The sequence below is a fragment of the Jaculus jaculus genome, chromosome 19, assembly GCF_020740685.1.
Source record: "Jaculus jaculus isolate mJacJac1 chromosome 19, mJacJac1.mat.Y.cur, whole genome shotgun sequence".
Classification (NCBI taxonomy): Eukaryota; Metazoa; Chordata; class Mammalia; order Rodentia; family Dipodidae; genus Jaculus; species Jaculus jaculus.
Window position 1 is genome coordinate 56930298 of NC_059120.1, and position 69732 is coordinate 57000029.

The 69732-nt window shown below is 48.5% G+C and overlaps 3 protein-coding genes across 6 annotated transcripts; 1 reads left to right on the plus strand and 2 right to left on the minus strand.

The window, feature by feature from the left end:
- Window positions 1-3909: 3909 nt before the first annotated feature.
- Pglyrp3 (peptidoglycan recognition protein 3) lies at window positions 3910-18104 on the minus strand. Its single transcript, XM_045138345.1, has 9 exons — window positions 17974-18104; window positions 15899-15993; window positions 12558-12665; window positions 11694-11895; window positions 9902-10020; window positions 8055-8207; window positions 5992-6190; window positions 4843-4961; window positions 3910-4185 (listed from the first exon to the last, which is right to left on the minus strand). Exons 2-9 carry the CDS (start codon window positions 15945-15947, stop codon window positions 4007-4009), a joined length of 1128 nt encoding a protein of 375 aa, XP_044994280.1. The 5' UTR covers window positions 15948-15993; window positions 17974-18104; the 3' UTR covers window positions 3910-4006.
- A 4897-nt stretch (window positions 18105-23001) lies between these two features.
- Pglyrp4 (peptidoglycan recognition protein 4) lies at window positions 23002-42002 on the minus strand. 4 transcript variants are annotated; one of them, XM_045138342.1, is made up of 10 exons: window positions 41982-42002; window positions 41358-41553; window positions 40235-40347; window positions 38208-38315; window positions 37349-37550; window positions 35264-35382; window positions 34176-34328; window positions 31325-31523; window positions 26029-26147; window positions 23002-24262 (listed from the first exon to the last, which is right to left on the minus strand). In XM_045138342.1, the coding sequence occupies exons 3-10, from the start codon at window positions 40281-40283 to the stop codon at window positions 24084-24086; spliced, it is 1128 nt and encodes a 375-aa protein (XP_044994277.1). In that variant the 5' UTR covers window positions 40284-40347; window positions 41358-41553; window positions 41982-42002; the 3' UTR covers window positions 23002-24083. The 4 variants fall into 4 exon arrangements, with proteins under 4 accessions (XP_044994277.1, XP_044994276.1, XP_044994278.1 ...); XM_045138341.1 differs by lacking the exon at window positions 41982-42002 and having other exon boundaries at window positions 41358-41921; XM_045138343.1 differs by lacking the exons at window positions 41358-41553; window positions 41982-42002 and adding an exon at window positions 40688-40834.
- Window positions 42003-42126: 124 nt separating this feature from the next.
- On the plus strand, window positions 42127-50931 carry LOC123456041 (protein S100-A9-like). The gene is made up of 3 exons (XM_045138579.1): window positions 42127-42766; window positions 47648-47868; window positions 50601-50931. Exons 2-3 carry the CDS (start codon window positions 47719-47721, stop codon window positions 50742-50744), a joined length of 294 nt encoding a protein of 97 aa, XP_044994514.1. The 5' UTR covers window positions 42127-42766; window positions 47648-47718; the 3' UTR covers window positions 50745-50931.
- The last annotated feature ends 18801 nt before the right edge of the window (window positions 50932-69732 follow it).

Below are 69732 nucleotides of genomic sequence, written 5' to 3' on the forward strand. Positions count from 1 at the left end.
CTGGCTTGTGTGGGGCCAGGAATGGCTCTCAGGAAGGCCAGGGTAGACCATGGAGAGGAGAACAGGGATGCGCTCCCATGGGGAGCCATCAGGAAGGGCTAGCCTTCGAAAGCTTTCTTTGTTTGGTTGTTTTTTTGTTTTTTGGTGTTGTGCTGTTGTTGTTGTTGGGTTTCAAGGTAAGGTTTCACTCTACCCTAGCCTGACCTGGAATTTACTACGCAGTCTGCCTCCTACCTCTACCCGTGCCCACCAAGTGCTGTGGTTAAAGGCATGCACCATCACTCCTGGCTAAGAGCCAGCCTTTGGAAAACACCTTAAGAAGGAGGTGGAGGGGCTGGGGAGATGGCTTCGTGGTGAAGGCATTTGACTGCAAAGTCTAAGGACCCTGGTTCAATTCCCCAGGACCCAAGTAAGCCAGATGCACAAGGGGGTGCATGCGTCTGGAGTTCCTTTCCAGTGGCTGGAGGCCCTGGTGTGCCGATTGTCGCTTTCTTTCTATCTGCCTCTTCTTCTCTCCCTCAAATAAGTAAATAAAATATTTAAAAAAAAACAGGTGGAGTTGGACGTGGCAAGATGAGGGATAGGAATGTGGAGGACAAAGGCATCAGGATGGAATCTAGGGGCTCATTCTGTGGAAAGGAAGGGTAGAAAACGGCTTCCCTTGACTCTGATAGAAGGGAAAGGCTAGAGCCCATTGTGGGGATGATGAAAGCTGCACCTGCCTCAGGCTCCGAGAGCTCCGTCCTCTATGAACTCGCCGAGCAAACCTGGACAGACCTCTTGCCCACTTTGGGTTCAGTCTTCCGTAAAACAGAGGCTTTGACCAACATGATGTTCACTTTGCAGGAACCAAAAAACCCATCTCTGCAGTCTCCCCTTCACGCCCGGCTTAAATTGGGGAGAACAGCTGAATCCATGAGTTCTGGAGCCGGGTCCATTCAAGACAGAGCGAGGTCCGGAGGGAGATGCGCACTCTCCTCCACCACTGGCCCCGCTCACATCTGCCACTTTGCACCTTGCTGGTTCCTCCCTGATCACCATAAAACTTGGGCTCAGCCTGTCCAAAACTCCCCCAAGTGGTTGAGCATGGTGGCCCAGGAAGGCACAGCCTTCCCACAGAGTAAAACAGGAGTGCCAGACAGAAACAATCGCAATGCCAACTAGTTGGCAACAGTGGCATGCCTCAGTTGACTTCAGTGGAACAATGGCGGGGTGCTGAATGTGACTTTTTTTAAAAAAAATTTTTTTTGTTTATTTTATTTATTTATTTGAGAGCAACAGACATAGAGAGAAAGAGGCAGATAGAGATAGAGAGAGAGAGAGAATGGGCACGCCAGGGCCTCCAGCCACTGCAAACGAACTCCAGACGTGTGCACCCCTTGTGCATCTGGCTAACGTGGGTCCTGGGGAATCGAGCCTCGAACCAGGGTCCTTAGGCTTCATAGGCAAGTGCTTAACCACTAAGCCATCTCTCCAGCCCCTGAATGTGACTTCTAAGACCCTTGTTCGTTTTCTTTTAGTTGAACCCTCACATCCATCATTTGAGATGAGTGTTAGTATAATAATCTCCTTAAATGACTGGAGGGGAGCTAGGAAGGATTTCTCAGTGAAAGGACACAAAAGAGGAAAACTGTACGCAGTGGGATGTCTCAGAATTGACCTTGACAAAGCATCTGCGGGGCTGGAGAGGTTGCTTAGTGGTTAAGGCACTTGCCTGCAAAGCCTAAGGACCCAGGTTCAATTCCCCAGTACCTACGTAAGCCAGATGCACAAGGTGGTGCATGCGTCTAGAGTTTGTCGGCAGTGCCTAGAGGCCCTGGTGTGCCCATTCTCACTCTATATCTGCCTTTCTCTCTCAAAATAAGTAAATAAATAATTTCTTTTAAAGTATGATGCTAGCTGAGTGTGCTGGTTTTACTTGGAGTGTATATGTAAGATCAGATAAGGCAGTTTAGAGAAAACAATAATCTATACCATTTCAACTCTGTTTTTATTTTGTTTTGCTTTGCTTTTTGAGAGAGAAAGAGAGAGAATGGGTGGGCCAGGGCCTCAGCCCCTGCAATTGAACGCCAGACACTTGCGCCACCTAGTGGACATGTGTGACCTTGTGCTTGCCTGACCTTTATGCATCTGGCTTACATGGGATCTGGAAAGTCGAACATGGGTCCTTAGGCTTTGCAGGCAAGCGCCTTAACCACGAAGCCATCTCTCCAGCCCCCAACTCTGGATTTGGGGAGGTCTCTGTGAGTGCTGGTGGGTGTGGCGGAGCTGACAGTTCCCTCCAAGCCGGCCCAAGGTGGAGTGTGTAGAGAGCCGCGTGTGAAAAGCCGTAGCATGGCACTGTTCAGCGCTTGTGGAAGAGGTCTCAGCGCTGGGCAGGGCCACGGTCAGGAAGAGCTTCTGACACAGCCACAGCCATGTCTGTCCTCAGCTGAAGTCAGCAGAGCCACCAGCTGAACCTGGAGCAGGGCCAGCCCCTCCTGCGTTCCTGGACTGTGTACACTGAGCCTGACCGCACGCAGAGAAGCAGTCTACAGCTGCCTCGTGCCCTCATCGTCTGGCGTTGTCCCGCGCCCCTGCGCTTTTCCGATACTTGTGAGGAGAGCAGTTCTCAAAGCTTTTTTTGCTTGTGTATAAAATAAACCAACGCTGGCTAGATGATGCTGCAGTGTCCCCATCAGAGCCGGCAGACCACCCGACCCCCAACTTTTACTCTGTTACTTGTGTCTGTCTGTCTTTCCCTGTGATCCTCAAGTCGCTCCAACAGGTCAAAGCCATGCCCGTCCGGTCGCGGCAGGTGAGCTTAGGTGAGCACAGGCCAGTAAGTCCCTGGGGCCCTGTGTGTGAGGTGGGGTCTGAATCCAAGGGGAGGGGCCAGGTGCCGCAGAGGGTAGGAAGGAAAGCCAGTACGCCAAAGGTGGCGTGCTCACCCGTCCTGTGCTTCTCCAGCAGAGTACCCGAGACTGAGTACGTAATCCACAGAGATATTTATTTTGAGCAGTTGGGAGGCCGGAAGTCCAAGGTCAAGGGGCCAGGCGATAGGGGAGTCTTTTCTGCATGATCTCACAGCAGAAAGAAAGGGGAAACATGAAGGGAGGGAGGCAAGCTTACTTTGATGACAAAATTATTCTCATGATAATAGTTATGCATTAATCGCTTTTTTAAGCTCCCATCTCTCGATGCTATTAGAGATTAAATTTCCAAAACATGAACTCCGGGAGATGACATTGAAATCAAGTAGATGGCTTTAGCATGAGACGGTTTCTCAGGTCTGCCCCTTTGGGTACTTTCATTTCAGACAAGTCACCATAGGCAGCCATGAGCTTCAAACGGGGAGAAAACAGAACAGAGAAAGAATGCTGGTAGGTTGGGGCGCCGTCTAACAGGGTCCCCCGGAGATGGGTCGTGAGCAAAGTGGGCAGGGAGCTGTGGTTGGGAGCCTCTCTCGTTTGTTCACCCATTTCTACCTACAGCAACAAACACCTGCTGAATCTCAGAACTGCTCGAGAGCACACACTGGATACAGGAAAGCTCAGCTGCTCCCCTGGAGAAACGCACACCCCAGGAGAGAGATGAGACACGCCTATGAATGGCTGCAGCCCCAAAATGGTGGTGTCCAGATCTGTTCATGGATGTGGGGGCGGTGGAGGGGTGGCACCGTGCCTGGGCCATAGGGAAGGGCTAGGGGCTTCCAGGCAGAGCCCAGGTGAAGGTGACTGGGGGAAGATACCAAGGGAAAGAGAAGTGATACGGACCAACCCGCTATCTCACCTGGCTGAGCAGGTGGGCGACCAGAGAAAGAGAGGAAGGTGAGGAGAGAGGAAGCTTTGCTCACTCAGAAGGCTGTGAGCGCCTCGCTTGGGGGACAGTGGAGGATGCCAGCAGGAGGGGACACATCTTCCCAATGCTGGAGGGGTGAGAAGAGAGACGCTGAGTCAGGACAGGAGGTGAGGACAGAGAGCCGGCAGGAGGAAGCGCCCGGGCTCAGAAGGAGCTGGGGACTCCCTCAGCTCCTGAAGTGAGGCCACGTCTTGATGATGTTGTACAATGCCTGCCCAGGGGACAGGGTGTTGGCCACATCACTGTGGCCCATCAGCAGGTAGTTGGGGGTCAGGTACCCCTTGGCCACAGCACACTGGATCAGATCCTGGGCCGCCTCCAGCGAAGCTGCACTCGGAGGTTTCTCTGTAAAACACATTTACTCATCTTCATTAGGGTCTCAAGGTTGCTTGCTTAGGAGAGGCAAGCACCTATGTTCCAGTCTCCCCTCTCACCCGTCCCATGCTGTCCCATAATCACTATAGCCAACAAATAAACATGAATTGTGGCAAGCAAACACACACACACACACACACACACACACAACTAATATGATTCCTGATTCCTTTTGGCGAAAGGTTCTTCTAGAAAGTTGAAAACATCCCTGAAGTAGAACTCCAGCATAACACATGTACAGGGCAGATCCAGCCACAGGAGACTCTGCTAAGGCATCACTGACAGTAATGTGTCCCCAACATTGTTGCCATGGGTACAAAGGAAGGGGACACATGTGCTAAATGGGATATCAAGATAGCAAAGTTTGCAAGACTCCTTCTCTCTCTTGCCCCATGCTCTCCTCGGGTATAGACACAAAATGAGTGGAGCTGGGGGTGGAAGTGGGCAAGTCATGGGGGCAAATATTCTATCTGGGGGGGACCCCTGGTGGTCCTCACCCTGCGCTGCAATCTCCGAAGTTAGAACATTCCTCCGGCACTGCCAGGCACCACAATCCCGTCTTCATTTGCTCCGTGCCTCCCAAACATCCGGGACTTCCAGAACTCTCTACTCAGGCTTGTCTCTTACCTACAAAGTTGCCCATGAAGGCAACTCCTAGGGCAATATCGTTGTATCCGTAGGTGTGAGAGCCTTGGATATTCCAGCCAACCCCTTCATACACTCCACCATCCTGGCCCACCAGGAAGCTAGGATCAAGCAAAGGAAAATGAAGTTACTCTGAGGAACAGAATTTGAGTCGGTCATTAATCCCTTCAGTTATGAATCCCTCCTCTCATCTGTTTGCCATCCATCCACTCGATGTCTCTCGTGTGCCCGCGTGTCCAGGGACTGAAAACAGGAGCGAAGGCCACCGTGGTGTGCCGTTGTCCCCAGGACTTTACTGATTCTGCCTCAGTCAAAGTGATGAGTGACTGCCTTAATGCTAAGTACAGAAATCTGCTACTTTGCTTCTAGAATACACTTACCCTGCTCACCGTTCTCTTCCAGAAACTTTCTCCTCCCTGGCCTTCTATGCTTCCACAAGCACATATCCTCCAATTCTCACTTCTCTTTCTCCCTTTCCCTCCCTCTCTCTCTCTCTCTCCCCCACCCCCACCCCCGCCATCTTACCTCCCTTGCCTCAACTGTTGTGTTTCCCAGAGCCCTTGGCTGCCTCCCTGTCTAGCTCATTCTCCCCTCTCACTCAACATGTTCACCCTCATTGAACAATCACCCACTCTCCTAGCTTTGATTACTACCTATGACCGCCAGCGTTTCCAAACAAATCCATGATCTTGTGCCTTTCCTGAAGCCAGAAAACTGTGCACCATCCTCCTCCTTCTTCCAGTTCCATCCAGCCACTGACCGTGGCTCATCAACTCTGTCCTGTACATGGCTTTTAAATTCCACCACTCCTGCCTCCCAACTCCCACTACCTTACCTCAAGTAGCCAGGTTACTCCAGCAGCACCCCAACCAGAGTCTTGTTTCCTTTCAATCCATTCTTTGTGACTGACTGCTTCTTGCACTTTCTATTCAGAATCTTCTCAACCACCATGGAGCTCCCACCAAAGGAGGGGGAGGAGGAAGAGAAGGAAAGGGGGAAAGAGAAGGAAGGAGGAGGAGGAGGAAGGGGGAAAGAGGAGGAGGAGGAAGAGGAGAAGAAGAAGTAATCCAGCTGTGCTCTCCCCAGAATAAAGTGTGATACCTACAAGAAAGCGATCATGTCTCCACTTACTGATATCCAATGTCACAAAAGTCCTTCTTGTCCATGTGATAAGACTGCGTGTCTCTGACCCGAGTCAGGCAGTCCGCGGACACATTGCAGCTTGTCCCAGCAGTGTGGATGATGATGACAAATTTGGCTGGAAGGTTCATTTGAGGACAGTGTGTCTCTCTAGCTTCCCATGCAGACCGCGGGGCAATGCTGGGACACACTGAGATAAGGGGGGAAACACCAGGAACTAGGAATTTGCCTTGGCCCCTTGGGAGCCACCCCACAGCCAAAGGCTGGCTCACACCACAGTCTCTTCCCAGTGTCCCACAATCATGGGCACAGCCTCATGTGAACTAGGTTGTGGGAGTCTGGGAAGGGCCAGGTGAAACTGTCTGTGCCAAGACACTGCAGACCAAAGGCAGGATTCATGGGAGCCAGCGTGTAAGCAGAAAGGAGGCGTCCATTGGTCGGACATAGGCAGGACATCATTCTTCAAGAAATACAGAAGACCTACATAATTATATGTACATTCTATTACAGGACTAATATGCACAAATAAGACCACTGTTTGAACTAATCAAGTGTATATGGAAATACTTTAAAACCTATAAACAACTCCACAATATTATAAAATTATCATTATTAAAGATAGGACCAGTCCAAAAGCAAGAAAAGCTGTATTTAGACACTTGTAACTTCAAAAAGCACAAATTTTAAAAATATCACTGAACAAGGGCTGGAGAGACAGCTTGGCAGTTAAGGCACTTGCCTGCAAAGCCTCAGGACCCAGGTTCAATTCCCCAGAACCCACATAAGCCAGATGCACAAGGTGGTGCATGTGTCTGGAGTTCGTTTGCAGTGGCTGGAGGACCTGGTGTACCCATTCTGTCTCGTTTGATGTGCTTCTTTATCTCCTCAAATAAATAAATAAGATAAAATAAATTGTTGTTAAAAACGTCATTGAACGAAAAGTGTTTGCATTAGCAGAGAGAGCTAAACTACCAAAAGTATTTACTAATTTTACTGGTTTTAACTCGCTACTAGGGTTTTTTTTTTTCCAAATTAGTGTATCATTTTCATTACTGTTTCTTGGAATAATCATTCTGATATAAGCACTGTGACCATGTGGCAGGCTGGCTGTTTTTTGCATATAGGTGTGTGTGTGTGTGTGTGTGTGTGTGTGCACGCGCGCACGCGCGTGCGTGTACACGTGCGTGCCCACACAGTGCATGCAACTATGCAAATATGTTTACTCCGTTCCCATGCTTCATTTTTTTTCCATCCCCTCCATGCCACCCAGGATAGATTGCAGTGGTCATTTGCTCGCTTTCTCCCTGGCCTCACTGAAACACTGGCTCCCAGAAGGTGAGAAGTTCCGCCACTTTGTCCTTAGCTGCATGTTAAGCACCTAGAAAATGTTGTGCTCGTCAGTCAATGCGTGTATGGTGAGCAAAACTCTGCATATGTGTATATTCGTGTCTGCAACACTGTTCTAGTGGAGAGACCGGGAGACGAGACTCTCCAGCTCTCAGGGGCCAAGGAAGTAGCAGGTGGTAGAGCGCTTGCCTAGCACATCCTTCACGCATGTCCATCGAGGCCTTGATTTGGTCCCCTGCCCAGCAGAAGAGGAAGAGGAGGAGGAACACTTTGTTTTCATATCTCAGTCATTACAAAACTGAAATGCTCTTGGTCCAAAGAAGCCCTTGAGAGCCCGCCAGGAAAGCGCACTCCCAAATGTCGTTGGTCAGTCATGGACAAGAGGGTGAGATGGGGTTGAGGGTCTTTTGTTGTTGTTGTTGTTTGTTTTTATTTATTTATTTATTTATTTATTTGAGAGCAACAGACGGACAGGGAGAGAAAGAGACAGACAGACAGACAGACAGATAGATAGATAAAGAGAGAGAGAGAGAATGGATGCGCCAGGGCCTCTAGCCACTGCAAACAAACTCCAGACATGTGTGCTCCTTTGAGCATCTGGCTTACTTGGGTCCTGGGGAAGCAAATCTTGAACCAGGGTCCTTAGGTTTCACAGGCAAATGCTTAACCGCTAAGCCGTCTCCCCAGCCTGGGGTTGAGGGTCTTACCTTTCCTGGGCATCTGTGAATCTGAAGACACCAAGCAGGTCTCTTCTTTCAAGAGAAGTGGCTGAATGTACCTAGGTGACAGGTAGCCCTTCTGGATGGCATACACGATCAGGCTCTCAGCGGCTGACAGGGCAGCGGGGCTGGGATTGCTGCCTTGAAGAGAACAGCATGGGTTAAGAGTCATCAGTAGGGAACTCTAGGCCTGGATACACTGCAGGAAGGAAGACAAGAACACCACCACCCGGGCTGGAGAGATGGCCTAGCAGTTAAGCGCTTGCCTGTGAAGCCTAAGGACCCCGGTTCGAGGCTCGAGTCCCTAGGACCCACCTTAGTTAGCCAGATGCACAAGGGGCGCACTCATCTGGAGTTTGTTTGCAGTGGCTGGAGGCCCTGGCACGCCCATTCTCATTCTCATTCTCTCTCTCTCTCTCTCCTGAGTATCTGCCTTTCTCTTTGTCTGTTGCTCTCAAATAAATAAATAAAAATAAACAATTTTTAAAAAAGGAAAAAGAATACCACCACCCGACCTGAGCAGCTGGGGAATGTGAAGAGTGGACACAGATCCAACAGCCCAGAGGGACAGCCTAAGAGACATGAACTACTTTTGGTCACAGCTATGAGCAGCAGCAGTGGGTGACCTCTTCCAGGTGCCACACGAAGACTATATCTACTCCATCTCTAGATGGAAGGCCATGAGGGGGGACAAAAAACATGGAAAGAGGGCTGGAGAGATGGCTTAGTGGTTAAGCACTTGCCTGTGAAGCCTAAGGACCCCGGTTCGAGGCTCAGTTCCCCAGGTCCCACGTTAGCCAGATGCACAAGGGGGTGCATGCGTCTGGAGTTCGTTTGCAGAGGCTGGAAGCCCTGGCGCGCCCCTTCTCTCTCTCTCCCTCTATCTGTCTTTCTCTCTGTTTCTGTCGCTCTCAAATAAATAAATAAATAATGTTTTAAAACAAAAAAAAAACATGGAAAGAGAAACCCACCTAACCAAGTCAGATGTGCCCTAGCCCAGAGAGGCTGTGTGTGACAGTATTTATTGAGTAGCTGCCAGGATCAGGCATGCTGTAAAGTCACTTGATTTTTAAGTTTAGAGAGAAACAGAGAAAGAGAATTGGCACACCAGGGCCTCAGCCACTAAAATCAAATTCCAGGCGCTTGCGCCACCTAGTGGGCATGGGCAACCTTGTGCTTGCCTCGCCTTTGTGCATCTGGCTTACGTGGGATCTGGAGAATCGAACATGGGTCCTTAGGCTTCTCAGGCAAGCACCTTAGCCACTGAGCCATCTCTCCAGCCCACATGTTGTAAAGTCTTCATCTGCATGAGCCCATATGATTCTCAGAGATTCTCTCAGTGATCAACACTATCACCAGCCCCAATCATGAACAGTGTGTTTTAGCAGATACCAGCTATGCACCTACTAAGTCTTAATCCCATCCCTGCTCTCTGGCCTGGCCTTGCTTTGGTGGAGAGAGACTACATTTGCCACTTCTTTGCCTTGGTCTGATGGCTTCTCGTTAGTTTCTACCAACAGGAGACACTGGAAAAAGACATAACTCATGCTTTCCTGCCCCTGGAAGTCACAGCATCATATCACGGTCAGGCAACTTCAGATTCCAAAAGTGATGGCCATTAACAGTAAACTCTAAGCAATGTCCATGGTGGCTGTGGCAGCATCACAGAGGGAAAGATCAGGAAAGGGGACCAAATGTTTGTCACAGAATATAACAGACTGAAGCATTTCAAAAGAAGGTGATTACCAGAGAAAACAAGTAAGAAGTAGGCTGGACAGATAAGAGCATTAAGACCAGGGGGTAGCAGGAGAGTGCAGACCAGAAACAGCCATTACCTCTCGTACTGCCGAAGAAGGCAATGCCCAGGGAAACATTGTTGTAACCTTGCGTGTGCAAGCCTTGGACTTGCCAACCGACACCTTCATACACCCTGCCATCATCCCCAATCAGGAAGCTGCCAAGCAAAAAGTGTATTGTTTTTACAGTAAATATTTGCAACAAAACCACTTCTCACCAGTTCTCAAAAGATCAACAGGGTTCTAGAAACTCATACATAAGTAACATGCTACAGTAGCTTACTATGAAGGAAAATGACCAATTTTAGACTTCCAAGAGACTTGGGAATGTACTTCAGTTTGGGTTGTGACTTACTTTACAAGTGTTTTCCAGACTCTCACCTAAAATAATACTCATTTGGTTCAAAGTGGAATTTGAAAGAGTAACTTACAGACCTGAGGATATTCATTCAACTTCTTTTTTATTTATTTGAGAGGGAGAATGAGAGCTCCAGTCACTGCTATCCACTGCAAACGAACTCCAGACACATGAGCCACTTTGTGCATCTGACCTACATGAGTACTAGGGAACTGAACCTGGGTCCTTAGACTTTACAGGCAAGTACCTTAACAGCTAAGTCATCTCTCCAGCCTTCACTCAACTTTTTCATGACTGGATTGTTAATGCATCATGCATTAACTTTTGGGGTTCTTGGGTTATTGTTATTTTGAGGAGGTCAAGGGTTGAAACAGGTCTTACTCTGTCACTCAGCCTGGCCTAGACCTTATTGAGTAGCCCAGGCTTCCCTGAATTCACAGAAATCTTCCTGTCTCAGCATCCCAAGTGCTGAGATTAGAGGTGTAAAGCACCACACCTGGCTTAATTAATCGTGTTTCTAAATTACAGAACCAAGAACTTGAACATTCTTTCAAATAGCTACCTGAGATTGGGAGTTCCTGTAACCTCAGGAGTTCCTGTAAGCTCTTCCTTATCACAGACATTGATAGACAATTTTAATTTTACTCAGTGTGTTTTAAAACCCAAGGTAGGGCTGGAGGGATTGCTTAGTGGTTAAGGCATTTCCCTGCAAAGCCAAAGGACCCAGGTTCGATTCCCCAGGACCCACGTTAGCCAGATGCACAAGGGGGTGCACGCATCTGGAGTTCGTCTGCAATGGCTGGAGGCTTGGTGCATCCATTCTCTCACTCTCTCTCTCTTCCTCTGTCAAATAAATAAATAAAAATAAAATATTTTTTTAAACCCCAAGGTACATATTCTTCTATTCTACCCTCCCCTTATCTCTGCCTCTTTACATCTTCTTTTCCTCCACTTTCCAATCAGTCTTGAGAACAGATGTGTTTGTAACGGCTGCCATATTCAGCTTTTAATTAGACCACGAATTTCCACAGCAAACTGAAGACAGAAAGACTTTCCAGAGGTCTGGTAAACAGCCTGCACTAAGTGAGGACCGGGAATGGGACCCCAAGCACACCCATCATGGCCCCGCCTATGATGTCGGTATTTTTCCAGTAGATTCCCCTTTCCCTTGTGCGGCAGCCTTTGCTTAGTCCAATGTGAACAGTTCCTAGCACTCAGGAGGCAGTGGTAGGAGGATCACTGTTGAGTTTGAGGCCACCTTGAAACTACATGGTGAATTCCAGGTGAGCCTGAGCTAGAGTGAGACCCTACCTTGAAAAAAAAAAAAGAAAAAGAAAGAAAAAGCTAGTCTGTTAGGCTTGCCTCCAAAAAAACAAATTTTTTTTAAGGCAAAAAGTAGAGGGAAGGGAGCAAGAATCACCATGGAAGGAGTGGTTTTGAGAAAGGGCTTCAGGGACCCAGTGAGCCTCTTACTTGAAGGCCACATTGCACCAGCCATTGCTGTGGACAGAATGGGACTGCAGAGCACGCAGCACCTGAGGGCAGGTGACTTGTGCCGGGCACTCCATCCTGGCCAGCTGCTCGGTGATGAGGTAGGCCACAGGGGTGCTCAGCGGGGCTCTGCAGGTAAGTGGGCTCGCCCCCCACTCCTTGCGGGAAACGACGGCGGGAGTGCCTGCAAGACAGACCACAGAGCGCCGGTGTGACCGGCTCGACCCAGGGCCCCAGCTGCCTGCCACCCAGCGTCTCAAGCACCGCGCTCTCCTCGCCTTTCACCGGAGATGAAGCCCCATTCCCACTTCTTGGGCCTGCAGGATCTCTGGGATGGGAAAGCGTGCCCAGCCGTCACCCCACACCTAGCCCCCAGATTCCGCGCTGACTTCCCTCAAAGCACCTCAGCAAGGACGCCTTGGGCGGCATTCTCCTCACTGGCCTTGCCTTCTTCTCGCCCTGAACTTGGAACGGTGGTCCTCTGTAGGAACCTCCCCCACTTCCAAGGTGGAAGCCCTCCAGGGCTAGAGCTGTGACAGTCCCCCACAGGCTACAGGTACCTAAAGGGTCCCCTTCTCTTGGGAGCCCTCTGAGGAGAGGAATATAGGGCACATGTCTATTCTTCCTGGGTTTTCTCCTTCTTCTGGACTGTTCAGTTCTTCCTTTGCTCTTCTGGGGCGAAGGAACTCACCTCTGCCTTAGAATCCAGAACTGCCCATGGGAGTTAGCTGCAGATGACCCTTCTAGATTCTAGATGACCCTTCTAGATTCTGCCCCACTCTCCCACTCCTCGCCCAGACACACTCAAGTCCTCAGGAAACCCAGCCCATCCTGAAAATGCCTCACCACGGAGACTCTTGGGAATGATCTGTGAGGTGCTTGCAAACAGGTTCCTATGCTTCTCTGAGATGCCTCTGGCTTCTGTCTCCTTCAAAGACAGCGGTGGAATGTGGCCTGCAAAGAGCCATTGGTACTGAGGCTGAGAGCACGCGGGGATCACAGGTACGAGAGAGACAGCCCATCGCTTCGCCCAGAGCCTCTTGGCCTCCCAAGTCCCACACATTCTCTAGGAAGCAACACGGGAGAATCACAGATAGCTCCGGTTTCAGCTCGCCCCCTGCCTCTCACGTCTGCCCCAGTGAGGCCTTAACCCCCCCTGCCCTTCCTCAGACACCCTCCACCCCTCGGTCACTGCCTCCGACCCCCGCCTGAGCTGAGCAACTGGAACTTTTCCGTTTCACCTGCATATATTCCAATAGACCGACAGGTACACCTTGCAGTGCCCCGTACCAAGACTACTGTCGTTATCTTTTCTTTCTCTCTTTCCTTCTTTCTTTCTTTTTTGTGCATTTTTTTGAAGCAGGGTCTCATTCTAGCCCAGGTTTACTTAGAACTCGCTCTGTAGCACAAGCTGGCCTCTAACTCATGGCAAAACCTCTAGCTAAGCCTCCCAAGTGCAAGTGCTGGCATTAAAGGCATGGGCCACCATGCCCAATGGGTTGTCACTACCTTGAGTAGACAGTTAATTCAAGTAGTAAGCATCTACTAGTACCAGAGAAAGCTCTTGAAACAAAAATACATAGATCAGTGTAAATATACTCAGAAAATAGCTCGTCCAGACAGGATTTTTGAAGAATTAGTCATAACGAACACATCCTCATCCCTCAACACTTCTGATCAATGCCATGAACGCAATGCCCACAGGCAGCGGCAGCAACAGCGGCACCTCCACCAGCCAACTCAGTGCTGACAGGCCTCCACCCGGTGTTGTGAGAGTCAGAACTTTGATGTCCTGAGATACGCGAAGCAAACTAACTACTTCTTTCAGAGAGAGAACTGAGGATCAGAGAGGGTAAGGGACACTTCCTGTATACAGAGAGAACTGGGGCTCAGAGAGAGTAGGGGACACTTCCTGTATACAGAGAGAACTGGGACTCAGAGAGGGTAAGGGACACTTCCTGTATACAGAGAGAACTGAGGCTCAGAGAGGGTAAGGGGCACTTCCTGTATACAGAGAGAACTGGGACTCAGAGAGGGTAAGGGACACTTCCTGTACACAGAGAGAACTGAGGCTCAGAGAGGGGAGGGAACACTTCCTGTACACAGAGAGAACTGAGGCTCAGAGAGGGTAGGGGACACTTCCTGTATACAGAGAGAACTGAGGCTCAGAGAGGGTAAGGGACACTTCCTGTACACAGAGAGAACTGATCAGAGAGGGCAAAGGACACTTTCTGTATCCAGAAAGAACTGAGGCTCAGAGAGGTTAAGGGACACTTCCTCTATAGAGAGAACTGAGGCTCAGAGAGGGTAAGAGACACTTCCTGTATACAGAGAGAACTAAGGATCAGAGAGGGCAAAGGACACTTTCTGTATACGGAGAGAACTGAGGCTCAGAGAGGGTAAGGGGCACTTCCTGTATACAGAGAGAACTGAGGCTCACAGAGGGTAAGGGACACTTCCTGTATACAGAGGGAAGTGAGGATCAGAGAGAATACGTGGTACTTCCTAGATGGGCAACACAGGACAGGGATGAGCCTGAAAATACGAGGTACAAATGAAACCCATGGGGTCCTCAGAACAAACAGCAGCCATTACCGGGCGTGGTCGCACACACCTTTAATCCCAGTGCTCAGGTGGCAGAGGTGGGAGGATCAACGTGAGTTCCAGACCACCCTGAGACTACATAGTGAATTCCAGGTCAACCTGAGCTAGACCGAGACCCTACCTCGAAAAAAAAAAAAAAAAAAAAAAAAGAGCAGCCATGATGACAGGAGCTAATAGCCAGTGGGCAGGATGGGTGCAGGCTGGAAACTGGCTCATGGGGAAGGCTAATCCCAACTCACTGCATCACTTGGGCAAGTTAATTTCCGACCACAGCCTCCCCATTCACAAAATGAAAGGCTAAAATACGCGTCTCCTTATCTGTGAGTTGTTCCAACACTAACTCCAAACAATCCCATTAACGTAGCTGCTTAAATGGCAGATGGTGAGGGATAGCTAGGTCGTAGCACTTTCCAACAGGTGACAGTTGTTTCCAGACTGACTGTTGATGCCAGACAACATGGAAATATGCCCCATAGTTAAGAATCACCACACTCAGGCTGAAGGGATGGCTTAGCGGTTAAGGTGTTTGCCCGCAAAGCCAAATGATCTAGGTTCAATTCCCCAGGACCCACATAAGCCAGATGCACAAGGTGGCCCATGTGTCTGGAGTTCGTTTGCAGCAGCTGGAGTCTCTGACATGTCCATTCTCTCTCTCTCTAATAAATAAATAAAAGTAAAAAACAATAGTTTAAAAGCCACCAAACTCTATTTCAAACAAATAGAATTTGTTTATTGAGCATTAGCTATATGTCTAATCACATTATGAAACTATAAAACATATTCTAATGTAGCAAAGGGTTTGATGTTCTCAAGAAATTGGCATTATTTGTAAATGTGATTTCTGTGCTAGGTTTGACTATGATTGACACAATGATAATAGTGACAAGTTGAGATAATTGAATCATAGCTACACATTACCTGGCACTGTGCTAAATAAATGCCTTCCACTTGATAATTAATATAATCCTCAGAATTCTAAAAACATAAATGATATTATGCTTATATCATGGAATCAGATATGATTCAGAACTGGGCATGATGGCACACGTCTTTAATCCCAGCACTCAAGAGGCACAGGTAGAAGGATGGCCGTTGAATTTGAGGCCACCTTGAGGCTACAGAGTGAATTCCAGGTCAGCTTGGGCTAGAGTGTTTTGAAAAAACAAAAAGCAAAAAAGTTGTTGAAGGGCTGGAGAGATGGCTTAGCAGTCAAGCTTAAGGACCCAGTTTGAGGCTTGACTCTCCAGGACCCACATTAGCCAGATGCACAAGGGAGCACATGCGTCTGGAGTTCATTTACCGTGGCTGGAGGCGCTGGCGCACCCATTCTCTCTCTTTCTCTCTCTGCCTCCTCTCTGTCTGTCGCTCTCAAATGAATAAATAAAATTTTTTTTAAAAAAAGCTGTTGAAGAAATATAATTCAAAGAGACAAAGTATTGGAGATCTCAGCAAATGCCCATGATGTGAACCTTTCAACACCAACCAGTGCTCTAAGAGGCACAGGGAGAGTGCTCAGGCTATTTCTAGTGACAGCTGTTTGTCGCTCAGCCAAAGCACTTCTGGTACAAGGAAGGAACACTTACCCCGTGCAAGGAGACTCACAGCTGAGAAGACAAAAAGCCAGGGCCACATCCTCACGCGGTCTCGGGGCACTGGAGGGAGAGTGTTATCAGCAGTCCTGGGGGGCAGTGACAGTTGACATGACTGCTCTCACTGAGCAAACGGAGCACCCCAAACTGCATGTACCCTGTCTACCTCCCTACTGTGATGGGGCCTCTGGAAGGCCCTCTTCAGTCGGGAGTCTTGGGGTCTCCTGCACACCTCAGGTGACCCACAAATGTGAGAACACTGATGCTTGATGTCTCGTCAGGTAGCTCCCCACCCACCCCACCTCCCCACAGAGCTCCTGGTCTCTCGCAGGAGCCCTGGGCTGCTCTTGGGCCTTCTATGGCAGACACAGGTAACAGTAACCAGAGTCCTTCAGTATTACAAGTAAACCTTCTACAGGTATTTTTGTATCTACTCCCACAGCTTTGCATTTAACTAACAAAATCCTTGTAAATATCCTGAGCCCGGTTTTGACAAATGAGAATACTGAGGCTCAGAAGGAATGGATGACAAGCAAAGCTTCATTCCTCGCGCTGTGGGACATTCAGAAGTGTATAAAGTCAGCTAATTCAGTTTCCCACTCTCAACAAGAGCAAGTGTTCATCTCTTCTCCACTGAGCATGGAAATACAGTGCAGTTGCCACTTACTGACCAGACTCTGTGATCTGGGCGGTATCTGAGGACTCCACGGACATTTTTTCTTTTTTTCTTTTTTTTTTTTTTTCTTGGTTTTTCAAGGTAGGGTCTCACTCTAGCCCAGGCTGACCTGGAATTCACTATGTAGTCTCAGACTGGCCTCGAACTCACGGCGATCCTCCTACCTCTGCCTCCCGAGTGCTGAGATTAAAGGTGTGGGCCACCACGCCTGACTAAGTATACATACATTTCATTAAGCCTCATAGTGACTTGTAGTGTACATTCTTCCAAGATTTAGGACACGGCGTACATTTCAACCAGTAGACCGGAGCTCTCACTACTCCCCAGACCTGTCAGACTCTCTGGCCTCTGCCAGGCAATTCAAACTCTGTCCAAGTTTCTATGGTGTCCATTCTCAGCACAGGCCCAGGGAATAAAATACAGGATCACGTCTGTCTTCCCCAGCCCCAGGAATCTCTTGGGCTTTTCAGCCACAAATGAACTCCTTACTCATACTCAGTAAAATGTCAGCACCCCGTGCTGACAACCAGATCATCCACTTTTCCCCCAGCTCAGAAATTACAGAAGGGAGAATTGAGATAGATGGGATCAACACTACCCTCCTATTTGGACACAACAATCAGCGTCTCCAGATGGGAGTGTTTAGCCTCACAGCTGAAGATCTCAGCACAAGGACACTTCTTGCATCAGGACAAGTAGCACCAAGATGCCGTTCACTCAAGAAAACTGTACCATAGACCAAAGGAGACCATGGCACCGACACAGGCGCCCTGGCAGTACTGAGGCAGTGTTCAGCCCCAAGGCTGGCCAAACAAGAGACAAACAATTTACCCCGAGCAACTGCTGGAAACCGCTTCCAGTCCTGGATAACGTGAGGTTTGGCCACTGATCCCTGAAACCTGCTGCTACCCTAACCATGACTGTGAATGTCACAGGCTCTGTCCCAAGCTTGGCACATCACACACTGGCAGTCTGAAGGCTGAATCGAGCCCCGATCTTGCCAGTTGAGTCACTGAAGGTGTCTCCCACCTATATCCCAAGAGCACACACAGCTTGCAGGACAGGCTGGAGCCCTGGCTCCCACGGCTGAGTGTACACTTCCTATAAGGTAAAAGAACATCTCCTCAGGGGACGAGGGAGATGGACCAGTGTCAGGGCTCGAGAGAACAACAAAGAATTGAATAGAGGTCAGCCCCCAAACCCACAGCCTGCGGTTTTGAAAGAAAAAGGAATGCTAGTACTATTAAAAGAACCAAAAGAGAGAGAGAGAGAGAAAACTCTTCTTAGAAGAATCATGTCACATTTTAACCTGATGGAGTCTAACCCCACAATGGGGCTCAGAAATACCTGAGGACCTGTGCTGTCCCAGCAGGTTAGGGTGCAGGCTGCTCACCCCTCATTGACTGGCAGCTCCCTGTTGCAGTGTTGGCATGCAGGCCCCGCCCTGCCTCCTGCCAGGGTCTCCTCCTTTCTTGGTTCTCTTGGTTCTAGAGGGCACTCCCTCCTCCCTGGGAGTGGGGCACTCAGGATAGAGCTTCCAAGAGAGAGGGAGAGAGAGAAAGAGAAGACAACATCCAGTGAGATCCCCAACTGATGACCCAATGACGGAGAACAGAGGTCTGAGGCTCGGAGCCAGCCCCTTCCACAGCCTCAGGAGCACCTCAGGTGAAACCACCCTGTGAAGACTCCCAGGTTCCTCCTCCCTGGGAAAGTGCACAATTGCCACACCCGCCCCAAGCTCCTTCCTCATCCCAGTCTTCAAGAAGCCCTGCGAGGGGCCCGAAGGCTGCGTTCCTCACACGTGGGAACTCCCTGCTGGTGGAGACATGTTTGCTCCACGAATCTGTACTGTGTGGGCTCAGCGACTCACCATGTACTGCCCCCAACGCTGTTCCAGGAGCCCTCAGCGGAGACAAGGAGAACTAGAAAGCTCTGCTCCCAGGGCAGCGCCCGCACACTGCCACAGCAACTCCTTGGCATCCACTCCTCCCCCACCCACACATTCACACTGCTTCCTTGAAACAACCAAGGCTCTGCCCCCTAACCTAGTCCACCCAGTGGCCCTTGGTCTTGAACCGGGTTCTCTAGTTTCTCCGCACTGCTCTGTAGAGGTTTGCCCACAAATCTGCCCTGAAGGCTCTCTTCAAAGGAACTAGGACTTACAGCCCTTGGCTACGAGGATGTTCAGAGCAAAGGATCGGAAAATACTCTGCCCTTAACCACTGAGTAATCTGCAACCCCACTTTGAATTTTTGATGAAATAATCAGGAACTCAAAGTCAAGGAACTGTGACATGGTTATTTAACTGTCTTAAGAGACAGCGAGAGATGCTGCCGTTTGAAGCAGTAAGCCACTATGGAAAGACAGGGTTACTTTTCTTGGGGCTGTGGCAAAATACCTGATAGGAAGAATTAAAGGGAGGAAGGGTTTATTTGGGCTCATGGACCAGGGAGTAAAGTCTGTTGTGGCACAGAAGGCATCGTGGTGAGAGCAGCTGGGGAGGGTGGCTGCTCACTCATGTCTCAGTGGATCAGAAAGCAGAGTGGTCAGGGAGAAAAAGCAATAACCCCCAAATTCCCATGAGGAAAAGACTGTACTCAAGACCACAGAGGAAGTCAAACAAAGCCAGACCTAGAGCCCAGCTCTGGTCCCCATAGTCTAGGGAACACTTTTAGCCAGGAGTCTGATCCTTCAGAGATATAAGAGAGCCTGGGAAAATCACCTCTGCATATAACAATGGTCCATGACATCCCAGGATAAACCAAGTTTTAAAGGCGATTGTAAATGTAAAAACAACAGAGGTTATGGAACATGGAGGCTCTGAGTCCACAGTTTGAGAAACCAAATTCATTAATGGCTTGGAAGGGGTCTTTTGAGAAGGGACAAAGAGGAGGTGAGAAGCCAGAGAATCAGCTACTGCAGCTGGGGCCAGGGTGCTTCAGAAAGGGAAGGGTAATCCTTGGGGCACAGCAGAGGCAGCTGAATGGGATGGGGAAGTAGGGGGCACAAGCCAGGTGAAAAATGAGTGGGAGACAGAGAAAGGGAATGAAGAGAGAAAGGGAGGAAGGTAGCCCATGGGCACATGTGTACAATGCAGCCCTCAGCTGGTGGAGCACACACTAACGACACCAGTGAGGAGAGAGGCTGGGTAAAGCCAAAGGAGTAGCAAAAAGAGGGGGGAGGAGGAGAAGAATGGAAAGAGAGTGTGTGCAGAGATTAAAGGGAGGTGTGTACATGAATAGAACAGAAGTCCATGGCAGGGACAAAAAGGTAAAGAAATAGATACTGAGGCAGGGCGTGGTAGCACACACCTCTAATCCCAGCACTCACTTGAGAGGCAGAGGTAAAAGGATCACTGTAAATTCGAGGCCACCCTGAGACTACTTAATGAACTCCAGGTCAGCCTGAGCTAGAGTGAGACCCTACCTCAAAAAAACAAAAATAAAAGAAAATAGATACCAAGACAGAGAAATGCAGAGACAGAAAGACACGAAAATCTATGTGCCTGTGTCAGAGGAAAGAGAGACAAAGGAAATGATATCAGGGCTTTTACGCATGTGCTCCTGGGGTATGGCAGACTAGCCAGTGGGAGGAGGGAGGCCGATATGCAGGGAGGAGACAGGGGTCCAGATCCCCCAGGGAGAGGGCAGAAAGAGCTGGCCTTTTGAAGGGAGACTTCCGTTTTGGCCAGTTGGGAGGAGAGAGGGAGTTCTGAGACTGCCAGCCACTGAGCACTGTCTGGACAGAGGAGAGTTCTCTGGGACATGTTTAGGATGTGGAGATGGACACAGGCAATCTCAGGCTCACTCATTGTCCTCAGACCAGGACAGAGCAATGATGTGATTCACATGCAAATAAACTTCTGTTTTGCTTTGTTTCAGGTTCAAGTAACCCACCTGAGAAGATTTCGATGGCATCCACAACGCACACACCATGACAACACAGCACCAAAACCAGAGTCAGGACAGTTGCCTCTAGTCACGAGCCAGCAGAGATGACCCCACGACAAACAGGTTCCCCGTGAAGGACACTACCTTTTGTGTCCCCAGATTTATGGAACTCATTTTTAGACGACATAGTTTTCCTCATCTACTGAATCAATGAATAAGGACCCAGGTTATCAGGAGAATATAGCTGTTAAAACAATATACTCTTGGGCTGGAGAGATTTCTCAGTGGTTAAGGCTCTTGGCAGCAATGCCTAATGACCAGGTTTGATTCCCCTGGACCCACATAAAGCCAGATGCACAAAGTGGTGCATGCATCTGGAGTTCATTTGCAGTGGCTAAAGGCCCTGATGTACCCATTCTCTCTCCCCCCCCACCCCTGCTCTCTCTCTCTTTCTCTGCTCTCTCTTTACAAATAAATAAAATTAAAATTAAAAAACTAAAAAAAATAGTTGTTAAAAAAAAATGTACTCTTGCTGGGCATGGTGGCACACGCCTTTAGTCCCAGCACTCAGGAGGCAGAGGTAGGAGGATTGCCGTGAGTTCGAGGCCACCCTGAGACTACATAGTTAATTCCAGGTCAGCCTGGGCTGGAGTGAGACCCTACCTTGAAAAACCAAAAAAAAAAAAAAAAAAAGTACTCTTAAGGTTTATAATTATTACAATTGTCATTTGAGTTGAAGGATATGTCACCTAGAAAGTATTTTCACAAGCATCATCATATGCAGTTAGCATACACTATTTAAAGTGAAATCATGGGCTGGAGAGATGGCTTAGTGGTTAAGGCATATATCTGCGAAGCCTAAGGATCCAGGCTCGATTCTCCAGGTCCCATGTAAGCCAGATACACATGGTGGTGCATGCATATGGAATTTGTTTGGAGTGGCTAGAGGCCCTGGCGCACCCATTCTCACTCACTCTCTCTCTCTCTCCCTGTCTCTAAAAAGTAAATAAATAAATAATTTTTATTAAGTGAATCTTGGGGCTGGACGTATGTCTTAGCAGTTTAGGCACTTGCCTGTAAAGCCGAAGGACCCAGGTTCAATTCCCCAGTACCCACGTAAACCAGATACATAAGGTAGCGTGTGCATCTGGAGTTTGTTTGCAGTGGCTGGAAGCCCTGGTGTGGCCATTGTCTGCCTACCTCTCCCTCTCCCTTTCTCTCTTTCCCTCATAAATAAATAAGTAATAAAAGTAAAATATTGGATTTCCCGTGTTTCACCTGGATAAAGGGAACCTTGAATGACTGTGTTTGCTTCTAGTCCCACTTACAGAGCTTGAAATCTGGAAACAGCTTGCCATGGTATAATTACTAAATATTTTAAGGCAGATATATACAAATGACAATCTCATCTTAGAACAGACATTGAAACATGTATGATGTAAGACACGCTTATCCATTTCTCTGGTCACATTTCTTCAGCTGCCCAGTGAGAATGACAATGTCTCTTGCAGAATCATGACATTTCATTGGCGCTGTGTACACGGTCGGCATCTCACGGGCTCCTGCTCTGTCTCCTCTCAAACGGACTTCAATCCCAGGGAAACCACTTCTGGCTCTCCCATCCTCCCACCTGCTGCCGCTCCTCAGCGGAGCACCAGCTCGCCCCAGGAACCTGGGCGTCTACATGGAGACAGATCCAGTCAAGGCAACAACACTGCAGATCTGCTAATAAGGCAACCTCGGAAATCAAGGGGTACATTCTCTGCATGCTTGAAATTCATAATATACATCTGGTGGGAAGCTACTAACATCGTTGGGGCTAGAAATACGTAATGGGAAAGACAGGTATGGGTCTGCCGACCTTCAGTCCACTGGGAGATGTGCTGTGTTGGCAGTCACTGGTATGTAGATCCTATAACTCATTAAGGTTTTCAAGGAGGTGATTTAACAATGATACCATTACTTAGTCATGTGACTATCATAATACATCTGATAGTGGACCTTTCTCTACTGTTTATCCAACTGTATTTTTTTTATTTTTTTTGTTTTGTTTTTAGAGAAAAAGAGGGAGAGAGAGAGAATTGGTGCACCAGGGCCTCAGCCACTTTAATCAAACTTCAGGCACTTGCACCACCTAGTGGGCATGTTCAACCTTGCACTTGCCTCACCTTTGTGCACCTGGCTAACGTGGGATGTGGAGAGTAGAACATGGGTCCCTAGGCTTCGCAAGCAAGCGCTTTAACCACTAAGTCATCTCTCCAGCTTTTTTTAAACTTATTTTATTTTATTTTATTTTTAGAGAGAGAGAGAGACAGAAAGAGAGAGAGAACCGATTGTGTTCTTTTTATAGACAAAGGCAGAAGAGGTTCCCCCCATTGCTTGCTTACAGGGTTTCAAATCCAAAGAAGTGGATTCAGGTGGTCTCCTAGTATTTGAGGAAGTGGTAAGGAAGGGGGCTCAGAGATGGAGCCCTTGCGTTGTGTGTGTGAGGCTTGGGTTCAATAACCAGCACCTTAAGGGGGGGGAAAGAATTCTTATACTTATTTCTGCTTTAATAATGGCTACAGAAAAAAAAACACTGAAACAAGACAAAATATTAAGATGGGATCAAAAATTCAGGAGACAAACTTCACATTATATTCTCTTTAGAGCATCCCTCCTGTTGTCCTCATCCCCTAGTCTCAGTGTTACCAAACAACACATGCGGAAAACAGACACTTCGTGTGCTTCCAACCAGTGACAAGAGAACTGGGGCAGGGAGGGTCGCAGAGCACCAAAGCCCACTGTTGTCATTCAACCCAGCATGGCCCAGTCGGGTACAGTCAGGCCACAGATACTGGGCATCATATATGGACACAGCTCTGCCCTGATCCTAGAGGCATGCAGGTCCCAGCCCTCTGGGCACTTCGGAAAGACAAGGGCATCTAGACACATGACTTTTATTACATACCCATCGCCACAGCCAGCTACGGGCTTCAAACCGGGAGAATGCTGGTGGGATGGAGCGCTGTCTAACAGGGTTCCCCAGAGATGGGTGATGAGCAAAGTGGCCAGGAGCCTCTCTCGTGCTTTTTCATCCATCTCTTCACAAACACCTACAGCAACAAGCACCTGCTGGATCTCAGAACTGCTCAGGAGCACACACTGGATACCGGAAAAATTAACTGCTCCCCTGGAGAAACTCAGACTTGGATGGTGGCATCCGAATCTGTTCATGGATGTGGGGGCGGTGGAGGGGTGGCGCCGTGGCTGGGCCATAGGGAAGGGCTAGGGGCTTCCAGGCAGAGCCCAGGTGAAGGTGACTGGGGGAAGACACCAAGGGAAAGAGAAGTGATACGGACCAACCCACTATTTCACCTGGCTGAGCAGGTGGGCAACCAGAGAAAGAGAGGAAGGTGAGGAGAGAGGAAGCTTTGCTCACTCAGAAGGCTGTGAGCGCCTCGCTTGGGGGACAGTGGAGGATGCCAGCAGGAGGGGACACATCTTCCCAAGCCGGGAAAGGGGACAAGGTGATGCTGGAGGGTGAGAAGAGAGACGCTGAGTCAGGACGGGAGGTGAGGACAGAGAGCCAGCAGGAGGAAGCGCCCGGACTCAGAAGGAGCTGGGGACTCCCTCAGCTCCTGAAGTGAGGCCACGTCTTGATGATGTTGTACAATGCCTGCCCAGGAGACAGGGTGTTGGCCACGTCACTGTGGCCCACCAGCAGGTAGTTGGGGGTCAGGTGCCCCTTGGCCACAGCACACTGGATCAGATCCTGGGCTGCTTCGAGAGCGGCTGAGTTGGGTGGGGTACCTATGAAATACAGCAGGCCCACCAGTCACAGGTTTCCAGGGCTCCCAGGACGAGACGTGCTCTGAAACCCCACGTTCCCTCCACTACCACTGTGGCCTATTTCATCATCGGCAGCCGCCTCCCTCAGGCAGATCAGGTCAGGATTTCAGGCTCCGCAACACCAAAGGTCACCTGAACCTGTAGCTGAGGCTGGAATAATAAATATAATTCTGCCGGGCGTGGTGGCGCACACCTTTAATCCCAGCACTTGGGAGGCAGAGGTAGGAGGATCGCCGTGAGGTTGAGGCCACCCTGAGACTACATAGTGAATTCCAGGTCAGCCTGAGCTAGAGTGAGATTCTACCTTGAAAAACCAAAAAAAAAAAAAAAGTATATATATATATATATATATATATATATGTATGTATGTATGTATGTATGTATGTATGTATATATATTTCTGAGGATCTAGGGAGCCTTTTTCCATTTCAGAAGTTTGTCCTACTGGTTCCTTACTGGGGACAGTTTAGTCCCCTAAGAAACATTTGGCAGTGTCTACGGGTATTGTGAGTTCCTAAAGCAGGGAGAGAGAAGGTTACTGCTATCGCCACGTCGAGAGAAGGCAGGGATATGGTGAACTTTTCCACAGGGCACGTGCAGGCCCAGGAAAAAGGATTATCTGACCGAAACTGTCAACAGCACTGAGGTTTGGAGGCCTCCTTTAGCCCCAAATGTGATTCACACGCAGACCCAGTGCTTAGCCTCATCCTGGATCACCCCAACTCACCCATTTTAATATCAGCCTGAGCCAGCCCCATGATATGACCTCCCCTTTCCAGAGATTCAACAACAACAGCAAAAAATCCTTCAGTAAGGGCTGGAGAGATGTCTCTGTGGTTAAGGCACTTTCTGACAAAGCCTAACAACCAGGGTTCGATTGCCCAGTACCCATGTAAAGCCAGATGCTCAAAGTGGTACATGGATCTAGAGTTCATTTACAGTGGCTGGAGCCCTGGCACCCATTCTCTCCTCTCTCTCTCTTCTCCTCTCCTCTCCTCTCTTCTCCTCTCCTCTCCTCTCCTCTCCTCTCCTCTCCTCTTCTCTTCTCTCTATCTCTCTCTCTCTCTCTCTCTACTTGCAAATAAATAAATAATTTTTTTTAAATCCCTAAGTAGAAGTAAAATCTGGTCAAGAGCTGGAAGCCAAAACAATCCAGGTCTCAGTGCAGCCTCAGGTCACTGCCAAAGGCAGAGGCCACACAATATTGCCATGACAACCAAGAAAGGAAGTTCCTGGGGACAGAGAGGAACTGAGGTCACTCACAATAGCATTTTCTCTTGCTCCATATGTTTATCAATTGGATAATGAGAAAGATAGGGCTGTGTGTGAAGAACTTAGACTGGACATTCTGTCCGGTCACATTTAGCCTAGGTAAATAGTAAACATGAGGCACCATCCTGTGTATATTAAAGGATGCCTGAGGGCTGCAGAGATGGCTTAGCAGTTAAGGCATTTGCCTGTAAAGCCAAAGGATCCCGGTTCAATTCTCCAGGACCCATGTAAACCAGATGCACAAGGTGGCACATGCATCTGGAGTTCACTTGCAGTGGCTGGAGGCCCTGGCATGCCCATTCTCTCTCTCTCTCTCTCTCTCTCTCTCTCTCTCTCTCCCCCTTTTTCTCTCTCTCAAATAAATAATAATATTTTTAAAAAGGATGCCTGGGTCTTTGTTGTACCTATCAGATACTTTCCCTCCTATACCACACAATGATAAAGTGCCCACTGACCTGTGAAGGTGCCCATGAAGGAAATGCCCAAGGCGATGTCGTTGTAGCCAGCGGTGTGGGAGCCTTGGACCTTCCAACCCACCCCTTCATAAGCACCGCCATCCTGGCCCACCAGGAAGCTAGGGGACACGAAGGAGAGACAGACGGGCGGTCAGCATGAAAGAGAGGCGTTTCCTTGGCTTCATCGCCACCCATGAAAGTCCACACAGAAGTTGACCCATCTCCCCTCACCTACCCTCTTCCCCGGGGTCTCCCTGTGATAGAAGGTATCACCGCCCACATGCCCACTGCCAGGCCCCCACCAGAAACCCAGGCCTCAGCCCAGTAACTTAACCCACTCACAAACCAAGGCTTGTCTCCTATGCTACCCAGCAACTCCCCTTGACCCACCCCTGCACCTTAATCACCAGCCACTCATTTTTCCTGACTCCTGGTTCCTCCACTCCCCTAAATGACGACTGTATACGACCCTCCACCATGTCACTGCCTCCTCTCACCTGCACAGTCCCCAAACCTGGCTGCCTCCATACTTACCCTTTCCCAATCTGTCCCCCAAGCAACAGGGGGACCTTTGGACAGTACAAGTCTTTACCACGACAAAAACCTTGCAACGGCCTGAACTCCCCAGCTGCAGTTACAGGATTGCTCTGGACGTGATCCTTTTGCCTCTGCAGCCCCAGTTCTCACCACACCCAAGCCGGCATCTCTGTGATCCTAGCCAATGCTCAGCCCCGTGAAGGCATCCTTCACAGGCTGGAATCTGGGCCTTTCTCTGTGCCTGACGTTCCTCCTCCAGTTTGCTCCAGTCGCTCTAAGGGTCCCAGCTAAACGCATTGCCAGCTATAACTCCTGCTTAGCCTGCATGTGTCCTCCATCACAACACTTAGTACTGAAAAATGGAATGTAAAGGGACGTAGCAGACCTGGTTAAACACCCTCCTGTGCAGCCCTTATCTTTAGGCACACATAATGGAGGCCACAGCCAGGGTTGATCTTCCTGACAGATAAAGGAGAAGTTCCAAGAATCGTTTCCACAGGTGCTTTCTGTTATCTAAGCAACTGGATGACCCCCTCTGTGCAAGGTACCATGACCTTCCTGTACCTCTTTGTTTCTAAATACCTTTATGATTACATAGCATAGAACGTTTCTTGCCTCAGTTCCACCTAACTTTGTATTTTAATTTCCATCCTGTTTTTTACAATGAACATCTTATGGGTTTTCTCCAATAAAAGCTGACACTCCCAGCAGGTCAAGGCTGCATCCTGAAATTCCAAACTCTGGGATGAAGACCTGAGGCACCAGATTTCTTCTTTTTTTTTTTTTCCTTTGTTTTTTACCCAGTAAAACTTTGCCTCACATGCCGTGAGTCGGTGGTCTTACTTGTGCGACACCGGGCCCCCGTGACAGCCCAGCTTGTTGGCACTTCCTTTGAAAACTCTTTGTCTCCCTCTCTGGAGCATTAGCCCCACCCTGGGGCATCCTCGGAGCACAGGTGAGGGCTGTCATGTGTGAGAGGGGAGGCTTCATCCTTAGGTGGACGCTCGGCCCTCTCCCCACGAGGAAACGGCCATCAGAGGACTATGGCAGAGTGGCCACAATACAAAGTAGGAATCCCGTGACGCAGTGGCCTCCCTCTGGAACCCGAGTGGGAACGGGGCTCCCTCTGCCTCCGCTGGAAACCCTCAGTTTGGGATTTCACATTCATCGATCTCCACGTCTCTGTGGTATGTAAGGAGGACAACACAGGGCAGCCTGCATGGCACTTAGTGGTCCTGACAGGTGACACCACTGGAAGGAACATGTCCCCGTCCTGGGTTGTGACTGAAATGGGGCAGAGGGCTGGAGAGAGGGCTTAGCGGTTAAGGCACTTGCCTGAGAAGCCTAAGGGCCAGTGTTCAACCTTCCAGGTCCCGCACAAGCCAGATGTACAAGGTGACACAAGCACGCAAGGTCACACATGTGCACAAGGTGGCGCACGCGTCTGGAGTTCGAATGCAGTGGCTGGAGGCCCGGACACACCAACTCTCTCTCTCTCAATCTCTCTCTCTCTCAATCTCTCTCTCTCTCTCTTTCTCTGTCATTAAAAATAAATGAAGATAGAGCCAGGCATGCCTTTAATCCCAGCACTCGGGAGGCAGAGGTAGGAGGATCGCAGTGAGTTTGAGGCCACCCTGAGACTACATAGTTAATTCCAGGTCAGCCTGGACTAGAGTGAGACCCTACCTTGAAAAACCAAAAAAATAAAATAAAATAAAGAAGATAGGGCAGAAGCATATACAAAGCAGGGCAAATCCCTAATAGGCAGGGGCACTGCATACGCCCCACAAGCTGCATTCTGCACGTCGGAGCCCACCTTGGGTCCAGCCAGGATCAAAATCGAGCTCCACTCGTGTCATCCCCAGACCCTGCACGTGCTCATGTGTGTGGATGTGCCATGAGGGCTGGCCGGTTCTGAGGCTTGGAATTTCATGTGTGTGTTTCTCATGGGAAAACATATCAAAGGCCCTGTGCTTGTTTTGTGGACTGGTCTAAAGACACCAGCCTTTAACATCAGCACTCAGCCAAAAACAGCCAGTCACAGAATTTTGAGGCTACTTAATAAGAAAAGAAGGGAGGAAAGGAAAAAAAAGAAAGAAAGAAAGAAAGAAAGAAAGAAAGAAAGAAAGAAAGAAAGAAAGAGGCGGAGAGGGAGGACTGGAGAGATGGCTTTAAAGGTTCAATTCTCCAGCACCCATGTAAACCAGATGCACAAGGTGATACATGTATCTGGAATTTGTTTGCAGTGACTAGGGTCCCTGGCATGCCCATTCTCTCCCTCTCTCCTTTCTTTCTCTCTCTCTGTCTCCCTATTTTTCTCTCTCTCCCTCTCTCTCAAATAAATAAAAAATATTTTTAAAAAGTTTTTTTTTAAAGAAAGAAAGGGACATTTGGAATCACAAAAAACCTCGAATATCTAAAATACTGAGCAACAAAAACAAGGCTGGTGGTATCACCATACCTGATTTTAACCTATACTACAGAGCCATAGTAACAAAAGCAGACATGTAGATCAGTGGAACAGAATAGAGGACCCAGATGTAAGCCCAGGTGGCCATAGCCACCTCATATTCGATAAAAATGCCAAAAATACTCATTGGAGAAAAGACAGCCTCATCAGCAAATGGTGTTGGGAAAACTGGATATATATATGCAGAAGGATGAAAATAGATTCTTCTCTCCCACCATGCACAAGAATTAAGTCCAAATGGATTAAAGACCTTAACATCAGACCTGAAACTCTGAAACTGCTAGAGGAAAAAGTAGGGGAAACCCTTTAACATATTGGTCTTGGCAAAGACTTTCTGAATACAACCCCAATTGCTCAGGCAATAAAACCACAGATTAATCACTGGGACCTCATGAAATTACAAAGATTTTGCACTGCAAAGGACACAGTGAAAAAAAGCAAAGAGGCAACCTACAGAATGGGAAAAAATCTTCGCCAGCTATATATCTGATAGAGGATTAATATCTAGGATATACAAACAACTCAAAAAGTTAAATAATAAGAAATCAAACAAGCCAATCAAAAAATGGGCTTTGGAGATAAATAGAGCATTCTCAAAGGAAGAAATACAAATGGCATATAAGCATCTAAAAAAATGTTCTACATCACTAGTCATCAGGGAAATGCAGATTAAAACTATATTGAGATTCCATCTCACTCCTGTCAGATTGGCCACCATCATGAAAACAAATGATCATAAATGTTGGTGAGAATGTGGAAAAAGAGGAACCCTTCTACACTGCTGGTGGGAATGTAATCTGGTTCAGCCATTGTGGAAATCAGTGTGGAGGTTCCTAAAACAGCTAAACATTGATCTACCATATGACCCAGCTATAGCACTCCTAGGCATATATCCAAAGGAATCATCTCATTTCCTTAGAAGTACGTGCTCAACCATGTTTATTGCTGCTTAATTTATAATAGCTGGGAAATGGAACCAGCCTAGATGTCCCTCAACTGATGAGTGGATAATGAAGATGTGGCACATTTATTCAATGGAGTTCTACTCAGCAGTAAAGAAAAATGAAGTTGCGAAATTTGCAGAAAAATGGATGGATCTGGAAAGGATTATACTAAGTGAGGTAACCCAGGCCCAGAAAGCCAAGCGCCACATGTTCTCCCTCATATGTGGATCCTAGCTACAGATGATTGGGCTTCTGCATGAGAAGGAAAATACTTAGTAGCAGAGGCCAGTAAGTTAAAAAGGAGATCTAAAGGGAAGAGAAAGGAAGGGAGGAGGATACTGAATAGGTTGGTATTGTATATATGTAAGTACAATGATTGAGATGGGGAGGTAATATGATGGAGAATGGAATTTCAAAGGGGAAAGCGGGTGGGGAGAGGGTACTACCGTGGGATATTTTTTATATTCATGGAAAATGTTAATAAAAATTGAGAAAAAAAAAAGGAAAAGGAAGGGAATTTTCTCTCCAATCATGTCAGCTTGTTATTGATTAAAGAATCAGAGACCCTGCCACTAGAGAAATCCAGTGGTATCACCCAGTCCCTCCTTCAGAAGGAAGGGTTCTCCTGTGGAAGCTCTAGTCTCCAGAGGCTGAGAGCCAACACAGAAACAGCAGACAGAACAAACTTCAGTTGCAGCCAAATGGAGGGGCAGGCCTGAGAGGTCAAAGGGACGGCTTGTCCCTGCGTGACCCAGCAACCTTGTGTTGTGATCCCTCTGTCACGGTTTCTTGAATCCATTTCCTCACCTCAAGAGGGCTGAGCTCAGAATGAAACCTCACTTCTCACACACATGAAAAGGGCTGTCCCTTAGGTATCTTCTCTTCAGATTCATGGTCTCTAAGACCAGTTAAGCTGCTTGCCATGCATGCATCACATCCAGATGCTCCCTTCGAAGAGTCCCATGTTTAGGTGTGTGGCTGCCCCTTAGCTATTTCCTAAATAAGACCTCCTGGGATTGGATGAGAAATCAAGTGCCTAAAAGGTCTATATATATATTATTTGCAAGCAGAGAGAGAGAATGGGCACACAAGGGCCTCCAGCCGCTGCAAACAAACTCCAGACGCATGTGCCACCTTGTGATCTGGCTTACGTGGGTCATGGAGAATCAGATCTGGATCCTTTGGCTTCGCAGGCAAACACCTGAATCGCTAAGCCATCTCTCCAGCCCTAAAAGGCCTTTACAAAGTGAATACTCCATCAGTATCGGTTCTGTTTCTGAGATCCAACTTCTGCCCCCAAGGGAAAAGAAGCACACCCCCCCCCCCCCGTCCCAGGTCCGCTTACTTATACCCAATGTCGCAGGCGCCGAGCCTGTCCGTGAAGAAGGACTGCAGATCTCGGACCAGCGTGCTGCACTCACTGGGCTTGTTGCATGTTCTCCCCGCGGTGTGGAGGATGAGGACGTACTTAGCAGGGAGGGTCAGCTGCGGGCAGTGGGCCTCTCTGGCCCCCCAAGCAGACCGTGAGATGATGTGGGGACAAACTGTACTGGGGGAAAAAAAAAACAGAAAAACAAAGAAGAGAATGGCGAGGACTCATTTTACCAACCCATGCCCACCACTTCACTACTGAAGGCTGTAGTCATCCTCCGGATGTCGAGACAGCCCCAAAACCCTCCCCCTCCGATCCCGACACTGGCTGTGGCACCCTAGAGTGTGTGGACTGTGTCCCAGATCCTTACTCTTTTTTTTTTTTCTTAATATATTTTATTTATTTATTTGAGAGAGAGAGAATGGGAATGCCTCCAGCCACTGCATGCAAACTCCAGATATACAAGCTCCCTTATGCATGTGGCTCAGGTGAGAGTTGAACCGGGATCCTTTGGCTTTGCAGGCAAACACCTTAATGGCTAAGTCATCTCTCCAGCCCGTCTCCCACCCCAGACCCTTACTCTTGAAGTGTGTCCTTGAAAGGCACTGGCATCCCTAAGAGTCTGCCAGCTAAATCAATCATTATCATCGACAGATGGCAGCAATCTGCAAGCAAAGATCAAACTGAAGCAGGGCTCCTGTTGGTAGGAACAGTGTTCTCTCAAAGTTCATTAAGCCCAAGAAGAAAAACAACCATTCTGATTGTTTCCAACTCTGCTGCTTATTAAGCCCAAACAGCACTTATCTTATTGGTGAATATAGTCAAACTCTTCCTTCATAAGTCCGTGTGATTCCTTTAAGCTTTCCTCAGCATTTAAACCTACTAGTATTGTTCTGCCTTTTTGATTTATTTATTTGAGAGAGAGAAAGAGGCAGATAGAGAGAGAGAAAAAAATGAGCATGTCGGGGCCTCCAGCTGCTGCAAACGAACTCCAGACATATGTGCCACCTTGTGCATCTGGCTTACGTGGGGTCTGGGGAATCGAACTTGGGTCCTCTGGCTTCACAGACAAACTCCTTAACTGCTAAGCCATCCCTCCAGTCCTGATGTTGTTTTTGAGGCAGGGTCTTGCTGGCCTGGAACCCACTATGAAGCCCAGGCTGGCTCCTACGTCAGCCTCCCGAGTGCTGGCACTGAAGGCGTGCGCCACCACTCCTGGCTGGCTTGTTCCTCTTCTTCATGTGTGTACAAGTGCATTACTTTGGATGTGGATGGGTGTACACGTGTGCAGGTGTGCACATACGTGTGTGTGTGTGCACGCACGCATGCTTGTGGAGCCAGAAATCAACTTGTTGTTTCTCAGGAATGACATCAATTGTTGTCGTTTTCTCTCTGTGTGTGTGTGTGTGTGTGAGTGTGTGTGTGTGTGTGTGTAATGTAGTGTGGGGGGGGTGGTATGGTGTATCATCCTGTATGCTCTCCTGCATTGGGGCAGGCTCACCCACGGTGGCTGGAGTGGAACACTGGCTGTCCTGTCCCGTCACTTCCCACCGTCCTTGTTTGGATCAGGAGTCGGAGCTTGTGGGACTCAAGAACTCCCAGGTCTGTGCTCGCCTGTGAGACAAGGGTTACAAGTGCACGCGGCCCCACCCAGCTGTTTAGACGGGATCTGGAGATTTGAACTCTGAACATCCCAGGCCCCTCAGGCCCTTATGCTTGTGCAGGAAATGCACTTAACTCCTGAACCGTCTCCCTAGCCCATCCACTTTGTTGTTTTGTTTTTTTTTTTGTGTTTGTGTTTGTTTTTTGTTTTGTTTTGTTTTGTTTTGTTTTGTTTTGTTTTGTTTTGTTTTGTTTTGTTTTTGAGGGAAAGTCTTACTCTAGTCCAGGCTGACCTGGATTTCACTGTGTAGTCTCAGGGTGGCCTTGAACTCACAGCGATCCTCCTACCCCTGCCTCCCAATGCTGGGATTAAAGGTGTGCGCCACCACACCCGGCTCCCATCTACTTTTCTTTGAGGCAGAGTCTCTCGGCTTGGAGTTCATAAGTCAGGCTTGATGAAATAATCAATGAACCTCAATGATCCTCTCCCCACCCCGCCCTGCCAGCCCCCCTCCCGCACACAGGACTAGGATTCTAAGTGAACACCATCACACCCAGCATTTTCTGCTCTTTGTATTCAGGAATATGTGTTTATATGCAAACATATGAACATATGACAGCGTATATGTCCCTTTCTGTGTGTTTCCTAACATATGAAGCAGTTTGCTTGATGGATGGTGCATTATGTTTCTCTGCCCTCTACACTGAACTTTTTTTAAAATTAGTTATTGATTTACTGGAGAGTGACAAAGAGAGAGAGAGACAGAGAATGGGTGCACCAGGGCCTCCAGCCACTGCAAACGAACTCCAGATGCGTGCACCCCCTTGTGCACCTGGCTAACGTAAGTCCTGGGGAATCGAGCCTCAAACCGGGGTCCTTAGGCTTCATAGGCAAGTACTTAACTGCTAAGCCATCTCTCCAGCCCCTACACTGAACTTTTAAGAGGTCAGGTGTTGTTGCTTTGTGTTCATGGACTGTTCTGGGGATCCAGTTTTTGCTCAGCAGGTGCATTTGGTACAACTAAGGAAACTTGTGCACATATATGACCCCAGGAATAATGCCACGGTCCTCTGGGAAGCAAAGGGATAAAGAGGTGGCCTGGAGCTGGGTGACCCCTTGCCTATCCGGAGGAATCCAATGACAGCCTGCTGAAGAGGTCACCCCAGTGGCACGTGAGAGTTCATGGAGAGGCCCAGAGGCCCAGAGGGGAGAGGGACTCACCTTTCTTCGGTTTGGCCTTCTGTGGAGGAACCAAGCAGTTCTCACTTTTCACAAGAAGCGGCTGGGTGTACCTGGATGACAAGTGGCCTTTCTGCACGGCGTAAGAAACCAAGCCCTTCATGGAGGACAAGGCAGCAGGGCCAGGACTGTGGCCTGCAAGAGAGCGGTGGAGGGGAATCTCAGTATGGCCTGGCGTCAAGGGAGCTGTGGCAGAAAGGAGCGTCCCTGCCAACCCCTGCAGACTTGCTGGGGGAGATGAGGGGAGAGAGAGAGAAACTCATCCCTCGGGTTGCAGACGTGTCAAGACAGGGCTGTCGGGGGGCTACGGACGAAGCCCTTCCCAACAACCGCCCAAGACTTCCCTCAGCCACTCCCTCCATCCACAAGTGAGCTCAGGCAGCCATCATGCCACAGCCTCTCCTTGGCCAACCCGTGCAGCCCTTCCAGATGCCAGCCAGGCTCCCTCCTCTCTGTCGGGTCCGCTTCACTCTCAGCTCAGAGCCCTGAGAAGGCGGCTGCTAGTAACCCACAAAGTGAAACTTGAAGTTCAAAAGTACAACACGGTGACAACGCCTTTAACTCCAGCACCGGAGAGGCTGACGAAGGAGGATTGCCATGATGAGTTCAAGGCCAGCCTGGGGCTACAGAGTGAGGTCAAGTTCAACTTGGACTAGAGTGAGACCCTACCTTGAAAATGCCAAAATAGCCGGGCCTGGTGGCACACGCCTTTAAACCCAGCATTCAGGAGGCAGAGGTACGAGGATCACCATAGTTCCAGGCCACCCTGAAACTACAGAGTAAATTCCAGGTCAGCTTGGATAGAGTGACACCTGACCTTGAAAAACAAAACAAAACAAAAAATGTTGGACTTGGTGGTGCACGCCTTTAATCACAGCACTCAGGAGGAAGAGGTAGGAGGTAGAGGTAGGAGTTCACCAGCCTGCAGAGAGAGAGGAAGAAAAAATGCTACAGACAGAGGACAGAAAACCAGAGCGGTGGAGGCGGGCCACCTCAGCACATGGCACAGAATCGCGGGAGAAGAGAACTGCGAGAGGGAGAGAGACTCTTCACAGAAGGATGACCATTACCTTCCTTGGTGCCAAAGAAAGCAATACCCAGGGAGATGTTGTTGTAGCCTTGGGTGTGTGAGCCTTGGACGTTCCAGCCAACACCTTCATATACCCTGCCATCTTCTCCAACCAGCATGCTGCGTGATAAGGAAATACAGGCTGGTGACTGGCACTGCGGCACACTGCCAAGAGAGGAATCATCTGCCAAGCCCCAAGGGAGAAAACTCAAGCCAGGTTCACTCAAAAGTCCCTGGAACACCCATATTCTTTCTCTCTCCCTCCCCCTCACTTTCTCTCACTCTCTGTCTCTCCTTCATAAATAAAAATATTTTAAAGTGATTTTTTTTTTTAATTTGCAAGCAGAGGGAGAATGGGCATGCCAGGGCTTCCAGCCGCTGCAAACAAATTCCAGACGTGTGCACCATTTTGTGTATTTGGCTTTATGTGGATCCTGGGGAATTGAACTCAAAGTCGTTAGTCTTTGCAGGAAAGCACCTTAACTGCTGAGCCATCTCTCCACCCTAATAAAAAATATTTGTTAAAAGATTTTTCAGGGGTGTTTCTGAAGCAATGGAAAAACTAATTCATTTGTCCTAACCCTTAACATTCAAAAGAACCTACTCTCACACTCCCTCACTCTCATCTGGGTAACCACCTTGCATATAGCCAACACTTGAGATGTGGATGTGGATGTGGACGCCAACGGTGTGTTAGGAAATGATCCCAGGAGGTGCATAGATGAAGCAAGGAGAGAAACACGGGAGAGAAGAATTCCACAAAGTATGCACCCATGGGCAGGCTTCACAATGGCCACCCAGAGCTGAAAACTGCTTGTCACCCTCCACAAGTCTTCCCAGACTGTCCTTCAGAAGGAGCAAAAGCCGAGAATCATGACCAACTTCTGTTTTCCAAGAAGCTTTAACTCCCTTGTAGCACAGAGGACTTGGAGAAAGATCCCAAGTGGGAAAACAGAGATGACAAGGGCAGTTGAGGCAAGACTATCACCATGCTTCGGAACTGTGCACAGGCAGCCATAGTAAGGTGAGGGTCTCCTAGACTGGCCTTTGGGACAACTGTCGGGGAGTTCTGAACAGAAGGCACTTGGTACAGTAAAGCAATTTGTTACCTTCCATCTGCTGGGCAAGCTAAAACGTCTGGAAGAGCTGGGCATGGTGGCGCACACCTTTAATACTAGCACTTGGGAGACAGGGGTAGGAGGATCACTGTGAGTTCAAGGCCACCCTAAGACTACATAGTGAATTCCAGGTCAGCCTGTGCTAGAGTGAAACCCTACCTCGAAAAAAGAAGAAGAAGGAGAAGGAGAAAAAGATGTCTGGAAGAAATCAAAGGAAGAATTACATGTGAACCTGAAGTGGCAAGAATCTTGCAGAAAACTGCAAGAGATTTGGGATTTCACAAGGATTTTGAATACTTTACTCATGATAAAACCTACACAATCAGGGCTGGAGAGAGGGCTTAGTAGTTTAGGCACTTGCCTGTGAAGTTAAGGACCTGTGTTCAACTCTCCAGGTCCCGTATAAGCCAGATGCACAAGGTGACACAAGTGTGCAAGGTCGTACAAGGGGCGCATGTGTCTGGAGTTCAATTATAGCAGCTGAGGGCTCTGGTAATCAATCCCCTACCTACCTACCTACCTCTCTCTCTCTCTCTCTCTCTCTCTCTCTCCCTCCGCTCTCCCTCTCACATTAAAAAAAAAAGGAGGGACTGGGGAAATGGCTTAGCAGTTACAGCATTTGCCTGCAAAGCCTAAGGACGTGGGTTTGATTCCCCAGGACCCACGTAAGCCAGATGCACAAGGGGGGGCACATGTGTCTGGAGTCCATATGCAGTGGCTGGTGGCCCTGGCGTGCCCATTCTCTCTTTCTCTCTATCTGTCTGTTTCTCTCTCATAAATAAATAAATAAAATATTTTTTTGAAAGGCCCGTCTGTTGGGCTTGCCTCAAACAAATTTTTTAAAAAAGGAAGAAAACTTATACAATCATGGCCCAGAGAATGAGAAAAACAGATGGAAAGGGACAACAGAAGGAGCCTAAGAGAGCAGCAGTGGCCACGTGCCTCAAGACCCAAGCCCAGGCTCTTACTTGTAGGCCACGTCGCACCCACTGTTCTCATGGATGTGGTAGGCCTGCAGGTCCCGCAGCCTCTGACTGCAAACCATCCGGTTGTGGCATTCCAGTCCAGGGACATGGTGTATGACAAGGACTTCCAGTGGCTTGGGCAGCTGAGAGCTGCAGCCAGCACCTTCTGCGCCCCAATCCTTACGAGAGACTGTGGTGAAGAAATCTGTGGGGAAACCACAGGGTGTCAGTCAGCGGGTCGCACCATGTGGCTGCCACATTGGCCAGCGGGTCAGCATGTGCTGGTGTGTGCATGCCCATTACAGTTAGAAGAGCCCCAGGAGACATCTCAGCAGGTAGTCATACCCCCCTCCTCACCTCCATATTGCATCTCACAGACCCTCAAGCCCTTGGCAAAGTCTCTCCTAGCCAGGGAGGGGGCCTGGGTGCTCCCCGGCCCCACGAGCGCCTCACACCAGCAGACCCCACTGCCCAGCTCCTTTCCTGCTCTGCCACACCCCCTACTCCACCTCACCTACCTGTCCCCACCTCTGCCACCGTAGCCTGACTGGAAGATGATTTCCTCGGTGGCTCCCAGGCTCCCTGGCCATGTCACGTCTCTTTCCGAGCCTGGGGGCTGGGTCCCTGACTCCCTAGGCTGTGGTCTTGGGGATCCATCCAGCAGATACTTGTCCCTCCCTGCCTGCAATCACCCTCCTCCCACCAGACACTAAGGGCCTTGGGAAATAAGCACAGATGTGTCCATGCTCCTCTGCACAGTTCAACTCCATCTGCCCTGCCCCAGTCACAGGTGACAAGTGCAGACCCTGAAGATGACTTCTGTGAGCATATACAACACCAGTGGGTCCCCAAGCTTCCTCACCAGCAGGACCCAGTTTGCCTCTTTCAATGAGCCGGGAGATGTTTCCATAAAGGTGTTGCAGACCCTGTGATAATTGTTTAATTTGTGTTTTGTCCCAGGAAGAAACACCTGAAAAAGAATATTCCTTTGTGCATCCATCCTGAATTCCAGTTTGAGGCATCATGGTGTCACAGGTTCTAGCCACAAGCAACAGTGCCCTCGCCAAAGACCCTCTACCTCCCTGTGTTCCCAAGCTGCCTCTAAAAAACCCATCTGGTGCTAAGACCCTATTGCTGAAGACTCCACATACTTGGGCTGCAAGGCCACTGAGAAGTCCTGCTGGAACTAAGTAGAAAACCACCTCCATGTAGACCAGCTGATAGAAAGCTGGAAGAAGCCATTCTGCATGCAATTCAATGAGAGAGAGAGAGAAATCACCAGTGAAGATACTCAACAGTGGACACTGCAAGCCTTATATCTGGCCAGCCAGGCCAAATGAGCCAACAGGTGCAATAGTGGCACGTCTGTTATGGTGGAAACCACCTGCCCTCTAATTGGACTGGAGGCTTGCTCCATGGGAGGGACTACATCCCTGATACTGAAAACCTACAACAGGGGTAGTCATGAGCCCTAGGGTTTAACACCTGCTGCTATCTGGCTAAATGTATATACTATGCTCATCAAACTGCCCAGTAAGCACTTCTCTCAACGTTCATACCTATATATTAATGTTACTCTCACTTTTGGTTAGAGAACCTTCTCTTTTCAGATGGCAGTAACATTGGGATGACTCAGAAGGCATCATGGTGCTGGGAAGAGGTGACAGGAGTGCTTAGCACTGCAATATCTCTATCACACCTTCCAAGGCTCAGGGTCTATTGAGGAAGAGGTGGCGGAAAGAATGTAAGAGCCAAAGGAAGGGTAGGACTCCTTACAACATGCTCCCCTCAGCCACAAAATGGCCTGGATATCCATGATCTCACAGTGCCTGACACTACCTACACAAGACCATCATAATAGGAGGAAAAGATCATGACATCAAAATAAAAGAGAGACTGATTGTGATGGGGAGGGGATATGATGGAGTTTCAAAGAGGAAAGGGGGGGTATTGTTTACAATCATGGAAGTTGTTAATAAAATAAAGAAAGAAATAAAGAAACCCATCTGGGCTGAGCAATGAGACACCTCTATTCATGGTAGACAGCATGTCTTTCTCCAATACCATATCCAGAGAAGCACTCAAGCTGGCAATTGATTGTTTGTTACAGGCAGAGAGGCAGTCATGCTCATTGGCCTATTCTCAAAAAGCTGCATTCATGAGCTGCAGAGATGCCTGCGAAGCCTAAGGACCCAGGTTCGATTCTCCAGGTCCCACATAAGCCAGATGCACAAGGTGGCACATGCATCTGGAGTTCGTTTTCAGTGGCTACAGGCCCTGGCATGCCCATTCTCTCTTTCTCCCTCTCTCTGTCTCAAATAAATAAAAATAAATAAATAAATCAGGGAAAAAAGCTGCATTCACACATACACACACTTGGCAAAACAACCTGGAAACGCATTCAGGCACTTCAAACACCACAAAGTTCTCTTCTGGATCTTGCCTAGCTGAGGCAAAGAAGAAGAGCATGTGGAGAAACAATCAGAATCACGTGCACAGATCAGGTCAGCTCCTGATGGATGGGGCAGGCTTCTGCAATGCCAGCGCTCCTACATGAATGATGGCCATCAGTGGACTTGGGTAGGGCACAGAGCTGAACCCAGATATATAGATTCAAAGTCTCCTCATGGCCAAGAAGAGCAAGCATTTTGAAAATTTCCTATCATGGCATTTTCACACCACCATTATTGGTTATTATTTTTGTTTTTATTTTTCAAGGTACAGTCTTGATCTATCCCAGGCTGACTTAGAATTCACTATGCAGTCTCAGAGTGGCCTCAAACTCACGGCGATCCTCCTACCTCTGCCTCCTGAGTGCTGGGATGAAAGGCGTGCGCCACCACTCCAGGCTCTTTTGGGTTACAATTAATCCAGAGAAATAGAACTTACCCCCTGCTGGGAGACCCAGAGTAGCAAGGACAGCAAGCCAAGGCAGCATCTTCAGCCGGTCCGAGGAAATTGACACCGAGACCCTGCTCAGCAGCTCTGGGTGGGCAGTAGCTCTGTTAGGAAAACTGACAGTTAATGAGGCCGTGCCTGCTGTGGTTTAAGTCCTTTGAGGTTGCATGGCACCCTAACTCCCTCCTCATCTCATCGTGATCTCTAGTGCCAGGCAAAGTCCTCACAGGGCGCACTGCACTCAGCGGCTGCATCCTGCCCTGTGTATTACCCAGCACGTGAATTTCACTAGTGCCTTCTGGGGGTAGCTTGTGGAGACTCCTACACAGGATGTCTTAAATAATCCTCATTCTAGGTCCATAAAGTAGACTTGGGAAGACCCATTCCCATAAATTAAGGGAAAAAAGGAAAATGAATGAATCCCCCTGAGAAATCCAAACTCACACAGAGGGACAGGAGACTCCTTCACCAAGTAGGGATAAGACCAGGTGAGCAAGCTGTAGGAGCCTCCCAAGGGAGATCCAGCTCGGGGTCAGAGGCCATCTGATCTTAGCACCTCAGTTGTTGGGAGTCCTGTTCCCCCTTCCAGAGAGGGCTCTTTAAAAAAAAAAAAAGAAAGAAAGAAAAAGAAAAAGACTTGGGGCTGGAGAGATGGCTTAGCGGTTAAGCGCTTGCCTGTGAAGCCTAAGGACCCTGGTTCGAGGCTCGGTTCCCCAGGTCCCACGTTAGCCAGATGCACAAGGGGGCGCACGCGTCTGGAGTTCGTTTGCAGTGGCTGGAAGCCCTGGCACGCCCATTCTCTCTCTCTATCTGCCTCTTTCTCTCTATGTCTGTCACTCTCAACTAAATAAATAAAAATAAAAATTAAAAAATAAAAAAAGACTCAGGCTAGAGAGATGGCTTAGCAGTTAAGGCATTTGCCTGCAAAACCTGAGGACCCAGGTTAGACTCCCCAGGACCCATGTAAACCAGATGCACGAGGCGCACGCATCTGGAGTTCATTTGCAGTGGCTGGAGGCCTCAGCAAAACCATTCTCTCCCGCCCTCCCTCTCTCTCATAAACAAACAAATGTAAAATTTTTTAAAAGAAAGAAAAATACTCAAACTGGAATACCTGAGGGCCCGTGCTGACCCAGGCCAGCAGTTCGGGGTGGGTGGCGCCGGCTGCCCCTCGTGGCTGGTACTTGCTTCTTTCAAGTCTCCCCCACCCCCGAGACTCCAGGTTGGGTCTTCCCTTCAGGACAGGCCTCTGCCCGCCTGGTCTCTAGAGGGCACTCCCTCGCTGGGCACGGAACGCTCAGCTCTCACTTCTGAAAGAAAGGGCAGCAGCCGCCGGGGATCCCCAACCAAAAAAAAAAACGGAGGACCTGGGGTTTCTGAGTATCCCACCCAGCCGCTTCCACAGCGTGGCGGGGGCCCAGGACGAAACCAGACCAGGGCTGAGAGCGCCCCGGGGACCCCACCCTGTGAACTCCCTGGGCGTCAACTCCCGGGGGTCACACCCTCCCAGAGCTCAGCGCGGCTCGGCGCCCGGAGGCCTGAGGGGGCCTGGAGGCCGCGTCCCTGACACCAGGGGAGCCTCCTGCAGGGGAGGCAGGTCTGCTCCAGGGGTCTGGGCGGGCTGTGGGCTCCGGACGCCGGCTCCCGTCCTGAACTGCCTCCCGCCGGGGGTCCTTTGAGGGACGCTTCTTGCTTGGCCAGTCTCCACGCCCACTGACTCTGAGCCGGGAACCTTTACCTGCGCGTCGCCGTCACTCCCGCCCCGCCCCAGCCGCGGCCCCAGCCGGCCCCGCCCCGCCCCGCGCGCCAGTCACCCGCGCGAGCCCCCCTCAGGCCCGGCCGCTCCCCGGCTCGCGCCCGCTTCCGCCTCGCGCCGCGTCTCCTCAGCGCACGGCCAAGGTCTCCAGGTCCGCAGCCGCTCTCCCAGGGCGGCGACTCCTCCAAGGTGGAACCCCGCGTAATGTCTTCTAAGGGTGAATGAAGTGGGGCGCCCATCTCGAGGGGAACCGTGGGGCCTCTCGGCCCCCGGCAGGCGGAGAACCCTGGGGAGATGCTGAGGAGATGGCCTTGTGAAGAACCCGTTGCCCGCCACGAGCTGCTGTCTCCCACAGCTCCTCAGAAAGAGCCTCCTCGGAAAGGGCTCTGCCAGGGGCAGCGGGTTCACCCGCCGTCCCCCCACCCCCACACACACCCCCAAAGCACGCGCTCAGGCTCTGGACAGGGCTGCTGACCCCAGCCCAGGTGAAGGGGCTGGGGGAGCAGAGCCAGAGCCCGAGACAATGCTAGGGAGCCTGGCCCTAGAGGCCCGTTTGCCCCCAGGCCCTGGCATTGTACAATAGACCCTTTGCTGCGGGGGAAAGCCTGTGGGCATGCACCCAGGGGCATCACAGGCAAGAGCTGTCCCTGCAGAGAGGAAGGAGCTGGACGGCGGCTGCCTAAGAGGCCCACAGTTGCTCTGCCCCATCCAGACCCAAGCAACTCCTGCAGTCTGACTGCCTGAGACAAGCACGTGCTGTGGATGAGGTAGGTGGATCACCATGAGTTCAAGGCCACCCTGAGACTACATAGTGAATTCCAGGTCAGCCTGGGCTAGAGTGAGACCCTCCCTCAGAAAACCAAAAAAAAAAAAAAAAAAAAAAAAATTGGGGCTGGAGAGATGGCTTAGCGGTTAAGCGCTTGCCTGTGAAGCCTAAGGACCCTGGTTCGAGGCTCGGTTCCCCAGGTCCCACGTTAGCCAGATGCACAAGGGGGCGCACGCGTCTGGAGTTCGTTTGCAGAGGCTGGAAGCCCTGGCGCGCCCATTCTCTCTCTCTCCCTCTATCTGTCTTTCTCTCTGTGTCTGTCACTCTCAAATAAATAAATAAATAAATAAAAATGTTTAAATCTTAGAGCAAATTGAGGGATCTGGAAAGCCTATGGCACACTTGGGATTTTGATGACCTTACAGTCACCTTTACTTTACTCGGGTTAGAAATATCTGAAGATTTTAGCTGAATCTTTTTAGAAAAAAAAGATTTTCTTTTAAAATCACTCTTGGGCTAGAGAGATAGCTTAGTGGTTAAGCGCTTGCCTGTGAAGCCTAAGGACCCCAGTTAGAGGCTCGATTCCCCAGGACCCATGTTAGCCAGATATACAAGGTGGCACATGCATCTGGAGTTCATTTGCAGTGGCTAGAAGCCATGGAGCATCCATTCTCTCTCTCTCTCTCTCTCTCTCTCTCTCTCTCTCTCTCTCTCTCTCTCTCTGTGGCTCTCAAATAAATAAGAATAAACAAAAAATTAAAATCACTCTTCACTGACAACAGTCATGGGTTTATTGTGGGTAGATGAAGAAAGTTTGTGTGGGTTTGCATGCCTGTATGTGTATTGGCAGTTGTGTGTGTGCAAAATGTGCATGCATGGTGTGCAGATGTGTCTGTTTCTCTGTGTGTGTATAGGTGAAGAATGGGTGGATTTACATGTCCATATGTGTAGTGGCAAAGGTACGTGTGCTGGTGTGGCCGTGTATATTTGTGTGTGTGTGTGTGTGTGTGTGTGTGTGTGTGTGTTGTTTTTTCAGTACTGAGGTCCAAACGCAGGACCTTGCACTTGCTAGGCAAGCACACATCCACTGAGCTAAATTCCCAAACCCAGTATTTTTTTTAAAAAATTTATTGACAACCTCACAACATATAGACAATAGAACATGATCATAATCCCCTCGCACATCCATCCCTTTGCCCATTGAAAGTCCCCCCAACACTGAGTCTCTTCTTTCCAACCAGTCTCTCCTCCGTTTTGATGGCATCACTTCCCCTCCTAGCCCGCATGTCTGGTGTGGCAGCACCGGCCCCTGTAAAGTCACCAAGGCCACAGCCACTTCGTGTCTGAGAGACGCCATTGCAAGCACTCCTCCTCTTCCCTGGGCTCTTACATTCCTGCTGCCACGTCTTCTGCAATGGTCCCCACGCCCTGCAGGGTGTGACAGGAATGTCCCACTCTGTGCTGAACACACCACTGCCACTTATTCTCAGCATGCTGGTGAGTTTTGAGTACTACCAAAAGCAACCTACAAAGTCAACACAATCCTCACGAAAATTTCAATGCCATTTTTCATGGGAAGAGAAAAATAGTTAAAATGAAATCATACAAGACCCTAGATAGTCAAAAAGGTTATGAGCAAAACAATAAGGCTTGAAGTACCATCACACCTGATTTTGTGTTATACCACAAAGCCATAGTCACAGAAAAGTATCATGGTCCTGGGACAAGAGCAGACAGGTACATCAAGAAATAGAAGACTGATGGGCTGGAGAGATGCTTAGTGGTTAAGCGCTTGGCTGTGAAGCCTAAGGACCCCGGTTCGAGGCTCGGTTCCCCAGGTCCCACGTCAGCCAGATGCACAAGGGAGCGCACGTGTCTGGAGTTCGTTTGCAGAGGCTAGAAGCCCTGGCGTGCCCATTCTCTCTCTCTCCCTCTATCTGTCTTTCTCTCTGTGTCTGTCGCTCTCAAGTAAATAAATAAAATAAATAAATAAAAAAGAAATAGAAGACTGAGATAAGAGTCCACACAGCTACAGCCAGCTGATTGTCTTCAAACTAGTTTATTGACCATTTTCATACCTGTACATAACGTATTTTGATCATAGTCTCCCTCCCTTACTTCATCTGCCCATCCACTACACCCTTCTTCATTACAACTAGCCTCTCTTCTACTTTGATAAGTTCTCTTTATATTTTATTTACATATTTATTTATTTGAGAGAAAGAGACAGAGAGAAGGAGTGCCAGGGCAAACGACCTCCAGATGCATCTGGCTTTGCGTGGGTACTGGGGAGTCAAACCTGTGTCTTTAGCCTTCAGGGAGAAATGTCTTAACCACTGAGTAATCTCTCCAGCCCTGCTTTGATGTTTCTTCTTTAAATAAAAAAGTTCTGTTTGCTTTTTCTCTTGTCCACAATGACATGTTGCTTGGTCCGATGCCGAGCAGGTCTTGTGCAGGAGGCAGCAGTCACCAGGAGGACAGGAGCAGAATGTTCACTCTCTTCGTGTCCGGAACAGTGGTCAAAGCTCCCTGGCCCATTCCTGGGCTCTTATATTCTTCCTGCCACATTTCTTTGTAATGCTTCCTGATCCTTTGAAGGTGAGGTCGAGATGTCTCATTTAGTGCTGAGCACCCACGTGTAACTTATTCTCTGCACTTTGTGGAGTCTTGAGTCTCCCCAGGAGTTGCTGCCATTATGCAAAGAGAAACTGCTCTGGCCAAAAGTGAGAGAACAGTAATCTATGAGCATAGACATATTCAGATGCCTAATAGATTGGCACATGTCCATTTAGCAAAACAATAGGAGATTTACTTCTAGAGTCTTTGCCTTTCCCAGCCAAAAGCTTTTGACTAGGTTTTCACGACAGCATATGAACTCCCTCCTGTGCGCTGTCTTCAAATCCAGCCACCAAGTGGTCGGTCACCCTGTAGCAGTCATGACACTATTGCCCAGTGGACACATCTTGCCCTGCTGGCTAGGTGTGTAGCTCAGAGGGTCCAGTGAAGGTTAAGACTATTGATTCCCCCCAGCAGCCTGCACTGGGCAACTGGCCAGCAGGAAGTAGGCACCAGCTCAGATTCAGCTTGGGTTCTCAGGTCCTGCAACCAAACATGTGCCACCTTATTTTGAACAAAAACAAACAAACAAAAAAGTCAAAATTTCACCTTGGTGAAAGGACTGCTTCTTCAGCCAACGGTTCTCAGACACCTAAATATCTAAGTTGATGCAATGAATCCCCTTCATTATATGTATGTGTGTGTGTTCATTCTATTAGTTCATTTTTTAAATGTTTCTCTAGTTATTATTTATTTAATTACTTCTTTGCAAGCAGAGAGAGAGAGAGAGGGTCAGACAGAGACAATGGGTGCTCCAGGGCCTGCAGCTGCTGCAAACGAACTCCAGATGCATGTGCCACTTTGTGCATCTGGCTTTACGTGGGTACTGGAGAATGAAACCTGGGTCCTTTGGCTTTCCAAGCAAGTGCCTCAACCTCTAATCCACGTCCCCAGCCCCCATTCTACTGTGTCTGTTTCTCTGGAGAGCCCTGACTACTAATACCGATGGTGGGAGCAGGAGAGGTTCTAGAGAAATAAAATTGCAAGAATGAATCTAGAAAAAGGCTATGAGGGAGGAGAGGGAAGGACTTCAGGGGGTGCTATTGTATATATGTAAGTGGAAGAACAGGTAACAGGGAGTGGAATGGCCTAAAGGAGGCCAGGGAAGAATGGCAGGGGAGGTCAATCAAAACTCAAAGTATCCTGAATAAGACACATGAAAACCTACACTTTTGGATAATGGCACATCCAGAAGCCATAGATTGCTACTAGAGAATTTTAAGAAACAGAGATTAGATGCCTTCCAGTGAGTTGTTAGCCAGGGAGGTTCCTGTTGCCTCCAAAACACTACAGGCCATTGCCAAGGCCATTGGTTTCACAGAAGAAACAGATGGTAAGACGTTATTGCTAAAGTCTTCACGTGCCTCAACGACAAGGTCACAGAGAAATCAAGCTGGGGCTGAGCTGAAAAGCTCTTCCCTGTATACTAGGTGACTGAAAGCTGGAAATAGCTGCACTAAATACAGCCCTGCGGGACACAGAAGTCTTCAGCGGTGAAACCAGTGGACACTGGAAACCTCAAGTTTGCCCAGACAGACCAAATGACCAAACTGGTGCAAGAGTGGCAAGTCTACTCTGGGGTCAACAAGCTGCTCTCTAATTGGACTGGAGACCCTGCCTGCTCTCTCTCTCTCCGCTTCTCCTGCCCAGCTCTCGTCCACACCCACCCCTGCAAGCCCTTCTTGCAAGACTCCCTCAGCACGTGTGGGGGAGGTGTGGGCTCACACACGCTTGTGCTGGTGTGAAGGGGGGAACGCGGCCGCACCTGTGCCAGGGCGCATGTGTGCAGGTCGGAGGACCCCGTGCAGGAGTCTCCCCTCCCGTGCATGGCCCTGGAGGCCTGCGTTCTCTCTGGGCATCTTGCTCTGCTCTCGTCCATTGCTGGGCTTGTCACGAGCTTCTGCAAAATTCTCCAGTCTCCACCTTCCATCTCCAAGGCAGCGTACCGAGATCACGCGTCCACCACAGCTTCTGGCTTTTTACAGGGGACCTGGGAATCAAACTCAGGTCCTGAGGCTTGAGTCCCAAGCACTTCATCCCCTGAGAGTCTCCCAGCCCTCGATCCTCCCACTTGCTAGCTTGCTTCACGCCATGAGCCCCATGCTCTAAAACTCAATGTTTTTTTTTGCCTTTCTCCAAATGGCATAAGTTCATTTTTCACATCTGTGCAAGTAACTATCTCTACATTAATTGGTAGCCTGTACTTACTTTTTTTTCTCTGTTTCGATTTTGTGTTTCCTCTCCCCTTCCGGCTGATGGTTACCAGAGACAGTGGAGGGTGGAGCTCATTCTTTGACACACCTCAGTTCTGGTTTCGGCATTAGTCATTGTGAGAAAATGGCACAGCAACAGACTGCACTGGAAGAAAGCATAGAAAACATCGTCAACATATTCCATCAATATTCTGTGAGGATTGAACCCAGAGACTTGCTGAATAAGAAGGAACTCAGAAATCTTGTGGCTAACGAGTTACCAAACTTCCTGAAGGTAGGACTTCATCGTGAGGTAGGAGGGTGCACTCTGCAGCAGGCGGGAAGAAAATTCCAGCTCCTGTACCTGGAGACAGCGAGCCTGGGTCATAGCGGTCTCACAGTTAGACACTGACAGTCTGGAGACTCCTCCTGGGAATGTCTGTGGGGGGCATCGCCCCATGTCGGACACAGGGCTGCGGGGCTAAACGAGGAGCTCACTGTCAGGAAGGGGCGTCTGGAGGAACATCAGGTTCTGTTGGGCTGCGTGGAGAAAGGGGAGAGGCAGTGGTGGATGAACGTGACCCCCCACTTTGAAGAGGTGACCTTTCAGCTGAGACCTAGTCTTGGGCAAAGGGACTCCTGCAGAAGTCCCTTGGCAACCTCGTGGGAACCTGGGGTGGCCGGGAAGAGCTGTCCTCTCCCTGGTGGTCTAGGGAGGCAGCACACAGAGAAATAGGGAGCTGCGGAGAGCTGCGGAGAGCGGCGGGCTCCCCCTCGCTGTAAAGGCTCCTGGTCAGGCTTCCTTCTTTCAGCCTGTGCTTTGGAAACCAGCGCGCCTGCTCCGCAGGAAACACACCCGAGTCAGTGTCTGTAACTCCAAGGCAGTGCTGCAATTGGGCGGTGGTACCAGCCTGCAATCCTGGCACTTGACCAGTGGTGGTGGGGAGATCAGAAGTTCAAGGAAATCCTTGGCTTCACAGAGATTTCAGGTCTAACCTGGGCGGCATGAGACCCTGTCTCCAAAAATAAATCTAACTTAGAATGAATTCCAGGAGGAGTCCACTGACGAAGACAAGGTGGAGACTTTATTAAAAAGCAGAAAGACAGGTCTGGAGAGATGGCTCAGCCCTGCCTACAAAGCCTAACGACCCAGGTTTAATTTCCCAGTACCCGTGTAAAGCCAGATGCATAAAGAGGCTTATGTATCTGGAGTTCATTTACAGTGGCTAGAGACCCTGGTGCATCCATTCTTTCTGTCTCTCTTCTCAATGTCTCTTTCTGCTTTCAAATAAGTAAATGAAAAATATTTTTTAAAAAACTAGAAACGGGATGGAGAGATGGCTTAGCAGTGAAGGCACATACCTGCGAAGCCTAAGGAGTCAGGTTCCGATTCCCAGGTCCCACGTGAGCCATACTCACATGGTGGCGCATCTGTCTGGATTTCAGTTGCAGTGGCTAGAGGCCCTGCCATAACCATTCTCATTTTCTCTCTGTCTCTCTCTCACCCGCTCTCTGTCTCTAATAAATAAATAAAAATCTTAAAAAAAGAAAAAGTAGGGCTGGAGAGATGGCATAGTGGTTAAGCACCTGCCTGTGAAGCCTAAGGACCCTGGTTCGAGGCTCGATTCCCCAGGACCCACGTTAGCCAGATGCACAAGGGGGCGCACCCATCTGGAGTTTGTTAGCAGTAGCTGAAAGCCCTGGTGCACCCATTCTCTCTCTCTCTCTCTCTCTCTCTTACACTCAAATAAATAAATAAAAATGAACAAAAAATTCTATTTAAAAAAAAAAAACTAGAAACGGGGCTAGAGAGATGTCTAGTGGTTAAGGCATTTGCCTGCATAGGCAAAGGATCCCGGTAAGACTCTCCAGGAACCAAGTAAGCCAGATGCACAAGGGGCACATGTGTCTGGAGTTTGTTTACAGTGGCTGGAGGCCCTGGCATGCCCATTCTCTCTCTCACACACTCTTTCTCTCTCTCTCTCTCTCAAATAAATAAATAACTACAAAAAACAGGTGTTCCAGTAAAGGAAAGAGAGAGAAACATACATTCAATAAAACAGCCATGGCATTCTTTAGAGAAGAGTTGCTGAGAGAAAGCAGAGGGTAGACCTGAACTGTGTGGGCCCCACTCAGGGGACCTGAACCTATGAACCTCTATGATGCACACGGGTCTGTATGGCTTTCTAGATTATACCGCTAATGGCTTCTAAGGATCTGCCCCTTTCTTCTCTGCCCACATTGTTTAACGAATGCTATATTTTTTGAATATGTATTTATCTAAGGGAGGGGAAAAGGAAGAGAGTGAGAAAGTAATGGTATGCCAGGGCCTCTAGCCACTGCTAACCAACTCCAGACATAGGTGCCACCATGTGCATCTGGCTTTATGTGGGTCCTGGGGAATTGAACCCAGCTCCTTGGGCTGTGTAGGCAAGTGCCTTTTGCAATTTATAGCAAGGTTCAGCATTAAGTAATTTGTATTTATAGACAAAGTTTATGGGGGGGGTGGTATTGTCAAAAAGCATGCAATGAGAGGAGGGTGTTAAGGATTCAAGGTGTCATCTCAGTGGGCCATTGGCCTCTTCCAGTGGTGTTTGAAGTCCAAATCTTCCATCACTAAAAGCAGATCTGACCTAAGGAGTCGGGCTTCCTTCTTCCCATCCCCATGTTATTACAATTTCCCCATCTTACTATCTTCCCTTAACCCTGTCTCAAGAAAGGGTGACAGCACCTTACACTTGACACCTGGACATTCTGCTGACCTCCACACAAGTACGCAGATGTGTACACACACACAGGGAGAGTCCCAGTGCCCTCGCGGGAGGACTGTCTAGGGATTGAGTGGCCAAGGGTTGAGCGCATGCTCAGCGTCTCTCCGCCTTGGGCACTCAGAATGGGGTCAGGCTCCGTCTTTCATTGCATCACAGGGACCAGACTTCCCTAAGCCTGTGTCCTGTGATGATTCATTAGGAAGCCAGTCCTCTATCGGACACAGACCCCTCACAGCCCTCTCTCTTCCATCCACAGAAAGAGACAAGAAATCAAACAGCCCTAGACGATCTCATGGAGGACCTGGACAAGAACCAAGATTCCCAACTGGATTTTAATGAGTTTGTGGTTCTGGTGAGCAGGGTGCTACAAGCCAGACAGCAGCAGACATTACACCCCTAGGGCTCAAGATTTCACCTGTCAAAGTAGATCAGCAGAGTGCCCGCTCCTGCGCGTACGGCCACAGCCGTGGGCCAGGCCTCAGCGGCGGCAGCCACGCCCACACCAGGAATCAACAGGCCACCTTGAGCCTGACGGTGTCGTCATGTCACGGGGTTTGATTGCGGACAAATAAAGTCTCCATGCCGGTGCCCTGTGTGATCCTTCTGCCCTCGTGGGGGTTGGGCATGCTGGGGAGCCCTGGCATTATCAGCTTCCCCCTGCATCCAGACTTCAGGAAATGAGAACCAGTCTCCGGTGGTCTGTTTTGAGCCACTTGGCTTCACCTCTCTGGTTGTTGGTTTGCCTTGTTCTTCTTTTTCCAAATCCTTCAGATGAAGCATTAATTTGTTGACCTGTGACCTTTCTAATTTCTTAATATGGACACTCAACCAGCTATAAATTTCCCTCTTAAGACTGCCTTCATTGTGTCCTAAAGGTTTTAGTATATTGTGTTCTCATTACCATCTGATTTGTGAATTTTTAAAAATATTTTCATTTATTTGTGAGGAACACACACAGATTTAGCGAAAGAGAAAGAGAGAGAAGAGAGAAGGTGTATGGGCTCACCAGATCCTCCTGCTGATGCAAGTGAACTCCAGATTCAAGTCCATTATGCATCTGACTTTACATGCATACTGGGGCATTGAACCCAGGCAGTCTGGTTTGCAAGCAACTGCTAAGCTAGCTCTCCAGCCCTTTGTGAATTTTTTTTTTACTTCCTCCTTGATTTCTTCATTGAACCATTCATCTTTTAGTAGTGTACTATTTAGTTTCCATAATTCTGTGTGTGCTCTACAGCTTTTCTGTTTTTTCATTATTGGCAAATTCTACAATTATAGACATTAAACCTGATAATTCCCTCCCTCCCCATCACTTTTCCCTTCCCAACTCCAGTCTCCATTTTATCCCTTCCCCTCTCAATCAGTTTCTCTTTTATTTTGATGTCTTCATCTTTTCCTCCTGTTATGATGGTTTGTGTAGGTAGTGTCAGGCAATGCAAGGTCATGGATATCCAGGCCATTTTGTGTCTGGAAGACTGCCTTGTAAGCAGTCCTACCCTTCATTTGACTCTTACATTCTCTCTGCCACCTCTTCCACAATGGACCCTGAGCCTTGGAAGGAGTGATTGAGATGTTTCAGTGCTGAGCTCTCCTCTGTCACTTCTTCTCAGCACCATGGTGCCTTTTGAGGCATCCCAGTGGTCACTGGCATCTGAAAAGAGAAACTTCTCTAAGCAAAAGTGATGGTAGCATTAATATATGGGTATGAACGTTCAGAAAAGTGCTTACCGGGCAGTTTGGTGAGCATAGTATATTCATTTAGCCAGACAGCAGCAGACATTACACCCCTAGGGCTCAAGATTTCACCTGTCAGGCCTCCAGTCCAATTAGACAGTCACTGGTTTCCCCATAACAGACAGGCCAACACTGCGCCCCGTGGCTCACTTGGCCTGGCTGGCCCAACATAAGGCTTGCAAAGTCCAGTGTTGTTTATGTCCACTGAAGACTTCTCTCTGTTCCACGGAGGTGCATGCAGTGTAGCTTTTCCCCACTTTCTGTCAGCTGGTCCACAGGGAGGTTTTCAGCTCAGCTCCAGCAGGATTTCTCAGTGACCTTGCAGCCCAAGCATGTAGAGTCCTCAACAATAGGGTTTTACCGGGCTGGAGAGATGGCTTAGCGGTTAAGCGCTTGCCTGTGAAGCCTAAGGACCCCGCTTCAAGGCTCGGTTCCCCAGGTCCCACGTTAGCCAGATGCACAAGGGGGCGCACGCATCTGGAGTTCGTTTGCAGAGGCTGGAAGCCCTGGCGCGCCCATTCTCTCTCTCCCTCTATCTGTCCTTCTCTCTGTGTCTGTCGCTCTCAAATAAATAAATTTAAAAAAAAAATAGGGTTTTACCATCTATTCCTGGAGGAAAACCAAGAGTCTTGGCAATGGCCTATAATGTTGTGGGGGGAATCAGGGACCTCCTTGGCCAACTATTCGCTGAAAGGTATCCCATCCCTGGCACTGAAAATTTTTTTTGCAACAATCTATGGCTTCTGGGTGTTCCATTATAAACAAAAAAGATTTCCATATGGCTTATTCATACTTTTACATTTTGACTTCTTGCTATTGATTTGTAGTTTAATCTCATTGTGATCAGATAGAGTGTAAGGAATTATTTCAATTTTCCTGTATTTTCTTTTTTTTATTTTTATTTATTTATTTATTTATTTGAGAGCGACAGACACAGAGAGAAAGACAGATAGAGGGAGAGAGAGAATGCGCACGCCAGGGCCTCCAGGCTCTGCAAACGAACTCCAGATGCGTGCCCCCCCTTGTGCATCTGGCTAACGTGGGACCTGGGGAACCGAGCCTCGAACCAGGGTCCTTAGGCTTCACGGCAAGAGCTTAACCGCTAAGCCATCTCTCCAGCCCAATTTTCCTGTATTTTCTAAGGTTTGCTTTTCGTCCTAACATATGGTCTATTTAAGAGAATGTTCTATGTGCTGCTGAAAAGAATGTGCATTCTACAGCAGGCTCCTCCCCAATCTGATAGTGAACTTGGCAGCATGGCGAACATGGTACTGGTTTTGGAAGAGTGAAATATACAAGATTAAAGACGCCACGGGGTATCTCACCCAGGTACCACGGAGCCACTGAGAGTAAGCAAGCTGAGGCAAGAAACAGTTCCTACAGGATGCTTGTCAGGGCACTCCATGAAGTTGGGAAGGTGACCCCTGACTTGTAATGGAGACCTTGGGACGTTAGAGATGCCAGGACCATGAGCTGTGGGTTTGGAGTGGACCCGCCCACAGGAGAGGGTAAAGACCGCATTGCCGGAGGGGAGGAGTTAGGCAGCTCTGTGGAGACCAGAGGATTTCATCACGAGTTTGCAGATGCCAGGCCTGGAGAGCAGGATTCGGAATCTGCCCAGCTGGGTTTCGATCTCGTCTCGATGCAGTCTTTCCTGAGCGTGCACTCAATCCGCCCGCTTGCCGTGGTGGTGCATAATCTGTGCCCTTGTAGGTTAGAAGTGTATAACTCGTAGTTTGATTTTACAGGGCTCAAAGTTAAGAGAGTGCCTGAGCCTTGGGTAATAATTTAGACTTTTGAGCAGTGTTGGAACTTTAGAAAGAAAGAAAAGAAACCAATGGAGACATTCAAAGTTGTACTGAATGCATTTTGCATTATGAGATGACCATGAACCTGCAAGGGCACTGGGTGGAGGACTTTGGCTTAAAAGGGTTGTGTTTGAGTGGCATGTTGGCACAGGTGGACTTGTGATGGTCAGCCTCGGATTGTCAACTTGACAGGATTGAAAACCACCACGGAAACAAATCTCCGGTTATATCAGTGAGAGGTTTTCCACACCAGGTCCGGTGAGGACGCGCCATCCCAGGCTGGCTTCCTGGGCGCACACAAAGGGGAGAGCCAGCCGAGTATCACTCCTTCATCACTGGGCTCTGCTCCCTCGTGTGGAATGAATGTGACCAGCTGCCTCGAGGTTTGCTGCCGTGCCTTTCCTGCCCTGGTGTACTGTTACCTACGACTGTAACTGGAATGAGCCCTTCTTTCCATACACTGATTTTTTTTTTTTTTTCCAGGTAGGGTCTCACTCTGGTCCAGGCTGACCTGGAATTAACTCTGTCATCTCAGGGTGGCCTTGAACTCATGACAGTCCTCCTACCTCTGCCTCCCGAGTGCTGGGATTAAAAGCGTGCGCCACCACGCCCGGCTGATTAAAAAAATATATACTTTTTGTGTCTTATTCCTATATATTTTAGAGAGAGAATGAATGGGTGCCGAATTTTTCCAGTGGAATCTCGATTAGATGGGCTTGGAATCACACATTTCAAGTATTGAAAAATCAAAGTTGCCAACTCAAGCTGCTATGCACAGTAAACTTGTCTCTGGGAATAGAATGAGGAAGAAACACATTCCATAATGAAAGCAGGCTGAAGGCATGTATGAGCTCTAAGCCAGCTCTCGGAGAATACTGGATGGAATTCTTCACATGGGAGAGAAGGGTAAGCACACGGGAGGCGCGGCAGGAAGGAGAAATGATAACCAACACTGGAACAGTTATGAGCGAGGCAAAGACTAAGACACCACCAGACACCACAGAAGCACCAGCATGACCGGCGTTCGGGTGCACTTTTGAACAGGAAATCTGAATATTGATGGTCTTAATTCCACAACCAAAAAGCCCAGACTAGCAGACAAGATTACAAAACAGGATCCATCTTGTTGGCTGACTTGAAACTCGGCTGACCCTCAAAGATAGACACTACCTAAGGGAGAAAGGGTGGAAAAAGGTTTCCAAACAACTGGACCCAGGAAGCCAGCAGGTGGCGCTAGTCTAACAGCTAACGAAATAGAATGCAAACCAAAATCAGCCCGAAGAGATAAAGAAGGCCACCGCATAAGGATCAAGAGAACAATCTTCCAAGATGGTATGAGAGGATCACCGTGAGTTCAAGGCCACCCTGAGACTCCATAGTGAATTCCAGGTCATCCTGGGCTACAGTGAGACCCTACCTCAAAAAAAAAAAAAAAAAAAAAAAAATATATATATATATATATATATATATATATATATATATATTTATATATATATATCAGTCCAGTGTGGTGGCGTACACGTTTAATCCCAGCACTTGGGAAGCTGAAGTAGGAGGATTGCCGTGAGTTCGAGGCCACCCTGAGACTACATAGTGAATTCCAGGTCATCCTGGGTTAGAGTGAGACCCTACCTCAAAAAAACAAAACAAAAAAAAAAAATCAGGGTTGAGGAAATGGCTGAGTGACTAAGGATTTTGCCTGTGAAGCCTAAGGACCCTGGTTCAATTCCCCAGGACCCTTGTAAGCCAGATGCAAAAGGGGTGCAATGCATCTGGAGTTCATTTGCAGTGGCTGGAGGCCCTGGCATGCCCATTCTCTCTCTTTGTCTGCCATTTCTCTCTCTCTCTCTCTCTCTCTAATAAATAATAAAATAGTTTTTAAAAAAATCAAACCCTTTCCATCTCCCTTGTCAGAGATCAGCTCACTCTCTTTCTACCTGTTTTCTACCTGTTTTTTGCAAGGAAGTGATGCCCAGACTCTTCTCTGCCATCTTTTCCCTGCCATCACAGTGCTTCCATTCAAGACTGTAAGCCACGGTAAACCGTTTCCTCCCAATGGGTGTTTTGTCCCAGTTACGAGAAGGTAACTACAACCGAAATCTACTGTCAGAGGAGCATATTATTGCTTCTAGAAACATGACTATGTGCTTTTGGTTTTTGAAATGGCTTTGCTGGAGGCTGATGGACAAATTTGAAAGCATTGAGCTAAGAGACCCTTGCAGTGAGTGCTGTAAGCACAGCTTGAAGGACCGTTCAGTGTGAGTGATGCGGAGGGGCTGTGGACTGAGCCCTGACTTAGGAGTGTGAAGAGAGTGTTGTCCAGACTGGACTGCACACAGCTTTTGTGAGAGATTGACTACATTCTGCCCACGTCCTGACAACTTGAGCAGGGTTGGGTTTAGAAGAAAGAAATGGGACGGTGGTGGTTGGACTCAGGTGTCCCCCATAAACTGAGGTGTTCTGAATGCCAGGTCCTCAGCTGACGGCAATTTGGGAACTAACTCCTCCAGGAGGCAGAGTATCATTGGAGGCAAGCTTATGTGTGTTACGGCCAGCTTCCTCTTACCAGTGTAGGGCACACTCTCCTGTTGCTGTCGTCCACCTGATGTTGGCCAAGAGGTGATGCCCACCCTCTGCTCATGCAGCAGCTGAAGGCTTTGGCAAACCCATTCTCTCTCTCTCTCATAAATAATTTTTATAGGGCTGGAGAGATGGCTTAGTGGTTAAGCACTTGCCTATGAAGCCTAAGGACCCCAGTTCGAGGCTCGACTCCCCAGAACCCACGTTAGCCAGATGCTCAAGGGGGCGCACGCGTCTGGAGTTTGTTTACAGTGGCTGGAGGCCCTGGTGTGCCCATTCTTTCTCCCTCTCTCTATCTTCTCTATCTGCCTCTTTCTCTCTCTCTCTCTCTCTCTCTCTCTCTCTCTCTCTCTCTCTGTCACTCTCAAATAAATAAATAAAAATAGCAAAAAAAAATTTTTAATTTTTTAAAGAAATTGTTACATCTCAACACATGGGAGGCCCAGGATCAGCCAAGGCTCCTGTGAAGGACCAGGACTTCACTGCGGTGGTGGAGATGTTTGAGGAGAAGGCTGACTAGACATCAAGCATCAGTGTTCTCACATTTGTGGGTAACCTGAGGTGTGCAGGAGACCCCAAGACTCCCAACCGAAGAGGGCCTTCCAGAGGCCCCATCACAGTAGGGAGGTAGACAGGGTACTTGCAATTTGCAGGTGCTCGGTTTGCTCAGTGAGGGCGGTCATATAAACTGTCACTGCCCCCAGGGCTGCTGATAACCCTCTCCCTCCGGTGCCCCGAGAGGCCGTGAGGACGTGGCCCTGGCTTCTTCTCTTCTCGGCGGTGAGTCTCCTTGCACAGGGTAAGTGTTCCTTCCTGGCCCCAAAAGTGCTTTGGCTGAGTGACAAACCATCCTTAAGACGGATGATAGAAATAGCCTGGAGGTAGCATCGCTGAGCTGTTTGGAGCTGACAGGTTCATGTTATCGTGAAAACTGTTGTGATCTTCAACCATTTAGTTCTTTGAATGGTATTTGACTTCATGACATAATGACACCAGCCATTTCTTAGAATTGTTAATGATAGTTAAATTTGATCACAAAGACATTTTTCATAAAGCTGAAATAATAAATTCTAGGTAATTAGTAGCTCTGAATTAATAATTTCATTACCCAATTCAGCATTTACAATCATAGATAAGTATGAATTTATTGAGAGCAGTGAAACATTTATTTTATCACAATGTGTTTTATAGTTTCATAATATGACTATAAATATACCACATGTCCAATAAATAAATTCTCTTGACCTAGGATGATTATGAGAGTAAATGTTGGAGCTCCCATGCATGTGGGACACATATTTCATTCGTTCATCTTGTGAGTGTGGATCCTAGGGCTCTAGTGGGAATCAACTTTACCCAAGTCAGGGAGTTAGGGTTAATCTTTACCTCATGGCTTGTAATATGTTCTACGTGTTTTCTTTTAGCATTTTAGTTATTAACTTATATTTATTTATTAGAGAAAGAGAGACATAGAAAGACGCAGAAGGAGAGAATGGGCACAGCAGAGCCTCTGGCCACTGATGGCAAATGAACTCCCAGACGCGTGTGCCACCTTGCGCATCTGGGCTTGTGGGTACTGGGCAATCGAACCTGGGTCCTAGTTCAAACAATTTACCTTGTTCATTCACGGGCATATCTTCTTGCTTTTTTCTTTCTGTTGTGGTTTAAATAGAAGACGCTTCTCAAAGGCTCATGTGTCCCAACACTTGATGACCAGCTGGTGGTGCTGTTGAGCTGGATTGGAAGGAACCATCGGGAGGTGGAGGCTTGCTGGAGGAAGTGGCTCTCTAGGGGGTGGGGCCAAGGTCTTGTTGCCTGGCAACACTTCCTGTTCCTCCTTGCTTCCTGGTGCTGGCACTGTCTTCCCTGTCGTGAAATGTTGCCTTGAAACTCTAAGCCCCAAATCAAACATTGCCTTCCGTAAATTGTTCCTGGTAAGACACAGGGCTGGGGAGATGGCTTAGTGGTCAAAGGTGCTTACTTGTGATGCAGGATTTGGGCATTCAGGAGAGATTCCCCCAGACTTTATGAACCCCAAGTTTTGGGTTCTGTCCCACCGTTAATGAAGAGTTACAAACGACAGACTGCAGAAGGATAGATTATTCATTATTAACTTTTTATTGTGGAGTTTATCTAAGGGAGATTGCCACTTAAGAAACTGAAGCCTTGGGGGCTGGAGAGATGGCTTAGCGGTTAAGCGCTTGCCTGTGAAGCCTAAGTACCCCGGTTCGAGGCTCGGTTCCCCAGGTCCCACCTTAGCCAGATGCACAAGGGGGCGCACGCATCTGGAGTTCGTTTGCAGAGGCTGGAAGCCCTGGCGCGCCCATTCTCCCTCTCTCTCTCTATCTGTCTTCCTCTCTGTGTCTGTCACTCTCAAATAAATTTAAAAAAAAAATTAAAAAGGTTAAAAAAAAAAACTGAAGCCTTTAACAGGAGCTGAGAGCAATGCCACAAACACGGGGACTTCGGAGAGACGGAAGCCTCGGGGGACGAGAGCACAGCCGCCCGGGTCTGGGAGTAGATTCTGGGAACTGGTGTAGAGAGACTCGGGAGGAGCGCACAGCCTCGGCACGGGCTCTCCCCGTGGAGGAGTCAAACGAGCCAATCTGGGGACGTAGGGAAGAACAGAGAGAAAACGCCAAAGCAGAGGCCAGGAGAAATGAGTCATAAAGAGGGTTACGCTCATGGTCACCCCAGGTTTAGAGAAGTTTCAGAGGTAGCAAGCCTAGAGTGGGTGAGAGCACCACGTGGTGGATCTGGATTGTAAGGAAAGTCTACACGTGGGTGGAGCTGGAGACCACAGGGAAACCATACAGCTCATCAAAGTGGGAAATTCGTCCAAACGGTAAAACGGAGAAAAGCAGAAAAGTGGGATCGAGAAGCAAGGCTGTGCTCCTCCCAACCCCACCTGCCAGGCTGGGTCTGGAAAGAGGCCAGACCCATGTGTCAAAGCAGAGATGATGGGGATTACACACACACACACACACACACATGCACTCTGTGAAGAGTGAATCAAGTGTGTAAACTGAATCAACATAATCCGCCTCTTGACTAATGAGTTTAGTGCTCCCAACAACTATCATCTGAAAAGAGAAGCTTCTCTAACTAAAAGTGAGAGCAGCATTAATATAGGAATATGAACATTAAGTGTAGCACATACTGAGCCGTTTGGTGAACATAATATATGCATTTATCCAGCCAAGAGCAGGCTTTATACCCTAAGGCTCATGACCTCCCCTACCATAAGCTATTGATTAGGTTTTCAGTACCAGGCACGTATTCCCTCCCACAGAGCGGGTCTCCAGTCCAATTAGAGAGCAGGTTGTTTCCCCTAGAGTAGACATGACAGTCTTGCACCAGTTTGGTCATTTGGTCTGTCTGGGCAAACTTGAGGTTTCCAGTGTCCACTGGTTTCACCGCTGAAGACTTCTGTGTCCCACAGGGCTGTATTTAGTGCGGCTCTTTCCAGCTTTCAGACACCTAGTATACATGCATGCTATTCCCAGAATTTTTGTTTTATTTTGTTTTTTGTTTTTCTTATTGTTGCTTTTTTGTTTGTTTGTTTGTTTTGTTTTCTGAAGTAAGGTCTCACTCTAGCTCAGACTGACCTGGATTTCAATATGTAGTTTCAGGGTGGCCTCAAAGTCATAGCGATCCTCCTACCTCTGCCTCCCGAGTGCTGGGGCTAAAGGTGGCACCACCACGCCCAGCCTGCAGCACTAAGCTTTTGAGTAGGTTTTCACGACTGCGTATGAAGTCCCTCCCGTGGGCCGGCTTCAAGTCAAACCAGAGCGTGGTCGGTCACTCCATAGCAGTCAGGCCACCATTGCCCAGTGGGCACTTCTTGCCTGGCTGGCTAGTGGTGTAGCTCAGAGGGTCCAGTGAGGGCTAAGACTATCGATTTCCCCCAGCAGCCTGCACTGGGTAACTGTCCAGCAGGAAGGAGGCATCCAGCTCAGATTCAGCTTGAGTTCTCAGGGTCCTGCAACCAAAGCATGTGCCACCACATTCTGAACAAAAACAAAACAAAACAGTCAACAATTCACACTGGTGAAGGGACTCCTTCTTCAACAAACAGTTCTCAGACACCTAAATATGTCCACGGAGAAGAAAAAAACTATATCATTACCTCTCCACCTGCACAAAACAATCAACTTCAAGTAGATCCAGGACTGTAACCAAAGACCCAATGCTCTGAGACTGTGCGGCTCATTTCTGTTACTGAGTTGAGCGGATCAGGAGTCAAGTAGGAGTCATGCTTCTTGTGTGGTCTGCGAGAGCGCTTCCAGGAAGGGTCCCGTGAGGAGAGAAGACCTTCCCCAAGTGGGCAACTCTTCTGCTGGCAGCCTCTGGGTCAGGAGGTCTCAGGAAAGGAAGGCCCGTCGGTCAGTACATCTGCGGTTTCGCTTCTAGACTTGGTGGACATCAGAAACCAGCTTCTTCAGCCCTCCAGGGTGGACTAAGGACCCTCGTCTCTCCAGAAATCATCCTGGCCTGCAGTGCCAGGTTGGCACTGCCCAGGCATCCACCTTCTAGACCAGCCACCACGTGCTTCATAGACTTTCAGCCAGGAAGCTGGCTATACCACTCTAAGCTTGCCCCCAATAACACACTGCCTCCAGGAGGAGTTAATTCCCAAATTGCCATCAGCTGAGAACCTAGCGTTCAAATCACCTCAGTTTAGGGGGGACGCCTGAGTCAAACACCACAGCGCCATTTCTTTCCTCTGAACCCAGCCCTGCTCAAGTTGTCAGGACGTGGGCAGAATGCATTCAACTTCGCACACACGAAACTGTGTTCTGTCCAGTCTGGACAAACTTTTCACACTCCTAAGTCAGGGCTCAGTCCACAGCCCCTCCGCATCCGAGTATTTCACTCACACTGAACGGTCCTTCACGCTGTGCTTACAGCACTCACTGCAAGGGTCTCTTAGCTCCATGCTGTCAAATCCGCCCATAATCCTCCAGCAAAGCCATTTCAAAAACCAAAAGCCACACAGCCAGGTTTCTAGAAGCAATGAATATACTCCTCCGACACTAGATTTCAGTTGTAGTTACCGTCTTGTAAGTGGGACAAAACACCCATTGGGAGGAAATGGTTTACTGTGGCTTAGAGTCTTGAAGGGAAGCTTCATGATGGCAGGAAAAAGATGGCAGAGAAGAGTCTGGGCATCACCTCCTTGCCAACAGTAGGTATAAAACAGGTAGAAAGAGAGTGACAAGGGAAGTGAATATGTTTTGAAGGGTTTTTTGTTTGTTTGTTTGTTTGTTTGTTTGTTTGATTCTTTTGTTTTGTTTTGTTTTGTTTTGTTTTGTTTTATTTTGTTTTGTTTTTGAGGTATGGTTTCACTCTAACTCAAGCTGACCTGGATTCACTATGTAGTCTCATGGAGGCCTTAAACTTAAACCCTTATTTTAAAGGTTCCACTAAAAAAATAAACAGCACCCATTCCCTCCCTCCTCCCTCCCTCTCTCATTCTCTCTCCCTCTCTCTCTCTCATAAATAAAAATAAAATACAGCAAATGTTTTTTTAATGGGTGCATGGAAGGAAGGGTTCATTTCAGTTTACATCGTAGGTAACAGTACATCAGGGCAGGAAAGGCACGGCAGTAAACCTAGAGGCAGCTGGTCACATTCAGTCCACAGTGAGGGAGCAGAGCCCAGTGATGCAGGAGTGATACTCAGCTGGCTCTCCCCTTTGTGTGCAGCCAGGAAGCCAGCCCCTGGGACGGCGCGTCCTCACCGGACCTGGTGTGGAAAACCTCTCACTGATATAACCGGAGATTTGTTTCCGTGGTGGTTTTCAATCCTGTCAAGTTGACAATCCGAGGCTGACCATCACAAGTCCACCTGTGCCAACATGCCACTCAAACACAACCCTTTTAAGCCAAAGTCCTCCACCCAGTGCCCTTGCAGGTTCATGGTCATCTCATAATGCAAAATGCACTCAGTACAACTTTGAACGTCTCCATTGGTTTCTTTTCTTTCTTTCTAAAGTTCCAACACTGCTCAAAAGTCTAAATTATTACCCGAGGCTCAGGCACTCTCTTAACTTTGAGCCCTGTAAAATCAAACTACGAGTTATACACTTCTAACCTACAAGGGCACAGATTATGCACCACCACGGCAAGCGGGCGGATTGAGTGCACGCTCAGGAAAGACTGCCTCGAGACGAGATCGAAACCCAGCTGGGCAGATTCCAAATCCTGCTCTCCAGGCCTGGCATCTGCAACTCGTGATGAAATCCTCTGGTCTCCACAGAGCTGCCTAACTCCTCCCCTCCGGCAATGCGGTCTGTACCCTCTCCTGTGGGCGGGTCCACTCCAAACCCACAGCTCATGGTCCTGGCATCTCTAACGTCCCAAGGTCTCCATTACAAGTCAGGGGTCACCTTCCCAACTTCATGGAGTGCCCTGACAAGCATCCTGTAGGAACTGTTTCTTGCCTCACCTTGCTTACTCTCAGTGGCTCCGTGGTACCTGGGTGAGGTACCCCGTGATGTCTTTAATCTTGTGTATTTCATTCTTCCAAAACCAGTACCATGTTGGCCATGCTGCCAAGTTCACTATCAGATTGGGGAGGAGCCTGGTCCCCATGAAACACAGTTGTAGTGACCTTTGTAAGCTGATGTTGGACAGCAGAGAACTGCATTCACCCTTTAGGACTTTCCTCACAAAAAAATAAAATTGCCTTCTGGCTATCTGAGTCTTCAGTAGGATTGGGTCTGGCTCTCTGGTCAGTCTTCCCATAGTACCAGTGCAGAAAACTTGGCTTATCTTTCATGATGGTAGTGTATTCTCTGACAGCCAAAGTGGCTGCAGACTCTGGGCCAGGGAGTTTAAATTTCATTAGAGTTCTTTCCTCTCAATCTACACATTTTACATTTTAAAAATATCTTTTAGCTCTTCATTTTATTTTCTTTCACTTTAGATCTGTAACAGGGTGTTAAGTGTTCAGGAAAGTTCTTGCATCCCAAACCTTAGGTTTGCTTCTAATTTTAATCAAAGAATTGAATAAAAAAGAAGACTGAGGACTGGAGAGATGGCTTAGTGGTTAAAGTGTTTGCCTGCAAAGCCAAAGGGTCCTAGTTCAACTCTGCAGGACCCACATAAGCCAGATGCACAAGGGGCACATGTATCTGGAGTTCATTTATAGTGGCTGGGGGCCCTGGTGTGCCCATTCTCTCTCTTTCTCTCTCAACTAAATAAAACAATAAGATATATATTTAAAAAAAAAGACTGAGAGGGATAATTATTAAATTATTATATTTAAAGAGGGAAGTACAGAGCTAAGGAAAGGTGCCCACGTGGCTAGAGATCCTACATGGAGAACCTGGAATAAAACATAGAAAGAAAGAGAAAAGAAACTTCCAGGAGCTGCTTCCACATGGGGAGCTGTAGGGGTAAAGAGCCCATACAGGGGCAGATGAGATAGCACAGGTGTGAAGGAATTTGCCTGCAAAGCCAAAGGACCCAGGTTCACTTCTCCAGTACTGAGTAAAGCCTGGTACACAAGGTGAGGCATGCATCTGGAGCTGTTGGCAATGGCTGAAGGCCCAGGCATGAGTATTCTCTGTCTAATAACAATAAATTGGGGTGGGGGAGACCCATGCGGAGAGCAAGAGCTAGGGAGTTCTGGATGAGCCCGGCCATAGGCCAAGCCAGTGTGAGACCAGCCAAGGGAAAAACTCACTCACAGGTGGAAGTAACTAGAGAGCCTGCCTTCCCCTTGCAAAATTATTTATGATCTTTGGAGGTGGAAGAGGCTAGCTCTAGCATCAAGTTCTAGGGGCTGAACTTGACCAACCACAATATTTCAATCCCATGAAAGACCTCCCTCCCAGGAGGGGTCCAAACTGTGGAAAAACAGTTCTAGAGAGCTAGGCAAGAGAGATATGGAATCAGATCATCTTGTATTTCTAGCAAGCGCAAACTTTCCTGCCCTTTTTACCTTCAGGGTCCAGTCACCCAACTTTATCCCCCTCTCAGATTTGAATCAGAGCTGTTAAAAGAAACCCCACCAGAGACTCAATGTTATTCTGCCTTTAAATAAAGTCAAATTAGTTTGCGTTCTTAGGACACGGGCAGAGTGCGGCCAGTTTCTTTGTCAGAATAGCACTTGGACGTCCACAGGCCAGTGGATATAAAGTTGCTTTTCCCCTCCAGAGCCTCGTAACTAAAGCAAACAGGGACCCACGTTTCTCTTGGCCTCCTATGTTTCCAAACTCCCACCAGAAGGGTGTGTGGAGCTCAGAGGTCACACTCTCGTCCAACGTTCCAGATCCTTCCACAGTCTCCTGCACACCATGAGGTGTTTGTTTCCATGATGATTTAAATTGTGTCAAGTTGACAACCAGAGGTTATCACACATTCATGCTGCTTTTTTTTTTTTTTTTTTTTTTTTTTGATGAATTGGAAGTGTTGCAAAAGATGTCAAGCCAAGTGCACTTCCCTGCAGAGGGCGTTAGGAGGGACAACTCTGGGCCGTTTGAGAGTCCCTGCTGCACAGGGAGGGAGTGCTCCCCCACTGGGGCTGGGGCTCTCAGATGCTGCCCAGTGAAGCCCTGGTTGTGGTTTGAATTTAAAGGGTCCTCCAAAGCTCGTGTAATTGAACACATGATCCCCTTTTGGTGGTGCTGTTTGGGAAGGTTGTGGTACCTTTAGGAGGTAAAGTCTTGCTGGAAAAATAGGGGTGACTGGTGGTGGGCTTTGAGGGTTTTATTGCTGGACAAGTTCCTGTTTGTCCCCTGTTTTCTGACTGTGAATGCGGTGTGACTAGTCAGCCTACTGCTTCGACCGCCCTGATGGACTCTGCGTCCTGGGACCGTCAGCCAGAATGAACCTTTTCTCCTTAAGCGTGGTCACGGGAACAGGTACAAGAGCTAATGCCCCTCAAGCTGGCAGCATGGGCAAGAGGAATGTCACCAGCTGTACTTCAAATTGAGAAAGCAAGTCTACAGAAACCCAAGAATTTGTTCCTGGGTGAATTTCACACACTGCGAGACAGTGTGGACCTGGAGAAGGTTTGTGGGGCTACGACACCAGTTGTCCTTGGTCCCACTGCCAAAGTTCCAATATTGCTTCTCAGACATGATGCTTCCCAAGCCCAGGTCTGAAAGACTCTTCCAGAAGAGTTGTGTTAGGAGCAAGGTGAAGATATGGATGGCAATGGGTGAAGAAAGGACCAGGCTCCAGTGGGCAGGAGGCAGGCATGTTAAGGGGAAGGGACCAGCTACACTTGGTTTTTGTAGTGACGAAAGGCCTCGTTGACAGGTGGACAGAGTGGAGGCTGAGCCCTGGAGCCTGATGTCAGAAGAAGGGAGCAGATGAGGGAGGTGAAGCCAAGAGGCTCAGAACAGACCAACCTGAAGATGGTTCTCATGAACTAGACAAGTGAGCTCAGACAAGAAATGGATGTAACCAATATCTTCAGAACATTTCATACACATGCTGTAGAATGCACATTCTTTTCAGCAGAACATAGAATATTCTCTAAAATAGACCAAATATTAGGACAAAAAGCAACCCTTAGAAAATACAGGAAAATTGAAATAATTCCTTACACTCTATCTGATCACAATGAGATTAAACTACAAATTAAGAGCAAGAAGGTCAAAATGTAAGAGAGTATGAATAAGTCATATGGAAATCTTTTTTTTTTTTTTTTTTTTTTGGTAATGGCACACCCACAAGCCATAGATTATTACTAAAAAAAAATTCAAGCCGGGCGTGGTGGTGCACACCTTTAATCCCAGCACTCGGGAGGCAGAGGGAGGAGGATCGCCATGAGTTCAAGGCCACCCTGAGACTACAGAGTTAATTCCAGGTTAGCCTGGACCAGAGTGAGACCCTACCTCGAAAAACCAAAAAAAAAAAAAAAAAAAAAAATCAGTGCCAGGGATGGGATACCTTTCAGTGAGTTCTTGGCCAGGGAGGTCCTTGATGCCCCCTAAAACATAGGCCATTACCAAGGCCGTTGGTTTCCCACCAGGAATAGATGGTAACACCCTATTGCTAAAGACTCCACATGCTTGGGCTGCAAAGTCACTGAGAAATCCTGCTGGAGCTGAACTGAAAACCTCCTCCCTGTGGACCAGCTGACAAAAAGCTGGGAAAAGCTACACTGCATGCACCTCTGTGGAAGAGAGAGACGTCTTCAGTGGAGATAAACAACACTGGACTTTGCAAGCCTGAAGTTGGGCCAGCCAGGCCAAGTGGGCCACAGGGTGCAGTGTTGGCCTGTCTGTTATGGGAAACCAGTGACTGTCTAATTGGACTGGAAGCCTGACAGGTGAAATCTTTAGCCCTAGGGGTGTAACGTCTGCTGCTGTCTGGCTAAATGCATATATTATGCTCACCAAACTGCCCAGTAAGCACTTTTCTTGATGTCCATACCCATATATTAATGCTACTCTCACTTTTTCTTAGAGAAGTTTCTCTTTTCAGATGCCAGTGACCACTGGGATGCCTCAAAAGGCACCATGGTGCTGAGAAGAAGTGACAGAGGAGAGCTCAGCACTGAAACATCTCTACCACACCTTCCAAGGCTCAGGGTCCATTGCAGAAGAGGTGGCAGAAAGAATGTAAGAGTCAAATGAAGAGTACGATGGCTTACGATGCAGTCTTCCAGACACAAAATGGCCTGGATATCCATGACCTCACAGCATCTAGTACTACCTACACAAGACCCTAATAATAGGAGGGAAAGATGATGACATCAAAATAAAAGCAAGAGTGATTGAGAGGGGGAAGGGATATTACAGAGAGTGGAGTTGGGACAGACAATGTGAGAGAGGGGGGAGAGAGGGAATTATCATGGTTTATTGTCTATAATTATAGAATTTGTCAATAATAAAAAAGAAAAGCTGTAGAGCATGCACAAAATCATGAAAACTAAATAGTACACTACTAAAAGATGAATATTTCAATGAAGAAATCAAGGAGGAAATAAAAAATTTCACAAAGGGCTGGAGAGATAGCTTGGCATTTACAGGCACTTGCTTGCAAACCAGACTGCCTGGGTTCAATTCCCCAGTATGCATGTAAAGCCAGATGCATAAAGTGGAGCTTGAATCTGGAGTTCACTTGTAGAGAACACAACATACCGAAACCTTCGGGACACAATTCAGGCAGTCTTAAGAGGGAAATTTATAGCTGGTTAACTGTCTATATTAAGAAATTAGGAACGTCACAAGTAAACAAATTAATGTTTCATCTGAAGGATTTGGAAAAAGAAGAACAAGGCAAACCAAAAACCAGAGAGGTGAAGCCAAGGGGCTCTAAACAGACTACCTGAGACTGGTTCTCATTTCCTGAAGTCTGGATGCAGGGGGAAGCTGATAATGCCAGGGCTCCCCAGCACGCCCAACCCCCACGAGGGCAGAAGGATCACACAGGGCACCGGCATGGAGACTTTATTTGTCCGCAACCAAACCCCGTGACATGACGACACCGTCAGGCTCAAGGTGGCCTGTTGATTCCTGGTGTGGGCGTGGCTGCCGCCGCTGAGGCCTGGCCCACGGCTGTGGCCGTACGCGCAGGAGCGGGCACTCTGCTGATCTACTCTGCAGTGGCTTGTAGCACCCTGCACAGCAGAACCAAAACCTCACTAAAATCCAGATGGGAATCTTGGTTCGTGTCCAGCTCCTTCATGAGATCGTCTAGGGCTGTTTTATTTCTCGTCTCTTTCTGTGGATGGAAGAGAGAGGGCTGTGAGGGGTCTGTGTCCGATAGAGGACTGGCTTCCTAATGAATCATCACAGGACACAGGCTTAGGGAAGTCTGGTCCCTGTGACGCAATGAAAGACGGAGCCTGACCCCATTCTGAGTGCCCAAGGCGGAGAGACACTGAGCATGCGCTCAACCCTTGGCCACTCAATCCCTAGACAGTCCTCCAGCAAGGGCACTGGGACTCTCCCTGTGTGTGTATACACATCTGCGTACTTGTGTGGAGGTCAGCAGACACGTCCAGGTGTCAAGTGTAAGGTGCCATCACCCTTTCTTGAGACAGGGTTAAGGGAAGATAGTAAGATGGGGAAATTGTAATAACATGGGGATGGGAAGAAGGAAGCCCGACTCCTTAGGTCAGATCTGCTTTTAGTGATGGAAGATTTGGACTTCAAACACCACTGAAAGAGGCCAATGGCCCACTGAGATGACACCTTCAATCCTTAACACTCCCCTCTCATTCCATGCTTTTTTTTTTTTTTTTTTTTTTTGGTTTTTAGGTTTTTCAAGGTAGGGTCTCAGTCTAGCCCAGGCCGAACTGGGATTTACTATGGAGTCTCATGGCTTCAAACTCATGGCGATTCTCCTGTCTCTGCCTTTGCTTCCCGAGTGCTAGGATTAAAGGCGTGTGCCACCACGCCTGGCTTCATTCCTTGCTTTTTGACAGAACTTCCAGCCCTAAACTTTGTTTACAAATACAAGTTCTTTAACGCTGAACCTTGCTATAAATTGCAAAAAGCACTTTGTCTGCAAAGCCCTAGGATCCAGGTTCAATTCCCTAGTTCCCATGTAAAGCCGGATACACAAGGTGGCACATGTGTCTCAGTTGGGTTGCAGTGGCTAGAGGCATGGTGCACCATTATTTTCTCCCTCTCTTCCTTTTTCTCTCCCTTAAACAAATACATTATTCAAAAAAAAATGCATTCCTCAAGCCAGGCGTGGTGGGGCACGCCTTTAATCCCAGCACTTGGGAGGCAGAGGTAGGAGGATCGCCGAGCATTCGAGGCCACCCTGTTACTACAGAGTTAATTCCAGGTCAGCCTGGACCAGAGTGAGACCCTACCTCGAAAAACCAAAAAAAAAAAAAAAAAATTCCTTCCTTAAACAATGTGGGCAGAGAAGAAAGGGGCAGTTCCTTAGCAGCCATTAGCAGTATAATCTAGAAAGTCATACAGACCCGTGTGCATCGCAGAGGCTCACAGGTGCAGGTCCCCCGAGTGGGGCCCACACAGCTCATGTCTACCCCCTGCTTTCTCTCAGCAACTCTTCTCTAAAGAAGCCCATGGCTGTTTTATTGAATGTGTGTTTCTCTCTCTTTCCTTTACTGGAACATCTGTTCTTTCTAGTGTTTTGGGTTTTTTTTTAAGATTTGTTTTTATTTATTTATTTATTTATTTTTATAGACAGAGAGAGACAGAGACAGAGAGAGTGAAAATGGGCATGCCAGGGCCTCTAACCACTGCAAATGAACTCCAGATACAAGCACCACTATGTGCATATAGCTTATGTGGGACCTGGAGAATCAAACCTGAGTCCATAG

What these genes read in the sequence shown, in the direction of transcription:
- LOC123456041 (XM_045138579.1), top strand. Translation starts at nt 47,719, where the DNA reads ATGGCACAGCAACAGACTGCACTGGAAGAAAGCATAGAAAACATCGTC. An exon ending in AGTTACCAAACTTCCTGAAG is followed by an intron (nt 47,869 to 50,600) that starts GTAGGACTTCAT and finishes TTCCATCCACAG; the next exon opens with AAAGAGACAAGAAATCAAAC.
- Pglyrp4 (XM_045138342.1), bottom strand. Translation starts at nt 40,283, where the DNA reads ATGCTGCCTTGGCTTGCTGTCCTTGCTACTCTGGGTCTCCCAGCAGGG. An exon ending in AGGCAAACTGGGTCCTGCTG is followed by an intron (nt 37,551 to 38,207) that starts GTGAGGAAGCTT and finishes GTTTCCCCACAG; the next exon opens with ATTTCTTCACCACAGTCTCT. An exon ending in GGGTGCGACGTGGCCTACAA is followed by an intron (nt 35,383 to 37,348) that starts GTAAGAGCCTGG and finishes CTTATCACGCAG; the next exon opens with CATGCTGGTTGGAGAAGATG.
- Pglyrp3 (XM_045138345.1), bottom strand. Translation starts at nt 15,947, where the DNA reads ATGTGGCCCTGGCTTTTTGTCTTCTCAGCTGTGAGTCTCCTTGCACGG. An exon ending in CTTCTTCGGCAGTACGAGAG is followed by an intron (nt 8,208 to 9,901) that starts GTAATGGCTGTT and finishes GTTCTCTTCAAG; the next exon opens with GCAGCAATCCCAGCCCCGCT. An exon ending in TTCACAGATGCCCAGGAAAG is followed by an intron (nt 6,191 to 8,054) that starts GTAAGACCCTCA and finishes CCCTTATCTCAG; the next exon opens with TGTGTCCCAGCATTGCCCCG.